This window comes from Siphateles boraxobius, unplaced genomic scaffold (genome assembly GCF_051911475.1).
Source record: "Siphateles boraxobius isolate OS27281-9 unplaced genomic scaffold, OSU_SipBor_1 106, whole genome shotgun sequence".
Lineage (NCBI taxonomy): Eukaryota > Metazoa > Chordata > Actinopteri > Cypriniformes > Leuciscidae > Siphateles > Siphateles boraxobius.
Window position 1 is genome coordinate 643334 of NW_027508707.1, and position 72089 is coordinate 715422.

General features: G+C 40.7%; 3 protein-coding genes across 5 annotated transcripts in view; 2 read left to right on the top strand and 1 right to left on the bottom strand.

The window, feature by feature from the left end:
- The window catches only part of LOC143755851 (serine/threonine-protein kinase pim-3-like), a 1911-nt gene extending 711 nt beyond the window's left edge, over positions 1-1200 (top strand). Inside the window, exons 3-6 of the mRNA XM_077247144.1 lie at positions 1-53; positions 243-419; positions 647-735; positions 863-1200. The exon at positions 1-53 is cut by the window's left edge and continues 326 nt beyond it. Coding sequence (XP_077103259.1) covers positions 1-53; positions 243-419; positions 647-735; positions 863-874 — 331 coding nt within the window. The 3' untranslated portion in view covers positions 875-1200. The remainder of the gene's footprint in view (positions 54-242; positions 420-646; positions 736-862) is intronic.
- A 10078-nt stretch (positions 1201-11278) lies between these two features.
- Positions 11279-14094, bottom strand: LOC143755899 (serine/threonine-protein kinase pim-3-like). 2 transcript variants are annotated; one of them, XM_077247148.1, is made up of 8 exons: positions 13949-14094; positions 13198-13332; positions 13028-13122; positions 12837-12887; positions 12371-12746; positions 12001-12177; positions 11685-11773; positions 11279-11557 (listed from the first exon to the last, which is right to left on the bottom strand). In XM_077247148.1, the coding sequence occupies exons 3-8, from the start codon at positions 13097-13099 to the stop codon at positions 11546-11548; spliced, it is 777 nt and encodes a 258-aa protein (XP_077103263.1). In that variant the 5' UTR covers positions 13100-13122; positions 13198-13332; positions 13949-14094; the 3' UTR covers positions 11279-11545. The 2 variants fall into 2 exon arrangements, with proteins under 2 accessions (XP_077103263.1, XP_077103262.1); XM_077247147.1 differs by having other exon boundaries at positions 12368-12746.
- Positions 14095-31687: 17593 nt separating this feature from the next.
- LOC143755745 (NACHT, LRR and PYD domains-containing protein 1 homolog) lies at positions 31688-47744 on the top strand. 2 transcript variants are annotated; one of them, XM_077247138.1, is made up of 11 exons: positions 31688-31829; positions 41308-41379; positions 41565-41675; positions 41776-41813; positions 42509-42553; positions 42642-44322; positions 44426-44509; positions 44632-44721; positions 45618-45878; positions 46424-46510; positions 46877-47744. In XM_077247138.1, exons 6-11 carry the CDS (start codon positions 42668-42670, stop codon positions 46905-46907), a joined length of 2208 nt encoding a protein of 735 aa, XP_077103253.1. In that variant the 5' UTR covers positions 31688-31829; positions 41308-41379; positions 41565-41675; positions 41776-41813; positions 42509-42553; positions 42642-42667; the 3' UTR covers positions 46908-47744. The 2 variants fall into 2 exon arrangements, with proteins under 2 accessions (XP_077103253.1, XP_077103252.1); XM_077247137.1 differs by having other exon boundaries at positions 31691-31829; positions 41565-41813.
- The last annotated feature ends 24345 nt before the right edge of the window (positions 47745-72089 follow it).

Consider the following 72089-nt stretch of genomic DNA (forward strand, 5'->3'; position numbering starts at 1 on the left):
TGACTTCGGGTGCGGGGATCTCCTGCAGGAATCTGGCTATGAACGATTCTGTGGTATGAATTATGAATCAAACCTGTAGTTTGGGACTTAAGTTCTAGTGACTAGTTCAATCGGTGTCATATAAACCATATCTCACATTTGAGGCCGCATTTTTTTAAATGAAAAACACCAGATGTTTTTACCACATGCTACGGTATTTCATGCTATGGTACTTACCCATCAGACAACTCTTTTTCCTGCAGGCACTCTAGACTACCGCCCGCCTGAGTCCTGCACAGAGGGCAAGTACCACGGGAAACCAGCGACTGTGTGGTCTCTGGGAGTGCTCTTATTCCTGCTGGTGTGTGGACGCTTTCCAGAAGCAAGAGACAGGCAAATGATGGATGAAGACATCTGGTCTGAGCCGGGCTTGTCCAACGGTAAGATGGCATTCATCACAACAAAGAAGACCAACTGTCATTTAAATCATACAAAACAAAGAAATTACGAAAAAGTAACAGCAAAAGATAGATATTGGACAATACAAGCATTTTTTCTGATTTTCTGACCGTACTTTATAGAATAGTCGAATCTTACAGCTTAACACAAAGACAGCAGGTGTAAAGTTGAAGGTAATAATCTGACTCACTTCTGTCGTTCTGCACAGAATGCTGCCTCCTGATCCGATCCCTCCTGAAGGAAAGCCCAAGACAACGCATTTATTTGAGGAAAATCCTTCGACATGAATGGTTTAAGGTAATGAGCCTAAGATCAGCTACAAATGATTTTGAAGATTATATTCACTTTTCATTTGAGAGATTTTAAAAATGTTTTCTTCTAATTGTAATCTATGACTGTAACCTTTTGTGTTTGCTTGTTTCAGGTCACAGAATAAGACATGAAGAGGAATGCCAGAAGTTCCTGTGAAAGCTGCTTCTGCCACGGCCTTCTCCAAAGATCCTGCACCGGATCCACAGAGTCTCCAGTCTTCGGCTGCTTCCTCCTCCTGCTGTGCATCTAACAGCTGATATGAGGCTCACACAATGCTTTAGATACTTTGTCCGGCTCCTTGTTTTGAGGAAGGAATATTTTAATCTAGAAGTATTTGGTGACCACACATGAAAACGCAATGTAGATAGTGTAAATGATATTACAAATCTGTTTGTTATTGAGGGCAAAGTTAACTTTATATTTTTATTAAACCTTTGTACTTTGACTGAATTGTTGGCTTGTCTGTTTGCTATTCTACAATCGTTGTAATCTTGTATAATGGCTGTTATTGTTCTTTAACTATTATTGTTCAATAAATAATATTTTATATAAACAATATTGGCGTACCTGATTTTGAGAAATAGTATGTGTGTTAGAGCGCTTAACACTGATTACTATCAGGATATTAGGAGACTTTCAACCAGCATAATAAAAACATTTTTTAGACAATCACCTATTGCACCTCAGCATTTTCCAAACACTTCTATCTTTATATGGAAAACATTCTGTATTCTTCAGGAGGGGCAGGTCCTCTATCCACCTTGTTTTTATTTAAAAAAGTGTTTTTTAATGCCAAGGTATCAAAAATACAAGTACATAGCAAAAATTTAAAAGTTACATACAATTAAATTATAATAAAATCTAGGGCTGCAACAACTAATCGATAAAATCGATTATAATCGATTATGAAAATCGTTGTCAACGAATGTCATTATCGATTAGTTGGTCTGCTTACGTCACGGGGAGCGTTTACTGGTACGCACACACACGCAAGGTCTCTCTCCCTCAGGCGCTCTGCCGAGCGCGCGCACTACACGGTTTGGAGCAGTCTCTTCTGTCTCGCATGCGCGCTCTTGCTTGCGCGCTCTAGATTTCGGGAGTTTGAACTAATTCGCGGGCATCAGGGAGCCGCAATCAATATGCGGGAGACTCCCGGGACTTCCGGGATGTCTGTATTTTGTCTCGAGCATCAGGTTGTGCAATCAGTTCGCTCGCAACGTAAGTGATGGATTAAAATAGCGCTACCGCAGAAATAGGTTAAATTAAAACGGTGTTTACAAAGCGAAGCACTAAATATAAAGGCAGTTAATAACAGCAGCAGTAAAATATTGTTTTTTAGTCACTGTACTCAGTGGTTTTCAGCGAATGCTTGTGCACTAATGCATAATTTCTCCTGTCCTTTACTCAAGCCTGTTAGCTTGCTGGGTAACGTTACCTCCATTCCGTTCTCTTTTTATAGCATTTGTCTACTAAGTTTTAATTGTTTTTCAAACGCGATCTACTGCGGCTCTACATTCACACAATTGTTTTCAGTCTTTCTATATTTATTTAATCAATTTATCCTTATATTATTCTTTTATATATTATATATAATATATATTATATTCTTTATCCTTATATTCCTTATATATAATTAATTTTAAATAAAAATTAAATGAATTATATATTTTAGATGTTTTTAGTTTGTTTTTAGTTCAGATATTCACATCTGAACAACATGTCTGTGTAAATTTGTTTTAACAAAAATTGTGTTAAAACATAATATGTTGGATATCATTTTTTTAACAATAATCATGTTTGTCAACTTGCCATCAGCAATTATCATTAAAAACAATGCAAATATTGATATTAATAAAACTCAATGTGTGGCTTTTGCACTTTTTAAAGTACACTTTTACACATAAATACCCTGATTTACGGTTTTATTTAGTTATAATAAAAAAAATCTAATTTAATTTCTATCCGATTAATCGAAAAAATAATCGTCCGATTAATCGATTATCAAAATAATCGTTAGTTGCAGCCCTAATAAAATCCATAATTGATACATATGGGCCTATACAGGTTTCTAGCCTATATATACATAGAAAAACAGAACAGAAAATGCTTCGTTTTAAAAAAAATTTCATTATTTTTCATATATTTTACCTTTATTCTACACTGCTCTGTCCCTCCTTGTAAAAACGGTCTGATGGTTTCCTGGTTTTATGAAGCCAGTCCCTCAAAAATACGCAATGGGCTCAGGGTGGTTAGCTAGCCCAGTGTGTTGTGATTCGCTAACCGTCTAGTGCACGTTTTTCGGAAACGTCACACCCCTTACCTTTACCGGTAGGTGCTTTGGTGTATTATAAACAATGGCGTCAATAAAACCAATCGGAATGTGAAGATGATCGAGCAGAACCTGCTCAAGAACGGCTGTTAAACGACGTTTCAGAAAGGTTTGTTTTTTGTTGTTGTTATCTCATTACTTTTTAGATACACTGTTATTTAATTGTACTAATTATTATAGTATTACAATAAATAAGCTTCATAAACAAGAATTTCATATAATCGTTCGAACAAATTATACTACAGTCCTCAAAGGGATTTAGTAAAGACTGCGGATCTATAGTGATCGTTACTGACTGTATGGCACCGTTACTTTTGTATTTTTAGAACGATTGTAGCCAAATATCTGTCGCCAGAACTATTAACCCAAAATGAACACTAAACGTTGGCTTTACTACAGTAACGTTAGCCAAATCAAACACAGAACCATGTTTAGCATGCCTGTAGATAAACAAGCATGTAGATCAACAATACATAAAAGCTCTAATCAAAGAATAATTTACACTAATTCCAAGTTCGCTGTTGAGATTAAAAAAAGTTTGTTACATTAGGTGTTTGTCGGATAACGTTAAGCATGAATGAGCATTTAACAAACTGGTTTGCAGAGCCAAACAGCGTTGTCATTTGTTTACCTCCTTGCTACAGCGTACAATTAACGATAGGAACTATTACAGGAAAACACATCGACGAAAAATAAATCATAGCCTATACTTACAGGTTGTGGCCCGTAAACAACAGCTTCCGTTCTTAAAGTCTTAAACTGCTCCGTCTTTCAGGACAAGCCGTTGTGCGAATCCTGCATTGAACTCGCGAAGATTGTGGAAGCTTTCCTCCGTTAAATGTGCAGCACAGAGAGCGAGATTTGGGTAATAATTATGAGGGACCGAGTTACAAATAGATTTTAACCATTGATTACCGTTTCGACGGCATTGCGGCAACAACACTCCCCTACTATACCACAACAACTCTTCTCCGAAGCAATATAAAATGGCCTCGCCCCCCTTACTTAGTATTCTCGGAGGAGGGGTTTATGTAAATATTTGGGGTTGGTGATGTCAGCAACCCTGGAGGAATGTCGTGTCGTCCCATATACGCTTATTTCACGCAGCCGTTATTTTGAAATCGAAAGCGAGGCTCCGGTGGGAAGAACCCCGGAAGTACAGATAAACAACAATGCATTGGACAAACAACCTGAAGCTGCTGCCACGATTTACACTATTGGATGTTAATATCCAATATAGGATATGTAGATATAGTTCGTTCCTGCTTCTTTTTTTAATTTATGACAAAAAAATTTTATAAATGATTTTCACTGTATATAGTCTAAAGTATGAAAGAAATGTATGTATATTTTTAGAATAACTAATTTCTACATTAAACACAACAATACGCCATCGCATTCGCAACTCTCCTATGATTAAAGGCGACACTTCCGGTTTTCTTCCCACCGGAGCCTCGCTTTCAATTTCAAAATAACGGCTGCGTGAAATAAGCGTTTACCGGCCGTTTGCTGTAGTCCTCAGAAATTGAGGCAAATATAAAAGCAAATATCTCCGCTGTAACTTTGAACTTTGAGCGCTGTAACTTTGCAGATGTTGTTTATGCTCAAACAGCAACATTACACACTAGCTAAAGTTAGAAAAGTGAAATCGTGTTTTACCACCCCTTTAACAGATAAAATTGAGCAGAAATAATTGGGGGAAAACATTTAAAAAACAATATTTATGAGTAATATTAACTGTTTTATAATAATTTAATAAATTAATTTAAACTTTTTTATTTCCTCTAAACATACCCGTCAAGTATCCCGTTTTGGCCGGGAAAGTCCCGTATTTAACCCTTCTTTAACCTATTTAACCCTTTAGCATCTTAAAACCTGTTTAAACCGTTGCCAGTGCGCCGACACACTGAAGCGTTTTTTGTTTGTTTAAATAGTTCAAAGTTACTATCAGATTTAATGTTATTACCTTGACAAACTATACATCATTAAAAAGATATAACACTCAAGTTTCAGTATTTGACCACTATTGTATTCTCAGCAACTTTGAAGATGTTTCATACAAAATAAATTTCTAATAACTTTACAAAACTTTGTAGCTATTAATAAGTATTTTTTCATTATGACAATAATTAATTCTACATTTAAAATAAACTGCCAGGTGTCAGCTTTCAAATGAGATCATACTTATTTTAGTGCAAAGTGTTTATGAACTGTAGGCTATCTGTTTCAGTTTGTGTACGCCATTTCTGAGGATTTTTCTAAAGTGGGGTTGCAGCCTAACAGGTTACAGAATGCAAAGTCTGCAACAAATTTGAAAAATAACTCACTAAAAGAGTAAAGAAAAGTTATGTGACATGTAAAGAAAAACTGTAAAAGAAAAGTTATGTTAAAGTTATGTTAAAGCAATGTTAAATGAACAGAAAATATGCAAATAAGCCTTTAAAATAAATGCTCTTCATATATACCCTTTTGTGTTTTCATTTAAGCTATAACACTTGTCTGAAAATGTAAGGGATAACGTTACTGGAGCTTGGTTGGGGTGGTGGGACTGCTCGCGGTGGGCGCCGGAAAATTTCCCTTATTTTCAAATCCAAAACTTGACAGGTATGTCTCTAAACCTTATGTAAAATATTCCATACAACCACCAGTATATATGACATTGGCCTTTATTGTCGGTGAGTACAGCAATACAGCATATTTTAAACTGTTTTAACGTCATGTATACAATATTGCCTGCATTTAAACTAATGTAACAAACATTTTAGAAGTAAAAAATTATACATTTAAACATTCAAGTGTAATCAACCGGTCTTTTATCCCATTTCCACGTATCAGTGCTGGTTCTCGTGCCGGAGATGCTCTGCGGGTGAAGGGTGTCTACAGATATGAAAAAGTTAAATTGTCTCATTGCTTTTTAATGTCACCTTATATGAAATTTAAGACCAAACCTGCAATGAAAATACACACGTAAATATACCCTCTTTCCTCTTTCCTTCTTATACCCTGAGCAAAACATTGTTAAACATGAGTGGAATACCAACACCGAAACTGACCTACAGGAAACCAAAAGATGAGGCAAATGGGTGATCAAGAGGGGGAGAAGAACATTAACATATTCTCCTCAATGCATGTTCAACCAATACCTAGATTGTACAGTACATTAGGATACTTAATATGTCATACTTTTTGAAGTACTAGTAAAGAGTTCTGCCCATATTTGCTCAGCCCTACAAGTGCTTAACGTTTTATTTTTATTTTATTTTGTTGTGTTTGGTGTGTTGGGCGCGGACTGGTTAGCAGTTGAGCTGCATGTGGGCGTACCGAAGACTAGGGTTGAGTATATAATGTTTATGTATTAGATACGGGGTGGCTTTTTTTTTCTTGCAGTTGAAGTGTGATCTGTTGGATCTGGTGTGTATTATCTATTTGTTTGTTCAAATGTTCTTTTAGTAACAACAAAATAAGGCAAAAATGGAATTGTTACAGGATTTTTTAATTGCTCCTACGATGGGAAAATTAAAGGATGTCTTTCCAAAGAGCAATTATTTAAAGTAGCTGAACATTTTGATTTTGAATTAGCTTTAACAAAAAGTACTAAGGTAAAACCTCTATGAGAGGCTATAGAGGAGAAATTGGAGAGATGTTAATTTTATCTTCAGAGACACATTCTGAAGAAGAGTTGACACCTGGAGAAATTGGAGAGATGTTAATTTTAACTTCAGAGACACATTCTGAAGAAGAGTTGACACCTGCAGGTATTTCGACACCTCATGCGTTGTTAGTGCCTATCGGGTTAACATTCGAGCAACAGTTGGAAATCCTAAGTATACAAAATTAAGAACGTGAATTGGATAGACAACTTGAACAACAGAAATTGAAAATCCAAGAGCGAGAACAAGAACGAAAATTTGAAACATTTAGAATGCAACAAAAAATGGAAGAAGTGAAATCAGCACAGGATGCAGAACGGTTAAGATTAATCGGACAAGGAAAGCTTTCTGGTGGTAATGTTGATTCCTTAAATGAGCAGGAAACTGTGGGGGCAAGTGGAAATTGAATGATGGGTTTAGTCAGAGACAATTTATGTAGAGACATGCCACTTCCTAAATCCTCAATACAACTATATAGGGAAAACCCGTAACGCCAAAGATGGCGGTTGTATGCACATGTCCCGCCCCTCCCGCTGGAGAGCCAATCGTCTGCTTTTAACAGTCAAGCCGGGAAACATTTAAGCCTATCGTCTGGTTCCACTGACGCATGCGCACAGTTGATGTTTGCGACAGCGGAGACGAGAACCCTTGCACATGCGTAGTAAATGTATAACCTGTGGGGGAAAAGGCGTATTAAACCTTATTTTGGGGCAAAGTCATCAAACTTTTTCAGCGATTTTTATCATATTTTTCTGCTGTTTCTATACATGCAGTTTTTATGTCCAGTGAAACTGCAGTTCTGACTCTCTGCCCATTCATTTAGATAGGAGCCTGGTCTTGTTAGTCCGAAATAACTGCCCGGAGGTGTTGCCAAGATGGCGGCCGAGTGGCAGGACTTGCCTAAAAGGACTTTGGTTTAGTACAGATGATTAAACTCTTACCTAAATTCAATGACCGAGATCCAGATGTGTTTTTTTCTCTGTTCGAAAGTGTTTTGGAAGGTAAAGCTCAGGAAGCTTTCATCTCACTTTCTTCTGAAAACCGAAAGAACTATAAGGTAGTAAAAGAGGCTGTGTTAAAGGCGTATGAACTTGTCCCTGAAGCATATCGGCGACGTTTTAGGGGATGGAAAAAGGACGAGCGTAAAACACACGTTGAAGTAGCAAGGGAATTGACAAGTCTTTTTAATCGTTGGTGTACATCATTGTGTGTTAGTACATTTGAAGAGCTTTCCAATCGGAGCAGTTTAAAAACCTTGTCCCAGAGCGTGTCGCGATGAATGTAGTAAATGAAGGTGACAACGGCTGCTGAGGCTGCCATTCTTGCGGACGAATATGTACTAATTCATAAAATATTTTTGTAAAAAGCCAAATATTAAAAAGCATTCAATTTAATTTGAAGATACCGGCAGAAACCCTGCAGTATCTGTGTTTTATTCACGATACAGCACAACCTCTCGTAGCCTACCTTAATGCTTATTTCTATTCATTTTCTCCTTCAAAAGAACTGTATTTCTCTAGCTCTTTGACGGATGTCAATTTTGATTTCTCGGATATTGTCTGCTGCTGATAAGAAAAGCTCACTGTACATTGTAATAATAAATAGCAGTTGTGACAGCAATGATATTTTGAGATATGATGATTTATAAATATGTAGACCTACGTGTGTATTTTCATTGCAGGTTTGGTCTTAAATTTCATATAAGGTGACATTAAAAAGATGGTATAAAAAGTGGTAATTCAATTTAACTTTTTCATATCTGTAGACACCCTTCACCCGCAGAGCATCTCCGGCACGAGAACCAGCACTGATACGTGGAAATGGGATAAAAGACCGGTTGATTACACTTGAATGTTTAAATGTATAATTTTTTACTTCTAAAATGTTCGTTACATTAGTTTAAATGCAGGCCATACTGTATACATGACGTTAAAACAGTTTAAAATATGCTGTATTGCTGTACTCACCGACAATAAAGGCCAATGTCATATATACTGGTGGTTATATGGAATATTTTACATAAGGTTTAGAGGAAATAAAAAAGTTTAAATTAATTTATTAAATTATTATAAAACAGTTAATATTACTCATAAATATTGGTTTTTAAATGTTTTCCCCCAATTATTTCTGCTCAATTTTATCTGTTAAAGGGGTGGTAAAACACGATTACACTTTTCTAACTTTAGCTAGTGTGTAATGTTGCTGTTTGAGCATAAACAACATCTGCAAAGTTACAGCGCTCAAAGTTCAAAGTTACAGCGGAGATATTTGCTTTTATATTTGCCTCAATTTCTGAGGACTACAGCAAACGGCCGGTAAACGCTTATTTCACGCAGCCGTTATTTTGAAATTGAAAGCGAGGCTCCGGTGGGAAGAAAACCGGAAGTGTCGCCTTTAATCATAGGAGAGTTGCGAATGCGATGGCGTATTGTTGTGTTTAATGTAGAAATTAGTTATTCTAAAAATATACATACATTTCTTTCATACTTTAGACTATATACTGTGAAAATCATTTATCAAATTTTTTTTGTCATAAATTAAAAAAAGAAGCAGGAACGAACTATATCTACATATCCTATATTGGATATTAACATCCAATAGTGTAAATCGTGGCAGCAGCTTCAGGTTGTTTGTCCAATGCATTGTTGTTTATCTGTACTTCCGGGGTTCTTCCCACCGGAGCCTCGCTTTCGATTTCAAAATAACGGCTGCGTGAAATAAGCGTATATGGGACGACACGACATTCCTCCAGGGTTGCTGACATCACCAACCCCAAATATTTACATAAACCCCTCCTCCGAGAATACTAAGTAAGGGGGGCGAGGCCATTTTATATTGCTTCGGAGAAGAGTTGTTGTGGTATAGTAGGGGAGTGTTGTTGCCGCAATGCCGTCGAAACGGTAATCAATGGTTAAAATCTTTTTTTAACTCGGTCCCTCATAATTATTACCCAAATCTCGCTCTCTGTGCTGCACATTTAACGGAGGAAAGCTTCCACAATCTTCGCGAGTTCAATGCAGGATTCGCACAACGGCTTGTCCTGAAAGACGGAGCAGTTTAAGACTTTAAGAACGGAAGCTGTTGTTTACGGGCCACAACCTGTAAGTATAGGCTATGATTTATTTTTCGTCGATGTGTTTTCCTGTAATAGTTCGTATTGTTAATTGTACGCTGTAGCAAGGAGGTAAACAAATGACAACGCTGTTTGGCTCTGCTGGTTTGTTAAATGCTCATTCATGCTTAACGTTATCCGACAAACACCTAATGTAACAAACTTTTTTTAATCTCAACAGCGAACTTGGAATTAGTGTAAATTATTCTTTGATTAGAGCTTTTATGTATTGTTGATCTACATGCTTGTTTATCTACAGGCATGCTAAACATGGTTCTGTGTTTGATTTGGCTAACGTTACTGTAGTAAAGCCAACGTTTAGTGTTCATTTTGGGTTAATAGTTCTGGCGACAGATATTTGGCTACAATCGTTCTAAAAATACAAAAGTAACGGTGCCATACAGTTAGTAACGATCACTATAGATCCGCAGTCTTTACTAAATCCCTTTGAGGACTGTAGTATAATTTGTTCGAACGATTCTATGAAATTCTTGTTTATGAAGCTTATTTATTGTAATACTATAATAATTAGTACAATTAAATAACAGTGTATCTAAAAAGTAATGAGACAACAACAACAAAAAACAAACCTTTCTGAAACGTCGTTTAACAAACGTTCTTGAGCAGGTTCTGCTCGATCATCTTCACATTCCGATTGGTTTTATTGACGCCATTGTTTATAATACACCAAAGCACCTACCGGTAAAGGTAAGGGGTGTGACGTTTCCGAAAAACGTGCACTAGACGGTTAGCGAATCACAACACACTGGGCTAGCTAACCACCCTGAGCCCATTGCGTATTTTTGAGGGACTGGCTTCATAAAACCAGGAAACCATCAGACCGTTTTTACAAGGAGGGACAGAGCAGTGTAGAATAAAGGAAAAACATATGAAAAATAATGAATTTTTTTAAAAAAAAGGCACATTTTCTGTTCTGTTTTTCTATGTATATATAGGCTAGAAACCTGTATAGGCCCATATGTATCAATTATGGATTTTATTATAATTAAATTGTATGTAACTTTTACATTTTTGCTATGTACATAAAAATAAGGTGGATAGAGGACCTGCCCCTCCTGAAGAATACAGAAGGTTTTCCATATAAAGATAAAAGTGTTTGGAAAATGCTGAGGTGCAATAGGTGATTGTCTACAACATTTGCTATACAATTTTATTATGCTGGTTGAAAGCTCGTCATATCCTGATAGTAATCACAGTGTTAAGTGGTCGAACACACACACCATTTCTCAAAATCAGGTACGCCAATATTGTTTATATAAAATATTATTTATTGAAATATAATGGTTAATGAACAATAACAGCCATTATACAAGAATACAAAGTTTGTATTCAGACAAGCCAACAATTCAGTCAAAGTACAAAGGTTTAATAAAAATATAAAGTTATAAAACTTAACTTTGCCCTCAATAACAAATAACAGATTTGTAATATCATTTACACTATCTACATTGCGTTTTCATGTGTGGTCACCAAATACTGCAAGATGAAAATATTCCTTCCTCAAAACAAGGAGCCGGACAAAGTATCTAAAGCATTGTGTGAGCCTCATATCAGCTGTTAGATGCACAGCAGAAGGAGGAAGCAGCCGAAGACTGGAGACTCTGTGGATCCGGTGCAGGATCTTTGGAGAAGGCCGTGGCAGAAGCAGCTTTCACAGGAACTTCTGGCATTCCTCTTCATGTCTTATTCTGTGACCTGAAACAAGCAAACACAAAAGGTTGCAGTCATAGATTACAATTAGAACAAAACATTTTTAAAATCTTTAAAATGAAAAGTGAATATAGTCTTCAAAATCATTTGTAGCTGATCTTAGGCTCATTACCTTAAACCATTCATGTCGAAGGATTTTCCTCAAATAAATGCGTTGTCTTGGGCTTTCCTTCAGGAGGGATCGGATCAGGAGGCAGCATTCTGTGCAGAACGACAGAAGTGAGTCAGATTATTACCTTCAACTTTACACCTGCTGTCTTTGTGTTAAGCTGTAAGATTCAACTATTCTATAAAGTACGGTCAGAAAATCAGAAAAAATTCTTGTATTATCAAATATCTATCTTTTGGTGTTACTTTTTCGTAATTTCTTTGTTTTGTATGATTTAAATGACAGTTGGTCTTCTTTGTTGTGATGAATGCCATCTTACCGTTGGACAAGCCCGGCTCAGACCAGATGTCTTCATCCATCATTCGCCTGTCTCTTGCTTCTGGAAAGCGTCCACACACCAGCAGGAATAAGAGCACTCCCAGAGACCACACAGTCGCTGGTTTCCCGTGGTACTTGCCCTCTGTGCAGGACTCAGGCGGGCGGTAGTCTAGAGTGCCTGCAGGAAAAAGCGTTGTCTGATGGGTAAGTACCATAGCATGAAATACCGTAGCATGTGGTAAAAACATCTGGTGTTTTTCATTTAAAAAAAATGCTGACTCAAATGTGAGATATGGTTTATATGACACCGATTGAACTAGTCACTAGAACTTAAGTCCATAACTACAAGTTTGATTCATAATTCATACCACAGAATCGTTCATAGCCAGATTCCTGCAGGAGATCCCCGCACCCGAAGTCAATCAGTTTGACCTCAAGAGTTTCTGTGTTGATCAGCAGGTTCTCCAGCTTAATATCCCGGTGAAACACTCCACGGCGACAGCACATCTGAGCCGCCATTGTTGCCTGCGCCATAATAAACCGTGCTGTGTCCTCATTTAGGACGCCTTCGTGACCGTTCCAGAAATCCCACAGATCTTCACAGGGTGAGGGACGCTCCAAGACCATGATATATCGGTCAGGCTGGTCCTGCCAGTCCAGCAGCTCAATGATCTCGGAGACTTTGGGGCCGCTATTAGCAAGGGTTAATAGGCCGACCTCTAATGGGAAGCGTGCGGGATGACCAGGCTGGAACAAAGATCATTGTTATATGAAGGTGTTGTCATTATGTTTACATATTTTAATTTGAAAACAACATAGTGAGTGTAGCCTACTTACAATGTAGATGTATTTCATGTTCTGCGGCTTTCTGGCAATTTTCACTGCCACCTGATCAACAAAAAAACAATGTTACATTTCTAACATGTCAAATGCAGTAAATAGGGGGAAAATATCCACAAAAAGACTTGAAATGGATATAGTGAGACAAAATAATTTGTTGGCTAAATATTATAAGAAAATGGCGATACCTCAAGGCCGTCCTCCAAGCGTTTCCCTTCATAAACAGAGCCGAATGATCCCTCACCAAGCATTCTGCCCATTTCATACCGGCTCAAAATGTCGTCTGCAAAAAGATGATTCATTTTAGTGTCATGGGCAGCAGTGAGTTTAATGTTTGAGGTCATGGCCGTAAACTCACCCTCAGTTGTCACGTCCACTCTGTTGTTGTGAGCTGGTGCTGGACGGACTGGACTGTGATGGACTGGAGCTGGATGGGTTTGAACCTGCTGATCTTCAACACCACTGGATACAGCTTCCTGAAGACCATGATCCTCTGATTTAAAAAATAAAAGTTCTGTTTAAATATTTAAGACAAGTCCTGGAAAAAATCATAACTTTGATCAAACTTTTGGATTTTGATATAGGTGTGAGTTTGTGACATGGTAATTAATGGCACTTCATCCAAGGAAACAGAACAATTCCCTTAATTAATTAAGTTCCCATGAATGACACTTTTCCATTAATGGATACTCATATCTAGCTGAAAATGATGTAGACTTTATGATGTAGAGCACTAATAAACAGAGCATTTCCACATTCTCAACTGGTCACTGGATTTACCCTCAGCGTGTCTCTCACTAAGGGTTGCAGTGGTCTGATCCTCCACTTTCTGAGCCTGACCTGAGCCACTGCTGTGAAGAGAGAGATGCTCTCCAGAACTCCAGTGAAGAGAGAGCAGATCTACACAACTACTCTTCTTCCTCTGTCTCTCCTGACTAGCACTTTCCTCACTAACAGGCTGATGATATACATAGAGCACATACAAGAGATTTCACCTTGATTTATTCCCATATCACAATAAACAAAGAACATTTAAAACAAATGCACAAAAAGGTGTCAAAATCTTCCAAATGTTAATATATTCATTAGTAGCTTGTTAGGGCCAATACCTTAAACCATTCCTGGAGAAGTGCTGGACTGTGATGGACTGGAGCTGGAGGGGTTTGAACCTGCTGATCTTCAACACCACTGGATACAGCTTCCTGAAGACCATGATCCTCTGCAGCACAGGCACTGGACTGGACACCATTCTGATCTAAAGCAGGGAATATCAAACAAAAGCATGTTTCAAACAAATAATTATAATTATTAAACTTTGGATACTCATATTATGGCTATTCTTCTGTTAAAATGTTTTATTTTTTAAACAATCCTTGTTTAAATATGTCATGAAACGTCTTGGAATAAAAAATAAATCTGATTATTGGCTTGATCAAACGTCAGTTGTATTTTGATATAATATGGCGTGGTCATATATGGTAATTAATTATATTCTCCAATGGTCATTTGATTTACCCTCAGCTCTTCTCTCAGTTATCGGTGCAGTTTTCTGGTCTGAGATGATGCCGCTCCAGTCACAGTAATGAAGCTTCACAAAACTCTCCATCCTCCTCCTCTTTCCCATTGGCATCTCATCTTCCTCAGCGCCAGCACTAACGGGTTGATGGTGTTCAGCCGCATGGGTGCTGGATATTGAGGATGCGCTCTGATGGGAGTCGGACACCTGAGCGCTAGAACGACGCTTTCTCTTCAGTGCCGGACCTCTGCGAGAGTGTTTAGAGGAAGTGGACGGACGTCCATCATCTGGGCTCTGCTGGCTGTCTCTCTGCCACTCTCTCTCCCTGTCAGCCGGACCTGTGGACACAGAAACAAACTCACAAGACAGAGGTGTTAAATATCCAGGAATAAGCTCCTGGCTCTGTGCCTGGGTCGGGCCTGGCATCCTCCTTCAAACTGCAATAAAACAATACAAATACAATACAAAATACAATACAATAAAATACAATGCTCCTCAGAAATACCCCTCCCAAAAAAACAAATAAATAAATAAAATAAAACTCCGAACTCCCTCTAAAATAAAATTAAAGAGTCCTCAGAAATAATATGAACTTTTTAAAAATAAAACGATGTAACGTTAGCTAGAATATATTATCCGATCTCCTTCTAGAATAAAAGTCTCCTCTCTGAAATCCTCCGAACAGCTTCAAAATATCAAGATCAACACAAGAAAATATTCAGCAAAAGTTTTTGAATTCGCCTCGTCTCTCAACCAACAGATAGCGATCAAAGTGTTGATATTTGCAGTCAGAATTCAAAACACGCGTCGCCATAGCAACTCAAATTCGAATCACCCGAAGTCGCGTGCGTGAGCTCACATCGAATCTGCAAACAAACCGAATCTGCAGGACTGACTGTAATTATTAAATAACCATTTAACAAGTGATATAATAATATATAATTACTGCTTAGCTACAAAATGGAAGTTCAATTGTTAAAGCATGAAATAAGGTACCACAAATCACCTTATCAGTGAGTTTGATGTGGCTATATTATCAGTAATAAAATAATCATTAAAAAATGTAATCGTTAAAAAAAGTATCAGACATTTCTGTCAATTCGATTCAGAGATGAATACTAATATTGTCACAGTTAATAATAATTAAGTTATAATGCTAACTTTGTTTTAAATGGTTGATACAAAAACTTTTAGATTGTTAGATTTATTCAGATATACAGAAAAATAAATGTACATACAATGAATATGTAATATAGTGCAAAAAGTTATTTTCTAGAGTTATTGTTTCTAATTGTCTGAGTTAATTGAATGACTTTTATGAGGTAAATGTAACATTGCTCTCATGATTTCTTAGTTTGAGTGATTACATGAGACAAGATTAGTTTATTCATGATAGTTTATTTAGAAATGAGTAAAAAGGAAGAAATGGTATTCAGTGAAGAACCGCTGGAACTGAGGAGCTACAACACGCGACATTAAAAATGTCAAAATGGTATTTATTGTTTAAATTTGATAATAATATTGACATAATTTGAAATCTGAAACTTTATAACAAAGCACAAAAGCAAATTGTGATTTATTGGATAGAAGATGCACTACAATGTTCTGTTCGTTCAACAACTAAAAATGACTGACTAAAAGATTGATTCTTCGAATTTAAGAATTGATGTTCCTTCATAAAAATAAGAAGCGGATAAAAATGAGAATTAGTTATTTTTACCCAGCCCTATTTTGAATCAGTATTCATATGGATCACGCAAAACAAAAACGCAGATCAATTATATTTGGTATAATCAGCAGAGATTTATTGTGACGCTTTATCTGAAGTAGAATGACTTATGTGTGGAGATCAGTGTTGCAGTTTTACCAAATAATACTGCGCAGGAAGAACATTTAGCGAATACCATTGAGTCAAAAAAGCTTACGAGCAGAAGTTAAGGAAACCTGATTTATAGTTTGGAGAATTATGAGCATGAGAAGGGAATTAATAAGCTAATGCTTCTTCCTACTCCTTTTCGGACATGTAGGCTATAAGTTAATATAGTTTTATTTTTTTAATATTGTTTTTTTTTCCTGTTTTTTTTTTTTTGCTTTCTGTTTTGAAGAGTACTTGTTTGTTTTTGTTATTTAGTTTTTATTGTTGTTTTACATGTCCGAAATAAATAAATGAATAAATTTAAGTCATATCATGGTTTGCTAAATTAGGAATGTTTTTTGGAGTTGCAATATTGAAAGGGGGTTATTATTCTGTTGTGTACTTCCCATATTAACATCACTAGTTGTCAAAACCACAGTTAAACAAATGGAAATGCTGAAATATCAAGATAAGGAAAACTAATTTTAGAAGGCAACCAAATCATATATTATTAAGATTGGGCTTATAAACTAAATTGATATTTACAAACATCGGATGTTGATTCCAGTACCTGTAATGAGGACGAAGAAGATGATTGATGAGCCAGACCCGGTGTGTGTGTGTGTGTGTGTGTGTGTGTGTGTGTGTGTGTGTGTGTGTGTGTGTGTGTGTGTGCCTAACCGCTCCCCAAGGGTGACGCTCAGTGTCTGGGTCGAAGAAGATCTCTACACCACAAGAACAACTTTTATTAGTATAATGGATTTGTATGTTTGACATACTCTACATAACTGTGATAATAACAGGCAATGCTGAACCAAGTGTATACACACACTTATAACAATGTTTAAGTTTTGATTAGGGAGTGAAGAATCTTTTACTCTGTCCATTGAAAGAAAAGGAAAAAACAACTAAAAGAAAGTCAGATGTATGGAGAGAGAGGTTGGGTTCTTGTGCTCCTCCGGAGTGTGTGGCATAATCTAGTCATTGAAGGAGAACGGGCGACTCAGTTTAGTCACTGGCAGCAGAACTGAGCAGCTGGATTTTGCTCTGGAAAAGGAAAGTGAAAGTGGGGCTTAAATGAGGAATGTAGAAGATTTCATTATTTAGAAAATAAGTAATTCAGCTATATATCTGTACACTATTATTTCCTCTGACTTTGGTTTGACTTTCTGAAGCCTGAAGAAAGGCCTGAAATGTTGCAGCAGAGAATTATATTCTAGTGTCACATGGTACAAAACCATAACCCGAAAATATCTATAGGGTGTGTTACCATCTTTGGGAAAGGATGTATGGTATATATGAGTGTGAGCTGCAGAAGGTGCTCGGCTTGGTTGTAAAATAAAGTCTAATATTTCTGGCATCAAAGATCTCAGAGAAGTGATTTCATAAAAGAGAGAAACCACACGAGGTGGAAGTCACAGATGTGGAAAGCATTGTTGCTCTGGGATTTGGTGCTGGAGGACATTAGCTGACCCTTGCAGTGTCCAGCCTAATCTGGTCCTGTTGGGCGAAGCACACTGCTCCGTGCGGATGATCGAGTGGAGATGATCAGAACTATAAGCAACAGCGGCTGAACCTGGGAAAGGCATGAAGACGCAGTGCTTTGAGATGCTGGTGTTTCCTTTGCAGAAGGGGAACTGGATGTGAATGTTTGGCCAAGCCCAGATTTTCAGCTTTAAACGAACACGTTATCTTGAACCTTTTGCTTGGCTGAAATGCTGGGGACAGAGTGAAAGATACTCTTGTTCAATGTTCAGTTTATTTATAAAGCACATATTAATACAACCACAGTTGACCACAGTGCTGTACGGGACAGAGCAAAATAATCATAGAATCACATTCAAATTCTATATCATTACAACACAGTCACAGATAAAAAACAGAAAATCAACGAGGATTAAATAAAAACCTGTACACCACTAACACAAGACTCATGTATGATGTAACGGTAGAATAAAAATAGGATTTTAAATGTGGTTTAAACTCTCTGAGAGGAACACTGGCGGATGCAATGAGGTAAAGCATCCCACAGCCGGAGCAGCACAGGAGCGTCTCCTCTAGTTCTCCAGTACGGCCGCTGCACAGGAGCGTCTCCTCTCGCTCTTCCGTATGGCCGCTGCACAGGAGTGTCTCCTCTCGCTCTCCCGTACGGCCGCTGCACAGGAGCCTCTCCTCTCGCTCTCCCATACGGCCGCTGCACAGGAGCGTCTCCTCTCGCTCTCCCGTACGGCCGCTGCACAGGAGCGTCTCCTCTCGGTCTCCCGTACGGCCGCTTCACAGGAGCGTCTCCTCTCGGCCTCCAGTACGGCCGCTGCACAGGAGCGTCTCCTCTCGGTCTCCCGTACGGCCGCTGCACAGGAGCGTCTCGTCTCACTCTCCCATACGGCCGCTGCACAGGAGCGTCTCCTCTCGCTCTCCCGTACGGCCGCTGTACAGGAGCGTCTCCTCTTGGTCTCCCGTACGGCCGCTGCACAGGAGCGTCTCCTCTCGCTCTCCCGTACGGCCGCTGCACAGGAGCGTCTCCTCTAGGTCTCCCGTACGGCCGCTGCACAGGAGTGTCTCCTCTCGCTCTCCCGTACGGCCGCTGCACAGGAGCCTCTCCTCTCGCTCTCCCATACGGCCGCTGCACAGGAGCGTCTCCTCTCGGTCTCCCGTACGGCCGCTGCACAGGATCGTCTCCTCTCAGTCTCCCGTACGGCCGCTGCACAGGAGCGTCTCCTCTTGGTCTCCCGTACGGCCGCTGCACAGGAGCGTCTCCTCTCGCTCTCCCGTACGGCCGCTGCACAGGAGCGTCTCCTCTCGCTCTCCCGTACGGCCACTGCACAGGAGCGTCTCCTCTCAGTCTCCTGTACGGCCGCTGCACAGGAGCGTCTCCTCTCAGTCTCCTGTACGGCCGCTTTACAGGAGCATCTCCTCTCGTTCTCCCGTACGGCCGCTGCACAGGAGCGTCTCCTCTCAGTCTCCTGTACGGCCGCTGCACAGGAGCGTCTCCTCTCAGTCTCCTGTACGGCCGCTGCACAGGAGCGTCTCCTCTCGCTCTTCCGTACGGCCGCTGCACAGGAGCGTCTCCTCTCGGTCTCCTGTACGGCCACTGTACAGGAGCGTCTCCTCTCGGTCTCCTGTACGGCCGTTGCACAGGAGCGTCTCCTCTCGCTCTCCCGTACGGCCGCTGCACAGGAGCGTCTCCTCTCGTTCTCCCGTACGGCCGCTGCACAGGAGCGTCTCCTCTCGCTCTCCCGTACGGCCGCTGCACAGGAGCGTCTCCTCTTGGTCTCCCGTACGGCCGCTGCACAGGAGTGTCTCCTCTCGCTCTCCCGTACGGCCGCTGCACAGGAGCCTCTCCTCTCGCTCTCCCATACGGCCGCTGCACAGGAGCGTCTCCTCTCGCTCTCCCGTACGGCCGCTGCACAGGAGCGTCTCCTCTCGGTCTCCCGTACGGCCGCTTCACAGGAGCGTCTCCTCTCGGCCTCCAGTACGGCCGCTGCACAGGAGCGTCTCCTCTCGGTCTCCCGTACGGCCGCTGCACAGGAGCGTCTCGTCTCACTCTCCCATACGGCCGCTGCACAGGAGCGTCTCCTCTCGCTCTCCCGTACGGCCGCTGTACAGGAGCGTCTCCTCTTGGTCTCCCGTACGGCCGCTGCACAGGAGCGTCTCCTCTCGCTCTCCCGTACGGCCGCTGCACAGGAGCGTCTCCTCTAGGTCTCCAGTACGGCCGCTGCACAGGAGTGTCTCCTCTCGCTCTCCCGTACGGCCGCTGTACAGGAGCCTCTCCTCTCGCTCTCCCATACGGCCGCTGCACAGGAGCGTCTCCTCTCGCTCTCCCGTACGGCCGCTGCACAGGAGCGTCTCCTCTCGGTCTCCCGTACGGCCGCTTCACAGGAGCGTCTCCTCTCGGCCTCCAGTACGGCCGCTGCACAGGAGCGTCTCCTCTCGGTCTCCCGTACGGCCGCTGCACAGGAGCGTCTCGTCTCACTCTCCCATACGGCCGCTGCACAGGAGCGTCTCCTCTCGCTCTCCCGTACGGCCGCTGTACAGGAGCGTCTCCTCTCGCTCTCCCGTACGGCCGCTGCACAGGAGCGTCTCCTCTCGCTCTCCCGTACGGCCGCTGCACAGGAGTGTCTCCTCTCCTTCTCCCGTACGGCCGCTGCACTAAGTGTCGAGTTATCTGGGGATTTTGTGCATCAGTTTCTGCTTCTAACTGGAAAAGAGCATCAGCCAACCACAGAGGACACGGGGAACGAGTTATGGCGGGAGGTTGGTCTGGTGCGGTAGTCGCTCTGTTACTTTACACACTACTTCTGAAGTTTATACCTACCGACAAATATCAATCCACCTAAACAATCTCTCAACAACAAATATGCGAATATTTTTCACATCAATGACGAATTAATTGCTCACAGGATTTATCGGGATAAACAAACAAACAAGATCCACGGCGCCTTCGGGTACGGGGAGTACACCTTGGCCATCCTTTTTATAACCCCAAATCGATACAACCGCAGGGTGAAAAGAATAAAAACAACATGTAAACGAAAAACCAGTCATGGTGTGATAATAGCCATATGTTTGCTTTTGTCGGGGGACATTCATCAGTGTCCTGGTCCAACCACAAATGGAGCAAGTATCTCTGACGTTTCTACACGCAACTCTACCTCAGCTCAGGTATGTAGTATTGTCAGAGACTACTCATGCCCCAAATTCACACAGCAAACTTACCTTTTCCGATGTGCACTCTCCCCGAGCTCCATGGAGGATCCTGAGGGTTTTCAGCGGCGTCCTATTAACAGCTTGACGCACCCTGGGGAGACCGGTCCTGGCGGGCGTCTGCAGTTGACCACGGGGAAAGCCCGGGGAAAGCCACCCACACCACAAGAGGCCTCTTCTGCTGTAGTCGACGGTGAACTCAGCGCTACCCTCTTCCAGTATTCCAATCCTGGCCCTCTGAACACACCGGAGGACATGACAGCCATCCGGTTCCTGATGGAGGATCGTGCACCATTTAACTCACCAGCGGTAAAGCCATCATCACCGGGGAGACTTGCTGTACTGAGTACATCTCCAGCTCTCCCCAGGAGCAACACCGGCGGTGACTATACGCTCGTGAGTACATTCAATGTCCAACCGAGTGACAAGCACCGCAGGAATTCATCAGACAAACATGTGTACAAGAAAAACAAGCGTGGGGAAGTAAACAGAGCCATCCGTAAGAACCGGAAGTGGAAAGTTTTTTCACCTGTAAACAACTCAAGGATTATCTGAGATCCGAAAGCTAAGCCAAAGGGCATATTAGGCGGCCACCAAAACATACGGAGCTTAAAATCCAAAAGTGATCAAATAAATCATATATTACTAGAGTCTAATTTAGACTTCCTCTGTTTAACGGAAACTTGGCTTCACGATAACTCTCCGTCCGCTGTTCTAATAGTTCCGGGTTATGATATTTACCGGAGGGACCGAACTGTTGCAAAAGGGGGTGGAGTTATGATATATGTAAGAAATACCATCCATTGCAATGAGATTCAATTGCAAAATCCAAGTGGTCTAGAATGTGTAGCCATGAATATGATTATCTCGCCTCAGATGTCCTACACCATTGTGGTAATTTATCGACCACCTTCCTCAAACATTAGCTTTTATAAAAACCTTAAGACTTTATTATGTCAATTTGATTTGAAGAAAGAAATAATCATAATGGGTGACTTCAACTTAAACTGGGAAGATAAGTCCTCAAGAATGAAGCTCAAGCAAATTTCTGATGGTTTTAATCTGGTTCAACTGGTTAAAGGTCCAACAAGAATAACAAACAGCACCAGTACTCAAATTGACCTTATATTCAGTAATAGACCGGAAAGGATCACAAAATTATTTAATATGATAACTGGGCTATCAGATCATAATATGGTGCTTATATCAAGAAAACTCACTTGCAGGCGGGTTACGGACGCTGGCAATAAGGAATTTTTTGGCATACCGAAAAACAAACAAGATGACTTCAAGGCAGCCATAAAAAATATAAAATGGGAGGAGTTACTTCCTGAAAATGATTTAGAAATGACCAGTCAAATCTTTACAGAAAAATTGCAATCTACAATCCACGAATTTTCAATTAGAATTAAATGTAAAAACAAGAAAAAGAGTCTTCCCTGGATGAATGAGAAAGTTTTAAAATTAATGAAGGAGCGGGACAATGCTTTAAAAATATCCATAAAATCAAAGATGTCCATTGATAGGTATAACTTCGTTAGCCTAAGAAACACAGTAACTAGAGAACTGAGAAAAGCAAAGGCGGACTTTTTCATTATAATTGCTGAAAATTCATATGGTAACTCAAAAGCCATATGGAGTCAGATTAAAATATTAACCGGTCAAAACATTAGTATAACTAAGCCACTTGTACTAAAAGAAAATGACACAATCTTGAAGAGTCCGACTGATGTGGCACAGGCCTTTAATCAATACTTTGTTGAGTCAGTAGATAGTATTGCCCAATGTTTTGCAGTACAACAAAATAATGCACTTCCAGCGAATATTAGGGAGCCAGCATTAACACTAAGACCAGAGGATGAGGTTGTAAAAGTAGTCACATCTCTCAAATCCTCAAGGGCTAAGGATGTCTATGGTATGGATACACTTATGCTGAAAGAGATTAATTCTTCAATAGTTACCCCACTAACACATATAATCAATATTTCACTGGCTCAAGGAAGGTTTCATGGAAGCCTGCTGTCTTGACCCCTATATTCAAAGGCGGTGACCCTCTACTGACTTCCAACTACAGGCCCATCAGTGTTGTACCTATAGTATTGAAAATATCTGAAAAACTGATTAACAAACAAATCATTGACTATCTCAACAATAGTTCCTTTCCACTGCATCCAATGCAATTTGGATTCAGGGCTAATTACTCGACAGAAACAGCTACACGTTACATCATAGAAAAAGTTAAGGCATCACTGGATAAAGGCGGGGTTGTAGGGGCAGTGTTCCTTGACTTAAAGAAAGCATTTGACACGGTTAATCATAGCATCCTATTGTATAAATTACTGAAATTAAATTTTCAATCTTATCAAATCCTATCTCTCACTCCGCTCTCAATATGTTAAAATTGGCAACTATAAATCGAACCCCCTATGTCTTTCAACCGGGGTCCCACAGGGCTCCATACTTGGTCCAACCCTCTTTAGCATATACATTAATGATCTACTCGTTGTATGTGAAAATTGTGATATTATAATGTATGCCGATGATACAGTTATTTTTACTCATGGTAAGACTGCTGCAGATGTTGCTATCAAACTAACAGAGGTTTTAGTGTCAGGTCACATCTTGGCTTAATCAATGTTGTTTGCAACTGAATGTTTCAAAAACAGTTTGTATGTTTCTTTCCAAAGGCTCCCACATAGACGCAGAACAAGACATTTCCATTTCAGGACACAGATTAAAAATTGTCTCAGAATACAAGTATTTAGGACTGCACTTAGACTCTAATCTGTGTCTAAAACCCTAAATAAAGAGGGTCTGTAATAAAGTAAAGTTTAGTTTGGCTAATTTCAGGTATATCAGAAACCTCCTATCAACTGAGGCAGCTAAGGTATATTTCCACTCATTGGTTCTTTCCCACATCACCTACTGTTTGATAAGTTGGTCCAACGCACACTCTACAGCCTTAACACCACTGAAATCCTTATACAAACAAGCACTTAAAATTCTAGATAAAATGCCATTTCGTTACCATCATTGCCATATCCTAAAAAAGTATAATCTGCTTAGTTGGGAAAACCTCATAAAATACAGAAATGTCTGCTTAGTTTATAAGATCATGCACAGTTTAGCTCCTCCTCCTTTGTTTGGCCTTATTAATTTTAAATCGAATGCAAACAGAGTTACAAGAGGAGCAACTAGGAGGGACTGCACAATTCCGCTCAAAAAAACCCACATACAGTCAGGCCGTCTTTTCATTTACAGCATCACATCAATGGAACTCAGTACCACCATTAATTAGAGAGTCCCCATCTTATTACTCTTTTAAGATTAATGTTAAGAAATGGCTTATTGAAAATCAACACTGTTATCACTGACGCTGGTCCCATCTATCAACAATAACTGTATCATCTATTATCAAATGATTTTTTCTATTTATTTATTTATTTTATCTTTTATCTGCTCATCTTGTTTACTCGATTATTTGTGATTTTAACACAGTCTAAATTTTTACTTTGTATTTATTGTATAAATAATTGTATTGTACTATAACAGTTTTAGGATGCCGAATAACATCTGGCAAGGGGACTGCCGATGAAAACTAGCCTGTGGCTAACTCGGGTACGCTTACATTTGTTCTGAATGTTGATCACTGTACATTGTACCTTTTCAAATAAACAAATAAATAAACAACTCAAATCTCTTCCAGCTCTTGCATTTGTAAATTCTGGCAGGTTAGACAGTAATCGCACAGTTTGCCTCAAATGGATTCATTACCCAGATAGCAAGCACAGTTGGGCCGATTCCGGCTGAAATGCATCAGTGTTGGCTCACTGTCGGCATCGGTGAACAGTTAATGGGCCAGATCCTTGCCGACTGTGCATAACACATCTGGCTGACTGACGGCTTTTTCTGTATGGGCCAGTATCGGCTGAAAGCAGTTGTACTGGTGTCAGGTCCATCGGTGTAGCTGTGTGTATATTTACCATCCACATCTGGGCCAGAGGAAGTTGTTTGAGTCCGTTGTCAGTGTGTTGGAACAGTTTTGGGCCGGGGACCCAGCCAGAACTGGGCCAAAATTGAAGCAAGGATGAGACCCAGAGGTGGGCCAGACAAATTTTACTATCTGGGTAAGGTTGATAACCTTAAAGAGAAAAAGAAAAAGAAAGAAAAGAAAAGGATACATCATTACTTCTGATTATACTTTCAAATGTGAACAGATACAATGTTAGAAAAAGTAAGTAGAAAAAACTAATGGTCAGTTTTTATAGGGGATGTCCCATAAAATGGTTTGATATGAGTTTTGCTACTGTATGGGACGTCCCGTATTGAAACTGACTTAGTTTTTTCTACTTATTAGAAATGAGGTCTTTATGGGTGTACAAATCGGAATAATGTGACATATCTCCAAAAAGCTGCAGTAAAATGGTTTGATATGAGCTGATTATACTGTGGGACGTCCCCTATAAGAAATGGCCATTAGTTTTTTCTACTTATAAGAAATGTGGTCTTTATAGGCCTCTGAAGTCGACTAAAGTGATGTATCTCCAAAAAGCTGCAGTAAAATGGTTTCAAATGAGGTGTGCTTACTGTTTGGGACATTGAATTCTAGAAACTTTTAATATTGTAAAAAAAATATATGAAAAAAACAAAAGAGGTATTTAGAAAGAGTGTATACTTTATTTTACTGCTTTTTGCAAATAATTATGCTGTAAACCTCTACATAAAAATGATTGAGATGTGACCTATAAAGAGAAAAAAAAACATTAGTCAAAGAAATACACAACTTGCAAAGACAACGAGTAAATTAAAAGGATAACAGAGTAAAGTAGGGGAGAACCGGGGCGAAAGTAACACGGGACGAAAGTAACAAAGCGATTTTCTCTGAGCCCTGACTACATTTGCGTTTCAAGCTATGACAGCAGATTCAGCACGCAGCCAGTGACGAAGCCGCCAAATATCACGTGATTTCATTTCATCATTGTTTCCCACCGATAGGTCCGGAAAGCTGTTTTCGAGTACGGTAAGTACTGAAGCGGTCCTTCTTTTCTATTTACAAGTTGTTTTTCTCTTTTCATGTGTCGCATTAATGATCAATCCACGGGTTATTTAGTGCTGCAACACACACAGACAAGTTTGCCTTGTCAGAGTTTTTCAGTATACAAGTAATTCGGGTTTAAATGTCAGGAGTTCCAGTCGGGACGAAAGTATGCTAATGAGGTGATTTTCTCTGTGTTGCAGAGTGTATTAAAAAATGTTTATGTCATATTATACCAACAGAATATGCCATGAGTGAGGGTCAGAAAGACAGACAGAGGTCTAATTCAGCTCTGGTCACATGAAGCATGCACTGAGGGTGCAGAACATTATATCTGTCACAACTAAGGCTAATGCCTTTTTTATGTTCTTTTTTGCTTGGTTAGTTATGGTGTTATTTCTTTGCTGGTTTTGTTTCTAGGTTTCACTAGAGGAACGTTGAGGAACAGCTGATTTCGGTATGTCACCCTCACATTTTATCTCTCACATTTAGGTTAGCCATACATACCTTACATACAGACCAAATCTTTTCCACCTCCACCAATGAAATGCAGTGTTTCCATCCATATGTTTTTATGCACAGTTTGAATTTTGATTATTTTATGCTAATTTCGTTAAATTTTCATATTGTTCATACGGTTGAATGTTTTATAAAATGGTTTGAAATTGCCAATAAAAAGATATTCTAATCAAATCAAGTGTGTACTGTCTTATTTTTTAAACATTTGATGAAACTGAAATTTAAAATGAAAATGTAATTTAATTATTTTTTTTTTGCAAAGCTAAAGGACAAAATATGTTTGCAGTTACATATTAACAAAGTCAGGTATATTTGATGAAAACAAGAGTAACACAAAAAAATCTAGCTTGTATTGTTCTGTTACTTTTGACCCACCTGTGTGTTACTTTCGTCCCTACTTACGGGGTCGAAAGTAACAATATGCAACTTATGTTCTAAGTGAAATTATACTTAAGTCAGTCGACATTTGTACAAAATACCACCTGGTATCGATAGACCATACTTGTGAGTTATTGACCACAGCAAAAATATAGCTCTGTCTAAAACAATATATTTTAAAAAGATGTTTTTCTGAAAAATGGTACTTTCGCCCCCGCTCTCCCCTACAAAAACTCTCGAAGTATGGCATCTTATATCGTCTCTCGCAGAGATATAGATAGATTGATAGATAGAAAGATAGAAAGAAATATTAGATAGAAAGAAAGAAATATTAGATAGAAAGAAAGAAATAAAGATTAGATAAAAAGAAACAGAGATAGATAGATAGATAGATAGATAGATAGATAGATAGATATGTTAGAAAGAATGAATGAAAGAAAGACATATTACATAAAAAGAAAGAAAAAAAGAAAGAAATATTACATAAAAAGAAAGAAAAAAAGAAAGAAATATTACATAAAAAGAAAGAAAAAAGAAAGAAAGATAGGCCTATATATAGATAGATAGATAGATAGACAGATAGATACTGATAGTTTAGGAATAAAGAGTCTATCATCTGGCGCGTCTTTTAACTCTCATTGCAACGGCTTTTGAATAGGCCCTATCTATAAATGTATGAAGGTAGTTTTGTTTCTTTATTATTCAATCAAAAAATATATTTTCAATTAAAAAAACCTTCACTTCAATAAAAGAAAAACTTTTCAATCAAAGAAAAAAAATATTTGAATCCAAAAATATATTTGAGACTCAAAAAAATGAATTTGAACACTGCTTTTCTTTGATTGAAAATGTTTTCTTTGATAGAAGTCAGTTTTGTTTTGTTTAAAGCAACCTTTTTAATTGAAGTAACATTGTTTTTTGATTGGACCATATAATAGGTAGGACATTTGTGTCTTTATCATTCAATCAAAAAAGAAGTTGCTTCAAACAAACAAACAACAGAATCAATAAAAAAGTCACTTCAATGAAAAGATAAACATTTTCAAATATAGAAAATCGTTTTTGAATGCAAATAAAATATTTGAGACTCCAAAAATTGCATTTGAACACTTTTTTTTTATTGAAAATGTTCTCTTTGATTGAAGTAATCTTTTTTGTGTTTGGGCCATACATGGGTAGGACATTTGTGTCTTAATCATTCAATTCCAAAGAAGTTGTTTCAATCAAAAAAAATATTTTCAATCAAAGAAAAAACTATTCAAATGCAAAAAAAATTACCCCGTGAATAAAAAAAGTATTGAAGAGAATGTATTTTTTCGTTGTTTTTTTTTATTTTATTTGAAGTGAAAAAAATTTAGAAGTTCAAATTGTTTTGATTGAATCATTTTTTTTTAAGTGAAAAAAGTTTTGAAGTTCAGATTTTTTCGTTTGAATCACTTTTTTTTGAAGTGCAAAAAGTTTTGAAGTTCAAATTTTTTAAATTGAATCATTTTGACACAAACGTTCCGCAGTGGGCGGGTGCTTCTCTATTGGTCAGACATGTTTGATTGACAAGTGTCTACACCAACGACATCTTTCTGACAAAGAAGTCATGTTCGCCACTCGCCAGCAAGCTTTTTGCCAGCAAGTGGAGGGAGCAGCCGTGAAGTTCATTTTCCTGAAGCTACAGATCTATCTCTGTGAGCCTTGCAGCGGCCAAGTACAGGGGGTAGTGAACTGATGATCAAATGAGTTTTCCAATTATTTATAATTTTGGTTTATAGTCAATCTTGCACCTAGCACCCTAAAACCAAGTGATGTACGCAGTTGTGGTCATGATTATGAATTGAATAATCTGTTCCATATTTTGTATTTAGCTGTCTATTGCTGAAAATGACAATAAATACACAATCATACATCAAGTTAAACAATCTGTTATTTATTTCTTTATCTATATGTGTGCATTAATTCTATCTATCAATCTATCTATCCATCCATAAATACGTATCCATAAACTGATATCAGTTAGTCTAATGAGTGCACACTGCACACACTAGCTCAAAAAGAGTAGATCGACTTGTTTGAGCTTCCACGGTTGCCGTAGTTCCCCTGTAGTGAGAGCGCAGCTGTTGCGAGTTAGCAACATGCACGCGCAATATTTGCTAGTGATGGGCAGATCGAGGCTTCGTGAAGCAATGAAACAGTTGAACCAAATGGTCCATATTGTTTCGAGGCTTCGAATCAATCCGACACCCGTCTCAACGGTGACTCCTCACTTGCAGGTGTTGATCTGAAAACACCTTGACGAGCCATGCAAATTTGTTGTTTTTTTATTATTGTACTTTTCTATTATGTGTATCTTGTAACCTATAGGCTCCTCCCTGTGCATAATGTTATTTTGGTCCTGCAAAATGAATATTAATAAAATAAATCAAGCCACAATGTCTCACTTTTTTACATATTGTTATTCAAAAATATTAATTTTTCTGCTGTGGAAGGACTTCGCCTACTTCTTTTTTTTTACAGATAATTTCTCCAGCCTTTAAAAAAATCCTCTCACAAGGGACACTTGTTGTTGGCATGCAAAGATATTTTTAGCTAGGACATACAAATGAGGAAAGATTACTGCTCTCTCTTTCCAGTAAGTTAGTGGATCATGAGTTCTGGGCAAATACGTTGATGTATTTTTTCACTTCCACTGTGGCATCAGCTGTAGGATTGTGTATCATCTGGGTTTGATGGATACGAGTATCAAAAAGTTCCCATAAAATTCCCTGTGTTTATACTGGTGTTGATGGTGATGGTGATGATGGTGATGGATACATCTATGCATACCTTGTTTAGATGGCCCAGCACTGTCAGTAGCAGGCCTAGGTACAGGGGGAATGCCATCCTCTGCACCCTGCAAAATGGCAGGATGAGTGCTCCTCAAATGGCGCATCATGGATGATGTATTGTTGCAGTAGGCGAGCTGCCGATCACAATACACACATCTCACTTTATTTGGGGTTTCTAAATGGAAATGCTCCCACACCACAGATGTACGGCCTCTCTTCTGGGGAGCCTCCATTTTATCTATCTATCCAAATCTATCTAGACATGTATCTCTAATCTGTCTATGTAATTAGATATATGTATCTACAATCTATCATTTAGATATAATATGTATCTATAATATATGTATTTAGACATGTATCTATAAATGTATCTATAATCTATGTATTTATATTTGTAGGCTATCTTTAATCTATCTATCTATCTATCTATCTATCTATCTATCTATCTATCTATCTATCTATTAATCTAGCTGTCTATATATATTTATATGTATCTATTAATGTGTCACTATATGTATACTCTGTGTCTCTAGCCTATCAGTCAATGTGTTGTGTAAATTTAAATGTAAGCCTAAATATAACTAAACAAATCGAACTATAAATGTCACTATATCACCAAAAATCCGCTATCTCAAAATCAAACTCCTCTCACAAAAACCCACGAGGTCAATATACGTTGATTTCACTTTTATACAGATGTGCGATTATGTGGTCTGTTTCCGACCGTGTCAATCAAACGCTGATTCGGCGGATCACACCTGATGAAACATTTAGTGAACAACTAGCCGTTATCAACTAGCCGTTCGCGCACTGCTATCCTGTCTGAATATATTTAGATATCTAACCTAACACCATCACAAAAATTCCTCAACGTGAAGTTCCACTCCCTCCACTTGCTGGCAAAAAGCTTGCTGGCGAGTGGCGAACATGACTTCTTTGTCAGAAAGATGTCGTTGGTGTAGACACTTGTCAATCAAACATGTCTGACCAATAGAGAAGCACCCGCCCACTGCGGAACGTTTGTGTCAAAATGATTCAATCAAAAAAATCTGAACTTCAAAACTTTTTGCACTTAAAAAAAAAGTGATTCAAACGAAAAAATCTGAACTTCAAAACTTTTTTCACTTAAAAAAAAATGATTCAATCAAAACAATTTGAACTTCTAAATTTTTTTCACTTCAAATAAAATAAAAAACAACAACGAAAAAACACATTCTCTTCAATACTTTTTTTATTCACGGGGTAATTTTTTTTTGCATTTGAACAGTTTTTTCTTTGATTGAAAATATTTTTTTTGATTGAAACAACTTCTTTGGAATTGAATGATTAAGACACAAATGTCCTACCCATGTATGGCCCAAACACAAAAAAGATTACTTCAATCAAAGAGAACATTTTCAATAAAAAAAAAGTGTTCAAATGTAATTTTTGGAGTCTCAAATATTTTATTTGCATTCAAAAACGATTTTCTATATTTGAAAATGTTTATCTTTTCATTGAAGTGACTTTTTTATTGATTCTGTTGTTTGTTTGTTTGAAGCAACTTCTTTTTTGATTGAATGATAAAGACACAAATGTCCTACCTATTATATGGTCCAATCAAAAAACAATGTTACTTCAATTAAAAAGGTTGCTTTAAACAAAACAAAACTGACTTCTATCAAAGAAAACATTTTCAATCAAAGAAAAGCAGTGTTCAAATTCATTTTTTTGAGTCTCAAATATACTTTTGGATTCAAATACTTTTTTTCTTTGATTGAAAAGTTTTTCTTTTATTGAAGTGAAGGTTTTTTTAATTGAAAATATTTTTTTTGATTGAATAATAAAGAAACAAAACTACCTCCATATAAATGCGGTAGAAAAAACTTGTTGAATATTATCAGCCTTTCACGTTTTACAGCGATACTATTTTGGAGAGATGATCCTTCGCCGTTTGTCTCTACATGTGTGAGGAGGAATATCGAAAACAAAACTAACGAAATTACATAACGAAACTAGCATTCTGGGCTGTCTTATAAAAAGGACGGAAGTTCAGAAGAGTTCAGGAAAGGCGTGTCCACAAACTAGGCTACTTTCGATCTCTAGTGTATAAATGAATGTTACAAATAAATATTCGTGACAAAGCCTTGATATCTTCACCGTGAATACTATGCCGACTTCACTGAAGGTAAGAACAAGACTGGACCGTAACTTATTGATCACTTTTCTGAAATGAAGCCTCGCAGTCACGAGATGAGTTTCTCACTTACACGATCGATATTGTTATTGTTTTTCAAAACCGCGATTAGACGCGCCGCATAATGTGTTTTATTATTGTTACTATTTTTTGCTACTGAGTATTGGATATAGATTCTGTTTAATCTATTCATCAAAAAGATTGATTCATGAGAAGAAACGATATGTGCCAGTAAGCGGCAATTTTTTGTGTGTGTTATGAGTGATTGATTTATTTACTGAAAGTCACCATGAAATCTCAATTCTTGTTTCTTGATGTGAGAGCAACCTGTCACTCACGTGACGTCACGTGAGATCAGCAACAAATAGGACAATAGGCATGTTCGACTTAAAGGGATTCTATGCAGTTTTTTTAGCTTAACTGAACAGCTTCAGAGTTATTGAAATGGTTATATGACTTCTTTCGGGTTGAATGGTGGCCGTCTCGCCCCCCCCTGGTGCCTGTGAGCGGAAAAATCTCACTTGCAACTTTGGTGCGGCGGGCCGCCGGCTTCAGCGTCAGGAAGTATCGCATGATATCAGCTCTCGCGATGTAACATATTCCTTTACGGCACTGCACACATACACGCCCCCATCCAGGAAGGTAGAGAGGGATGGAGTTTGTCACACTATCGTCATGGCTGAGCCGGCATATAAGATGCAGAAAGCATTGTCGGAGGAACAGAGAAAGAGGAAACGGCAGACTGACCGAGCGAGGAGTCAGACACGAGCATAGGCGTAATTTGCGGGTGTTATATGTCCCCATTGAAACATCTCGTGGCACGGATGTACCAATACAAACAAATAAAACATCTCCAGGTAACTCTAGTAGAGCATTCATTTCGTTCGTTTGTTAAATAAGAGGCGATCTGAAATGTGTTGTTTTTGAAATCAAGTGACCAAAGACAAAGTGCTTGTTGCCGCTGCGATCAGTGGCGCGGATACAGTGTTCTGTTGTGACGTGCACAGTCTTCACACAAACGCGCGCCTCAATCCGTTGCGGAGAGACTCTATATTTGTTACGGTGAAATCACAAAACCTAATGCACAAAAAACGTGTCCCTGCTTGAAATACAACCACTAATAAACAATCGGTTTTGATGAGGAAAATAAACTATACTACTAGTACGGATTAGAACCCAGAACCTCTGACACACTTGGCAAAAGTTCTGCCTCTGGACCATTAAAGTACATTGTCAGATCTATGTATTTAATCACGTCAAAATTCTCACCACTAACAACATATATTAGATCCCATTAAACGACAAATTAAACACAATGTACTATTGTATACTATGTAACACGCCATGTCAGTGGTAGCCTATTTACGACAGTAACGTTAAATACAAGTACTCCACAGCGACTCTAGGGGTCGCTGTTTGACAAAAATGGGATTCCTGCCTGGTGTCCCTTTAATTCAGCGCTGCGAATCTAACAAATCTGTATTTTTATAACAGTAAAAACTAATTTCAGGCATGTAGTCACGAATCGCAATGTTATATTGTGTCATCTTTAGCAAAATAAAACTGGTTAAAAACATAGACCCATACATTGGTATTCAAATACTATAGGCTTATGTTGTGTTTATCACTTTATTCTTGTACAAACAGACGCTGTATTAAGTAGTAGCTACATAAAGTATTGAATGAAAATGTCATGATAACGTTACGACCACACCTAAAATCAACAAAATCAAGTCCCGCACCACAATTTTTTCTCATCTGAGAAGCCGTTTCACTTCCACAAACATCACAATAACAACTTCCGTTTCATGCCATAACTTTAATAATTTCTTGTTAACGAACAACATCCGCTCTCATTTCCCATCCTGAGTTACGAGTGATTCTAAACTGACTGGTTCAGTAAAGGCATATTACTTTGAACTATTATTTATATTTATTTTATCCCCACCTTTATCCGGAATGCAGAATCCCTGACAACATTCAAAAGACAGCTGAAAACTCATCTCTTCTGTGAGCACTTAACCTCATAAAAAAATAAAAAACAAATTGTTTCCTTTTAATCCTCCCTTGTCTGGCTTCTGCTACTCTGAGCAATGCCTGAACTTTGTATTTTGAGTACTTGTGTTGTTTTTGCCTCTCCACGATGACTCGCTTGCTTGGACAAAGGCGTCTGCTAAGTGACTAAATGTAAATGTAATGTAAATGTTATAGGGTAAGTCGTGGGAAGTTGACACTATAGTTGATAGTTGATACTAAAATTATTATTTTGTTGAAACTAAAATCATATTTGATTTTAGTTGATACTAATATCATAATAAAGGCTATACTACAAAAAATCAGATGGGCCCAGAATATGAACGCAACGCATTTGATTGAACGTTTAGCATTTTCCTCCCATAGAAAACCATTATAAATAGCAAGTTATTATGTCGAAATAACGAGATATTATATCGAAATAACAGATATTATGTCGAAAAATAACGACGTGACGTCACATGGGGCGGGGCAATGCGAACCTCTAAACTCCACCTGAGTCCGTTTCGCCCGATGCCTTTTAGTCTGATGCCGTTTAGTCTGAGGCTGTTTTGTCTGATGCCTTTTAGTCTGATGTCTTTTTGTCTGAGGCTGTTTTGTCTGATGCCTTTTTGTCTGAGGCTGTTTTGTCTGATGCCTTTTAGTCTGAGGCTGTTTTGTCTGATGCCTTTTAGTCTGAGGCCGTTTTGTCTGATGCCGTTTCGTCCGATGCCTTTTAGTCTGATGCTTTTTTGTCTTAGGCTGTTTCTTCTGATGCCTAATTGTATGAGACCTGACACCTGACATTGTTTTTCCTGAGACCTGAAGCTTTTCAGTCTGAGGCGCGATGCCGTTTTGTCAATGACTGAAGCCTTTTAGTCTGAGGCATGATGCCTTGTTTTCATATGTCTGAGGATGTCCTAAAATGTACACCGTACATCAGGAAGAGCTGAGGGAATAATCAAACTCTCACCTCGATTGTTTAAGATTTGTGTTTTATTAGCATGACAAATTCTCACACTATAGATTTATATTTCCTCACAGCATTTACAGCTGATTTACATACAGATAGAATAGACAGAATACAGTGTAAAAAAGGAAGTTTCACCTAAAGAAAAATGGAAATACTACAAATTTAAAAAAAGAGTAATCCATATTCTTGCATTCTCCTAATAAGAAGAGCAGTTATTGTATGTGTGTTTTCTTGTATTTGTGTGTATTTGTGCAGCTACAACACATGTTTGTTGTGTCACAGTGTAGATCTTTCTTCCTGTGACGGCCACATTTTCCTGTGTGAGTTTCTATGGCATGGTTGTGTGTGTGAGCTGAGTTTGTATCTTGTTTTCAGGTTTATTTTTTATCTGTCACAGTGTAGTCTGCAATGGTGAACTGTATAGTCTTATTAGTGGTCAGAAAATGCTGTATTTGATTATTACAAGTATTACAGTCCCGTCAAATTTGTTTTTAATAGATCACAACCTTTGTGGCCAGGTTTATAAAGGAGACCCCAGCTCATCATTAGAGCCGGCGTTAGATGTGTGTGTCGTGAAGAATGAGACCAGCGGCTTCAGATCCAGCCAGACTGCTTGCCAGTTCATATGAAGATATTGAATGTTGTTGGGTTTTTTCAAGCCACATTTACTTTCAGTTCACACATCAGGGTCGGAAAGGACACATTTTCCATCATTTACTCGCCCTCATGCCGTCCCCTTGACTTACTTTCTTCAGATAAACACAAGATTTTTTATTCGGTTGACACAAAATTGAGAACACGGTCACGATCACTGTGTGGTTTTCTAGCGTCATCTGAGCGCCACATCAGAACAGACACACTGGGGATAATGCATCTTGCTGAAGACTCAGAGTTGCTCATCTCCATTGTGACTTCTTCTATGGGAACCAGTGTGTCAATAAGGTTACTGACAATGTCCCACTGTGTGGCAGATAAGCCACTGATATGCCCATGTTCACTAGCGTACACATTCAGTGCCCGTCTCTGTTCATACATTCTTTTTGGAGCATATGAAGTGTTGAGTTACATCGAGTCTGGACGGCCTGGATGATGTTGTGCTTTGGGACACCCAGCTCCTCCTGAATGGTTCTTAGCCTCTGTTTGGCCAATACTGTAGAGTGGCTGAAGTGAGTTGCACAGCTTTTTAATATGGCAATAATGTCGAGGACAGCTCTCTGACAAGATAGTCCATCATTGATAATGAGCTGAAGGGTGTGAGCAGTGCAGCTTAAATCAGGAAGTTCAGCCAGGTTCATTCATTTTACCATGTTTGCTCCCGCATCTCCTAGGACAAGAACAACACGGTGTGTTACAATATCCAAATATTCTAACATGTTCAGGAAGGTTTCTTGAATATAACTGGCTGTGTGTGATCCAGTCATGGGCTTGACATTTATCACCACTTGCTTTCTAGACCAGTCCTCAGAAATTAAATGCCTGTTCGGCTCATCAGGGACCCTGTAGTTCCAGACCAACAATCAGTTGTGAAGGCCATGAATGGGGCCTTGTCCTTCGTCTGTTACGTCCGACTGGGAATCTAACCCGGGTCTCCTGTGTACCAGGGCAAAGCACTACCTTGGTGCCACAATGTGGTGTATTTGACTCAAAATGCAGAGGCAGAGACAATAACTCAGTTCAAGGGCTTTACTTGAAAAGCAGGGCAAAAGTATCCAACAAGGAATGGCAAACACAAAAAGTAATAATCCAGGCAAAGGTCAGAGCCCACTATCTCAGTCAGAAACTCAAAACTCATAATCCAAAAAACAGGCATGTACAGGTCGGTAACAAACAAAAATACTCTGAATAATAACTCACAGACAGGTATAGTCAAACAAGACTGCACCAGTGTCAACTCAAGACTGAGCAAAGAACTCTTCTTCTTCTTCTTTTATTGGCGGTTGGCATACCAATTTAGTGCATTACCGCCACCAACTGTTTGGGGTGTGGAGCTTCAATGCGGATTTCTACTAAAAAAAAACTAAAAAAAACCTATACATATATTCTTAGTTATTCTTAAATTCGATCAAATAAGTCTGTTTCTTTAAGGTATCTCATGATAGCTGGCCATGCTGATGGTTTTGAGCAAAGAACTCAAGAAAAAAGGGGGTTTAAATAGGCAGCTTAACAAGGTTCAGGTGAAACTAATAAATCAATAATGAGAACATGTGGCAGGCATAAAACAACAACAACAAAAAAAGAACACTGAGGACCACACATGGCCAAAAAAAGGAACAACAGCCACATAATTCATGACATCGTCACTACACTTTTCACTTTTGTCAAAACTCTGGAATATGTTTCTTCAAGCATCTTTGTTCTGTAGAACTTCTCATTTTTAATCCGGTTCCATAAAGGACATGAACCTCTTCAAGGTCCCCTGACATGGGGTTATTTTATTATTTTATAATGTTTCCTGGGTTGCCCTTATAATGTTAGTATGTTTTTTAGATCAAAAATAGTCATAATTTAGAAATAAAAGGCAATTTTCCTAGCCTGATTTTAGCCTCTGATTTGAACACTCTGTTTGAAGGGGCGTCTGCTGTGGGATTCAGTGTAGCCAGCCACTGCTGTTATTGGCTGACATGCTTGCATATGAAATAGCTATTACATGCGAAACTTTCTCGAATACTTTTACTACAGCTATTATACGTTTTTACTATTACAGCTATCGAGATTAACGAATCGTGAGAAGTTTTTAAAGTATTTAGATCTATTCCCATCACATAAAATGTTGCCGTGATGAGCATTGAGCAAGCAGATGACAGTCTATTGATCGCTAGAATGAAGATCTTATCTTTGCAACGCAGTTTCTGCACTCTCTGTAATGCTTTCACCAATGCAAACACGATGATGTACAAACAGTAAGAGCTTCGTTGTGCAGTGTAACGTTCGTCATTGAGTTCATAACGAGTTGTCCAGATAAACTCGCGCTGTGTGGAAAGATTGTTCTTTGATCGCTTTCTGTATAATTTGTTCAGAATTTAAATAAGATTATTTTCATCCTACTAAAAGAAACGATGTGAAGTTGATATTTTAGTCACTGGCTTGACTTACTGATGCATAAACAGTATTGAACGATTTTGAGAGAAAGATTAACTTACCTGTCTGAGACTTGAACAATTAGGCTACACATCAGAAATTTTGCTTGGTAGCTCGATCGATTTATTTTCAGACGTTCATCGAGTTGAGGAAACAGCCGTCTGTGAAATGTTTGGACCATACAAAACTTTGGGAAGTTGTGTCGGCGCATTTCCAGAGAAAATAAAATTAACCCATTGTTTCTTCAGAGGCTCGGATGAAGGAACTAAAAAATACTTTTGTGGTCATTTGTACATCCGAACACTGATCAACTGCCATGCTTTGCTCGTTTGCAAGCCATGATATCTCTCGAGGAAAAACTCAAATCTCAAAGCTATTTCTCTAGGAAAAACTAAAATCGCGCCGGCGCGTTCGTACTTCCTGTTCCTAGCTCGTTTTCTCATGGGCGAGCCAAATTCTCCGGGCGGGCAAAGCAGAGAAAGGGGAGGTAACCTTTCCTCGTTATGACGTCATAATGGGGAGATTCAAGATCAGCGCGTCTGAGCTGCAGAGAAGAGAAAAATAGCCAAAGCTCGGTTTACACCGATTGTAAATTCTAGACACGAGGGGACCAAATACAGGCTAGGGGAACTAATATTAATGTTAAAAAACCTCAGAAAGTGAAAATTTCATGTCAGGGGACCTTTAAATCCAAGGTCTGTAACCACTGAAAATGGTTGGTTGTCAGCGGCAATCATTTCAGTGATGGCGACATCAATTTTGATAGACCTTGGATCTGTATCCTTCCACCCTGTCTTGCTTTCAAACAGTTGAGACACTGATGGCTGAGAAGGATCTTTCTCCCCTTTTTCCTCGAGCCTCTTCACGGACTTCTGGATGTATGTGCTTCACATGACTCCACATGTTCGTAGTATTTTTACCTGTAGATGTTGATTCTCACATGCTGATTATTTTGTCACAGATATTACACTGTGCTTTCCCTGGCAATACTTCAGTAAAATACTCCCACACTGGTACTTTTCTTCAAAGCATTTGCCATCTAATGGCAAAATAATCGAAACATTAAAATATTATGTCAAATGTGTGTTTATTTAGCTATAACACTTTGCAAGTCCAATTTGTTAACAAGGATTTATTAGCTAGCTTACATGAACTATGTGCATTATGCAATATACATTTTTACAGCATGTATTAATATTTGAGCAATACAATTGTACCATGATCGTTCATGTTAGTTCATAGTGTATTAACTATGGTTAATTATTGTAATATGGGATTTTATTGTAAGTGTTATCATTTCATATAAATCTAAACAGTTAAGCTTAAAGATGGCCAACTTTAAATATCTACAATGCCAGAGCATTGAAATGACATAAATGTCAAAAAGTATGTTACTATTTTATAACACTTGATGATTATCTAATCAAAATAACAAAATGTATTAAAGTGATGATGGAAAAAGAACTGAAATCGAATGCTTTTCTGATTTGTTTGTATGTTTCTGTCGGCTGTATAAACATATCAGTTTGCTATCTTGCGTCTCTAGCTTTAAATATGCAACTTCACTGCATAATGAATGCATAAAAGTGACCAGCTGGATATAAACTTATGCAAATAGATGGTAACAACACTCTAAAAAGTTTAACCATGGTTTACTAAATTTTTTTGGTGAAACATTTTTACACTTAAAAATATTGATTTAATTTGAAAGCAGTGAAATAAATTGCATACACTGTATGAACTGAGTAAATGTAAGTAAAAAAAATAAGTAGATCTGAGTAACTGCATTTGGTACATTAACAAATAAAATTAAGTAGAATTACGGTAATTGGGGAACAACATTTAAAAAAACAATATATGAGTAGGCTAATATCAACTGTTTTTATTTATGGGTAATATTAACTTTTTCATTTCCTTTAAACCTTTGTAAAAAATATTCCATATAACCACCGGTACATGACATTGGCCTTTATTGTCGATGATGAGTACAGCAATACAGCGAATTTTATACGGTTTTAGCATAAACAATATTGCCTACATATAAACTCATGTAACAAACATTTTAGAAGTAACGTAAAAATTAAACATTTAAACATTCAAGTAATTCAAGTTTAATCAACCGGTCTGTTATCCAATATCCAGTGATCAGCGCTGGTTCTCATGCCGGAGATGGACTCTGCTGGGAAACTTCTAACTTTAGACCGCCGTCCTGCATTTCACTCAGAGCCGAAAGATGCTGCGATGCGACTCCAAAACCTGCTAATAAACAAACATTGTACAGTTCTGAGAACATTTTATCATCCAAATTAGTTATATTCATTATCTTTAGGAATATAGTCTTGTTATAGGCGTTACAATAATGTGAAAAGACAGTCGCGACACTCGTTTAACTTAGGTGAGTCACATATGTATGTTCTTTTGGTTTAAATAAAATGATTTAAAGCACAGTAGTGATTTTAGAGATAAAATAAAACATTCACAAACCTGAATTTCACAGAGGAAATACACCAATTTTGCGACTCCGAGAAGAGAAAACTGTTCTGGAGACCGGAGGAGAGAATTCAAACAGCGCGCGCTCACTCAACCGTTGAGTCGTCGTCACATCAGGGGGTGGGGGAGGGGCGCATTGTTTTAATTGAGTAAACTTACTCAATTTCTTATGTATGTGTTAAATATGAATAATATTGATTTGAATAAAGTAATATTTGTGGTTTTTGAAACAGATCAGTTTAATTATCCATTCTCAAAATATTTTGATGGAAATTTCACAAATAGATTAAGTATATTTTAAATAAATAATTGGTCAAATATTAAATTCTTTTAGTGGAAAAAACTTAAATATAACTGAAAATTTTAGACAAAATTAACTGTTGGATTTAGTTAATTATTTTTGTATGTTCAACTCAAACTATCAAGTAAATGATGTTCAGAGATTTTATTAAGTTAACTATTACTGTGATATTTACTAAGCTACTGAATTATTTTTTAGAGTGAATTGTGATATTCAATATTTGGGTCAGACTTAGGTTTATTTTTGTCAGTGTTTTAACCGCTGGGTTCTGGTCAGGGACTGGAGCCTGCACTATATCTCTACATATATCCATTATCATGCCATGTCATGACAGAACTATACAATATGAAATTTGACAATACTGAGTCAAAAGCAGAAGTTGACTGATACATTTATTTATCAGAGAAAATTAATCAACCTCCTATGTCTCTACCATTTTGTTTTGTGACTGTATATTCAGTAATGGCCAAATTTGGGTTGTGCATGTTAGATTAATGTTTGTACATGCCACTTAATTTACTGCATACCAATAGTGTAATCTTTAACCATGAGACACAAAAGCTCTCTTCAACCATCTCACACTATGTGCATTATGTTTCTTTATTATCTCCTAGAGGACAACTTAAGACAGCTCTCTACAACACGTCATAGACACTTATGAGACACCATGGACCAAGACTCAGAGCGTAAGTAGTTACCACAGTAAAAGCAGAGATAGTCATATGAAAAAAAAATCTGCGTTACACTGATTATGAAATTATTGAAGTGGCCCAAATAAGTACTTGCTACACTATAGAATATGCCGTTCTTCAATCTTTTGAAATCACGTTCTTCCTTGTGAGCAGTTATCATGTTATTATCTCTCTACCAGGTGCTCGGTTTGTGGACGCACACTGGCCGAAACTTGTCCAGAGAGTAAATACGGTGATGCCGATAGCGGATGAGTTGCAGTCCCGTGGCATGCTGGAATATGAGGCGTACTGTAAGATTGAAGCAGCAGTTACTAACCAGGAGAAAATGAGAGAGTTTTATAAAGTGTTGCACTCTGGAGGAGACAAGGTTAAGTCTGCCTTTTATTCTAGACTGGAAATCCACGAGCCACCTCTGTTTAGAGACTTAAGTAAGTAATTCTGGCTATTATACCACATGTGTCTAGACCTACAGTAGGTACTGAGATATGTACTATTAAAATATGTACTTTAACAGGCATTGCACAAATTGCAGAAGCTCTTGTAGAAACCTTAAATATTTTGTCTTAACTTTCCATCTTGTTAACTTATTTCTGTCAGGACCACTATCGTCAAAAACGATTGACAATTAGCATGTATTTGGGATTGGTGGTCTGGTTCTGTTCTGGGCAGCCTAGCATGGATAAGAGCAGGAGAGCAGCAATAACACCCTTTAGGGTAAACAGAACAGAACCAATATGAATGTATTGCAGATATCATTAATGTCAATATTTTAATGTACAACATAATTTGAGAACTTAGTCTGACTCAAAGGGGAATCAGAATGCCAAATCCTGAGAGGTGGAGCTGGGGAGGGAGGAGGGTAACTCGCTCCTGAGAAACGCGACAGCTGCTGATAATACTGGAGCTTATATATGAAAACAGTGATGCGCATCATATTCCTATAGGTAGATGTGGATCAGCTGGGAGTCTGAGAGTCTTTGCTTTTCAAACTGGAAGTAGAAAATTGCTTCTTTTTTTGATAGATTGATGTAAAATGTTTGAAAATATATGTGAAATGCCTTAATCAATATATAAATTAATAAATCAATTAATGTGTTAATCAAGTGTGTCTAATGTTCTACAGGCTCCACAGGACACCACAAACGCTTTAAAAAAACACATTTCTCAGGTGACTGATGAATTTTATAATAATATGTTTTAAATATTGCACTCCATCCATCTCAATGTAACTCTTTGAACATTGACCGTTTCTACAGAAATCAGCCCAGTGATTGACAAATATATGAAGCGGATCTGCAGCGAGTATCAGTATGTGACTGAGTATAACTCACTGCCTGGTGAACATATGCTGCTGTCTGAGCGCTTCACACAACCTCTGATCCTTCAGAAACATAGAGATCGAATAGAGCGAGAAGAAGAGATCCGCTCCAGTGGAGAGAGCTTCCAGCAGGTCCTCAGCTCCAGGAGCAGTGGAGACTCTGTCCAGCTCAGCTCTCTGTTCGACCCAGATGACAGCGGGATCAGTCCCAGTTCTGTGATACTGCAGGGAAATTCTGGAAACGGGAAATCTTTCACTGTGCAGAAGATCATGATGGACTGGGCATCTGGTGACCTCTACAAAGGGCGGTTTGATATTGTGTTCCACTTAAAGTGTAAAGAAATAAATCGCATTCCAGGCGAGAAGAGTTTGGTGGAGATCTTGAGCTGCAGTTGTAGTTTAACATCAGATGAGATCTCACAGATTTTACAGCAGTCGCCAGAGAAGGTGCTTGTGGTCATTGATGGATTTGATGAGCTGAAACTCCCACAGGACATTAATGACACGTCAGCACACACTGATCTGCTTCAGAAAGCCCGACCTGTGGACACTCTTTGTGCCCTGCTGAGGGGTCGAATCCTGCCAGAGTCTTTCCTGCTGGTCTCCTCCAGATCTACAGCTACGGACACACTCAGTAATCTGCTCAAAGGACCTCAGCGTTTCTCTGAGATTGTGGGATTTTCAGAAAAGGGGGTGGAGGAGTACTTCCGGAAGTATTATTTTCAAAATGAGGAACTTCACAAGAAGGCTTATACATATGTGAAGGCAAATGAATCCCTCATCACTGCCTGCTCAATCCCTGTCGTCTGCTGGATCATTTGCACAACTATCCAGGAGCGATTCAAATATGGTGCACATAAGACCAGCGGACTGGAAACCACCACCTCCATCTACGTGGACTTTGTGTGCACTCTTCTGAAGCATCACTGCCAGGATTTGAGTCAGTCCGTCCCGACCCTGCTGAGGAGTCTGGGTCAGCTGGCAGAGAGAGGGATGCAGGAACAGCAAGTCCTGCTGGATGAGAAAAGTGTGAATGAAACCATTTCAGACCCTGCTGGAAATCCATTCTTGTGCAAGTTCCTGTTTAAGAGACGAATCCACCAGGAGACGATGTTCAGTTTCATGCATCTCAGCTTTCAGGAGTTCTTCACTGCTCTGTACTATGTCCTTCTGGATGAAGAAGAGTCCCTGAGGAAACTTATAATGGATAGTTCCTCAAAACCACGTTTTGCAGCTGTGGTGCAATTTGCATTTGGCTTGTTGAATGAGAAAGTGAGATCCACACTTATAGAACATGGTCTGTTAATTCGTCCAAAAACACAGGATCATCTGAAAGAATGGATTTTGGAAAAGATTAAAGGCTGTTCCTTGTCTTCGACAGCAGTATTTTTTGTTCTTCACTGTCTCTATGAACTTCATGAAGGAGACTTTGTGAAAGAAGCAATGGGATCCTGGAAAAAGATTAAACTAGATGGGCAATCCCTCAGAAGAACCGACGTCTGTGCCCTGCTGTACTGCTCTCAGTGCTGTCAGAGCATTGAAGAAATTTCTCATTTGTATTTAACATCGGAAGATTTGTCTATGATTTTGCCTGTACTTCACAAGTTTAAAGAAGCAAGGTAAATGCATTTGGTGGATGTAATTCATATCTAATCTCTTATTAGCTATTGCAAGTTAAACTTAATTAGTCTGTACAGTGATGTTCTGGATTTGATTTTAAAGATTGATTATAGAAGATCCATCAGACTCTGATTTCGTTGAACTGATCAACACTCTCACGAGAGGACACACCCTGAGCTCACAGCGGTAATGTTTTAAAATATATTTTATACATTTGACGTGTTTTATGCACACATGCTATCATCCTTTAATGTGCTTTTGTTTAACTTTAAGGTTCATGTATATTTTTTCTGTGCTTTGTTTTGCAGTGTTAGTGTTGTTAGTGTAAGCACCTGCCAAATAAAGTATATCCATAATCCTCACTTCCTTGATCTGTCAATCATCAAAGAGCCGTTCAGGTGAAGGACAAGTGACTTTTTTCTTTTCATCAAATAGTTTTTCTCTCATGATAACCAGAAATAATTGTATGATTAATAGAATTTGGATAACCAATTATATCATCATCTTGTTCTCCCGTTTATCTGGCATACTTGGTCACCGCAATCTAATAGATTGTAATTGTAATAGATTATAATTCTAATAGTAATAATGCAACTAAATTGGTCACCCAAAACAGTTAAAAAAATAAGGTACACACATTTTTATCTTTTTTGACTATTGCTAATGATGCAAATTGTCAGGATTCCACCAGCTTCACTCACTCCTCCCTCTCGTTCACTCACTCCTCCCTCTCGTTCACTCACTCCTCCCACTCGTTCATTGTCTCCCGAATTCTAATCATCATCACCTGCACCTCATCATTCCACCTCCCTTTATATTCGACTTCACACACTCATTGTCTGGTCTCGTCTCTGACACACAGACTCACTCATGCTACTTACCTGCTACTTACCTGCTACTTACCTGCTACTTACCTGAGATCCATTCGACGACCCCCATCACCCCTTACTTCGTGTACCCTCTTCAGTCTTCAGTCCATTCCAAGTGATTCTCCATCAGCATCTGTAACAGACTCTGATTATCCTTCCGCTAAGTTCCCATCTGATTATCAACTGTTTGAATACTCACCATATCTTTGTCTGGATCCGCAACCCTGTAAATAAACACTATTTCACTTACCACATGTCTGACTCCTGTTCCATTCTTGACACAAATATTGGCTGGTGCCCAACAAAACACCAATTAATCATAATTTTAAAAAATTTATAAATTTCACAAAAAGATATTGAAAGAAATGATTGACTTTTAGACACAACGACAACTTAACTATTATTCATTTTATTTGTTTTAATAGTATCTGCATAGAGATTCTCCTGCTTCACCATCCGGATTTGCGATCATTCAGTCTCACCTTTCAACACTCAGTGATAATCAACATCGACTGGACCAGACTTTTTCAGATAATTCACCAAAGGGATTCAGATGCATTACTGTCATTTCTCTCTTCCTTCTCTAACCTGAAAAAGATGGAAATTAAAGTGAAGTGTCTAACTGAGATGTGGTCAGTTTGGATCCTCCAGATGAGCCAGATCTGCCCCAGTCTAACCGAACTCACGTGAGAAACATCTGAAATCACCTCTGTCCTGTTTCTATGTGAATTTGTCTGTTCATAAGAACTGAGTATATAATATTCTAAGGGATAGTTCATCCAAAGTGGGAAATGCTGTCATCATTTACTCACATTCATGTTATTCCAAAACTGTTTTCCTCTGAGAAACACAAAATAAGTTATTTTAAAGAATGCTTGTTTAACACACAGTTTCAGATCCCATTGACTCCCATTGTTTGGACAAGAAATAAAATGAACCAAAACTGTTTTATTACCAGCAACCAGCATAAAATTTGATTGATTGATATTAATGTATTATTATTTTATTAATATTTTATTTCTATTTGTTTATGTTGGCAGTTTAGCAATTTTGCAATGCTCTTGCTATCAGATAACCTTACAAAGCAAATGAATCCGCCCATCTGTAGTTCATGGCCTTCATCCATTTAAACTGTTATGGAATTGTTTAAATTAATGTGCAATAAGCAAATGTGAAGAATGCCATTATCAATCTTAATCATTTTATCTGTATAATGTGTTTCCACATCTAGGGTAGAAGCTGGTTTATTACAGGAGGATGGAATCAAGATCTTGCAGAGGACAAACACAAGACCAAGTTGTGTGATGACAATTAACGGGTTTGTATTGGTTTATCATTATATAGATTTTGCATGCAATTTCTGATCTGTAAATTCAACTTACAAGCTTTAAAAAGGAGACAAAAACACCATAAAAGAACAACATATTCCATGTTTTCTGAAGTCACATAATACCTTTTTGTAAGGAGCAAATCAAAAGTTTCAGATTTGTTATACATAAATTAAGTTTTCTTTACATCCACCCTAGATCTTCTAGTTCATTAACAATTCAGTAATTTAAATGTTGGTCTGTTTCTCACACAAATTATTGTTAAAACAATGATTACATTCAATTAAAAGCAAATATCAGGTTTGGAAATATCAGGAAATATTTCATGATTTATCTCTTGTCTCTCCATTTCTAAGGCCCTCGATTTATGAACGAATGAGGAGATAACTGCAAAAGCAGCATCTTTACCTGGAGCTGTGGATGGAAATAAAGACACCAAACAACTCTCAACTCATTTACATGCATTGTAATAATAATATTTGTGTGTCAATTTGTTTGTATAGTGTTTTTCTAAGGAGCTTTACAGAGTTTTACGATGTTGATGCTTTGTCTAATACTTTAGTGGAGAATGTTTTTTTTTAGAGCGTATGATTTATGGGTGAAGAAGATATAAAATATTAAGCATTTGAGATTTGCTTCATATAGATCATGTGACTGTAATTGTATTAAATTAAATTGTATATAGTTGTTGGGGTTGTTCATTTATGCTGTGATTATAAATCTGTAAGGTTTTGTACAATGTATAACATTTTGGTGTACTAACAAGCCTATTTACTAATTGATGATTTTTATTACTGCTATTTTGGTCATATTACCCTTAAGCAGTTTAAGAAAAGCCATAATACAAAGTACGTAATCCTAAAAATCTTCAGTCCCCGAGTGTGCCAGCCAAAGGCGACTGAGTGTGCCAGACAAAGATGACTGTGGCAAGTAATGAAAAACTTAATCCTTTAATTTTTTGATTGCTGGAATGTTAAACTTTGCATTGATGTGTTTGGTGTAAACTTATGTCTTGTATAAATGTAATGGTTTTATATAGTTTGTCGGCGGATGTTATTAACATGTTTGAAAAGATCACGTGTATTCACACACTGAAGACGCCTGAGAGCTGAAAATGTCTGTATTCCTCCATGTGTAAAATAAAATATGATTTTTTTTATTTATTTATTCTAAATGTTAATCACAGTTGAATTTCGGAAATAATTAAAAACTCATTTACTTACAGATGTGAGCAGTGGTTACATTTTGTGTAGGAGCAACAGGGAAAAATCACTCAGCGTTGGACATATTGAGTATCTGGTAAAGCAATACTATTTGGGACAAGAGTGTCACCATGGTGTAGCCTATTAAATGAGACAATATATACCTACAAATGTGTTAAATTATATTTAATATGAAATGTTTGTTAACGTTTATATATATATATATATATATATATAAAATAAGGTACATTATATAATTTTATTTTCATAAAGAGTTGTTATTATACAATATAATTTAACACGTTTGTAGGTCTTGTACATGTATCATTGTTTTGTGCCACATATTTAATTAGATAGTTTTAAAGATTTATTAATACATTTTTCTCTGGTTTTATTTGGCAGCTGTAGTACACTTTTATGGTTATTAGAAGAACATTACAATCTAAAAATAAAAAAGCTTTTTAAAGCAGAAGTTAAAATAAAATGTAAAATAAATAATTACAAAAGCACAAACTACATTATAACTGGTAAGATGAATCTGAGCTTAGTAATTGGCTATATTAGACTACATTTGATTTACTCCATTACAATAGTCCCTGTACGGTTATTGCTATCATAAAAATGCACTTAATTGTAGTAGGTTTAAAATTCTAAATAAGGCAAATATAACAAATATTTTAGCATATAGGCTATATACTGTTTGTACTTTATTTAGTTTATTATGTCTTTCAATTCAAATATTGAACACAATTAAAACAGATATAATACATGGGTTGCTGAATATTCGATCCCTTACTTCAAAATCGCTCATAGTTTATGATATGATTTCAGTATTGTTGCGGAAATTTATAGTAATATTTTCAAAACCACTAAGAAATCTAGTTTTAAATATACTTCTTTTGAAGTGTTGGTGCTTAATGTAAAAATATATAGTGTAAACAATAAATCACATTTGAGAATTCTGCTGGCTACTGTATACAGGCCACCAGGGCATCATTAAGATTTTATCAAAGAATTTGCGGACTTTCTATCAGAATTAGTACTGGCTGCAGATAAAGAACTAATTGTTGGTGATTTTAATATACACATAGATAATGATAAAGATGCATTGGGATTGGCTTTTAAAGACATTGTAAACTCAATTGGAGTTAGACAACACGTGTCAGGACCTACTCATTGTTGACTCATTTAAAGTAATGTAATTGTTTGGTTTTAGCCAGGTTTCTGTCAAACATAGCACATCTAGGTTATAATCTGAAATCATATCATTAACTATGAGCGCTTTTGAATTAAGGGATCGAATATTCAACAATCCAAGCTTTATCGTTTGCTCAGCTGTATTATATCTGTTTTTTATTTGTTGAACATCAATTAAATTTTTAACCTTAGAAAGGTTTGGCAGTTTTTTGGATTTCCAAATTCGGGGAACAGACACAGTCTCTATATGATGATATCTAGGTGAAAGAGTCTCTATGTGATGGGATTTATCTGACCTTGGTGATGTGAGGCCGCTAGCAGACGGTTGGTTTAGCCAGTCTGTATGCTTCCTGACCTGAGCCCCAGATTGTCATGTTTTATCTCTAAGACTATGAGCCAAATTACTAGAGAGAAGAGCAGCACCATCCCAGGAGGGATGAATACCATCTCTTTTCAACAGGTCAGGTCTGCCCCAAAAACGTTTCCAATTGTCTATGAATTCTATATTATTTTGCGGACACAACTTAGACAACCAGCCATTGAGTGAACACAATCTGCTAACTATCTCATCACTCCTGCGAACAGGAAGAGGGCCAGAGCAAATTACAGTGCCTGACATCGTACTTGCGAGTTCAAACACCTCTTTAATATTAATTTTGGTGATCTCCGACTGGTGAAGTCGAACATCATTAGTGCCGACGTGAATAACAATCTTTGAGAATTTACGATTAGCATTAGCCAGCGCTTTTAAATTTGCTTTGATGTCAGGCACTCTGGCTCCCGGCAAACATGTGACTATGGTGGCTGGTGTCTCTATTTTCACGTTCTGTGTGATCGAATCACCAATTACCAGGGCACAATCAACAGAATTCTCAGTGGATGTTTCACTGAGTGGGGCAAATCGATTTGTTATGGTAATCGGAACGGAAGAGTGGTTTTTTGATCAGCGACTAGAGCGATCTCTGACAGTCACCCATCTGCCTTGGTGCACAGGCAATAATTCAGCTGGAACCGAATCATGTAAAGAGTTCACTATGCTAGGCGCATCCAAAGTAGTATCTAAAGCTCGAGCACACTTACTATCCTTAATTAAAGTTTGGATGCGTGTCTCTAATTCAGGAGACCGTGGCTGTAGATTCTCCCGAGCCCCCTTCCATCGGAGACGGTCCATCTTGGGAGGGAACCCGGTCGGCCAGGTTTTCTGGGGCCCGTGGAGGTCGTAGGAGAGGAGGTACTAGAGGTGAGTCCCGGCATCACTCTCCACTTCGGTCCCTCCTCGACCCTGGGCTGGTGATGTCCAGCCCAGAGCTCCATCCACTGCTGATTCCGCCCAGCTCAGAGTCTGCACATCGCCATCAGAAACGGCGGAGGAGGGGGAAGACCTCCAGCCACCTCAAGAACCCAGAGGCCCTGCCCGAGCAGCCCGCTGTCTTCCCGGAGGCCGTGCCCGAGCAGCCCATTGCCATCCTGGAGGCCGTGCCCGAGCAGCCCATCATCAGTCCTGTCACGGCCAAGAGAGCGATCTTCCTTTTTTATGTATTGGCGGTTCTGCATGCAAGGAGGAAGCACACATCTGCCGATCCAGACTGTTCACGTCACGTCTGCCGATCCAGAGACTGTTCACGTCACGTCTGCCGATCCAGAGACTGTTCACGTCACGTCTGCCGAGCCAGTGTCTCCGGACAAGATGTCCGCCGCCGACCTAAGGTGTGTGTTTTTTTCTGACCCGGTGTCTGTTGCTGTTCCTGAGCCGGTGTCTGTTGCTGTTCCTGAGCCGGTGTCTGTTGCTGTACCTGGGCCGGTGTCTGTTGCTGTCCCTGGGCCGGTGTCTGTTGCTGTCCCTGGGCCGGTGTCTGTTGCTGTCCCTGGGCCGGTGTCTGTTGCTGTTCCTGGACCGGTGTCTGTTGCTGTTCCTGGGCCGGTGTCTGTTGCTGTTCCTGGGCCAGTGTCTGTTGCTGTTCCTGGGCCGGTGTCTGATTGCTGTTCCTGTTTGTTATTGTTCCTGGGCCCTGTTTCTGTTCCCCTTCATGGACCTGGCCCCCCATTCCGCCCCCTGATCCTCCACCATTCCACCTCCCGCCTGGACTCTTGTTTTTTGTTTGTTTCTACGTCTTGGAGCGTCTGGTAGCTGCTTATGTTCCCTGGTGTCCACTAGAGGTCCTCTTCCCCCATGGTGTCATTCACATTAGGAACTGCATTCCTCACAATCCTTGTCTGCGCTCATCCCTGTTCATTGCACTCAGCTGTTCCCCATCATGATTGTTAGTTTCTGTGTGTATAAATACCCTGCCTGTTTAGTGTTTGCTACGGAGTCCGTGTTATTCGTCACACCACTTCGGAGTTCTGTGTTCTTGCCTGTTCTTGTTTTGTTTCTCATGTATTTTTTGTTTTGGATTGCCTTATGGATTTTGACCCTTGCCTGGACTGGTTTTTGTGAATACGGATTACCCTAAATAAATACTGCTATTGGATCCCTGTTTCCTGTGTGTGGTATCGTGACACTATCACATGGAATAGATGTTGATGCCATCGAAATTCTGCAGCAGAGCGATGACATCTCAGATCTAGTCTCGTGTAAATTACATTTAGCCAAAGGCTGCAAAGCCGACTCCATGTTTTAAATGTGTTAGACCTATAAATTCTGCCACTAAAGATTGCTTTATAAATAATCTTCCTAATCAGTTTCATCATCTCAGCCTCCCGGATAGCTTAGAAGAACTTGATATTGCAACAGAAACTTTTAACTCTCTCTTTTCCAGCACTTTAGACACAGTTGCTCCGTTGCGCTTAAAGAAGATTAAAGAAAATAGTCCAACGCCGTGGTACAACGAGCACACAGTTAGGCCCTTAAGAGAGCAGCCAGAAAAATGGAGCGAACCTGGAAGAAACAAAACTAGAGGTATTTCGGATTTCATGGAAAGAGAGCTCGATTGCTTACAGAGAGGCCTTAAAAGCTGCTAGATCTGCTTATTTTTCAACTCTATTAGAAGAAAATAAACATAATCCTAGGTATTTATTTGAAACAGTGGCTAAACTAACGAAAAAGAAAGCTTCAAGCCCAGAAGTTTCCAAGAAACACAGCAGTAATGACTTTATGAACTTCTTCACTTATAAAGTTGATAATATCAGTTCTACCAGAAAGACTCGGGAGAATAAATACTGTAACAATAAATACATTTATTGATAGGCCAGCAAGCAATAAAGTTCTTTGGCGTAGGCCCCGTCCATAGCTCGCAATCCGAGGGTCCGGACTCTGCATTTCCTGCCTGAAGACGAAGGCAGGGGCACAGCCGACCCCCAAAAATAGGTGGAAGATAATTCCACCAGGACGGAGCCTACCCCCAAAGAACGGTAAAGAAAAGTATAACCACCAGTCGTGAATCCTGTAGATCCTAAAATAGAAAGAGAAGAGAGTTAATAAAGAGCATGAACATGGAATGTGAAGAGCCTCATAGCCAATAACTAACAGGCGACTTCGTCATAGTGAGCCTGAAAGGTACTATGAGAAGACGTGAATAATGCACTTATGCATTTATGTTCTGCTGCTGTATGTATATGAGCATTTATCCATGCTGACGTTTCCATTCAAAGCGACTTGTTACGTTTCGAGATACTTATGTCTGATCGAAGCCAGTTTCCCTGTGAATGAGGCTAACTTAGTACATAGGGACAGGTCATTGGAACACAAGCTGTTATAGGACCACAGAGACAGGGCCACCTTGGCCACAAAGAGACAAGGACGCGATGGACCATACGGAACAGAGCCACATTGGGCCTGGCCTCATTGGACCACACAGAGACAAGTCCGCGATGGCCCACACAGAACAGAGCCACGTAGGGCCAGGCCACCTTGGGCCACATAGAGACAAGGCTGCGATGGACCTTACAGAGCAGAGCCACGTTGGGCCAGGCCTCATTGGACCACACAGAGACAAGGCCGCGATGGACCACACAGAACAGAGCCACGTAGGGCCAGGCCTCATTGGACCACACAGACAATGCCACATTGGGCTGGGCCTCACTGGACCACACAGAGCAGGCCACCTAGGGCCGAACACAAAGCAGGCCTTCTTAGACCGCAAACTGGCCACATTGGACCACACGGCCATGATAGACCACAGAGACAAGGCCGCCCGGCCACACGGCCTTGCTAGACCACAGAAACAAGGCCGCAATCAGCCACAACGGACTCTAGTGCCTCACATAGAACGAAGTAGACAGGACAAAGCCGCAAGGCCACACAAAACCAGGCCACAAGGACCACAAGACCACATGGCCATTTTTTAGCGAGGCAACGATGCCTCGAGGCCGCTTGGCCACAAAGACAACGGCCACTTGGCCACATTGAACCGCGCCACTAAGGGCCACAGACCACTGGCCATTTTTTACATACTGGACAAGGCAACTTGTGCCACAAGGCCACTATAGACCACACGGAACAAGCCACACAGACGACGGCCACTAGGCCACATTGAACCGCGCCACTTAGGGCCACAGACCACTGGCCATTTTTTACATACAGGACAAGGCAACTTGTGCCACAAGGCCTTTAGACCCACACAGAGACAAGGCCCGCTGGGCCACAAGGCTGCTAAAGCCACACAGAGACAAAACCCCTCATAGACAAGGCCTTAGGCCACATGGAACCAATGCCATAACTGGCCACAAGACCACGGGACAAGGCCACATTAGGCTACACGGTCACAGTAGACCACACTGAACATAGAATGAGGCCGCGAGGGCCGCAAAATCGTAAGCCCACACAGAGATGAGGTCACAGGGACATTGGCCACTAGGCCACACAGAACCGAGGCCATAAGGGCCACAGACCATGTAGGCCACACATAGGACAAGGCAACATAATGCCACAAGGCCTTGAGACCCACACAGAGACAAGGCCACCAACGAGACACAGCCACTAGGCCACACAGAACCATACCATAACAGGCCAAGAGACCACGGGAAAAGGCCACATTAGGCTACACGGTTACAGTAGACCACACTGAACATATATATATATCATGCTCTTGCATGATCAGAATTTTTTTTTCTCTCTCTAGGCCATAGAGGCCACATGGGACAAGACTACAACGCCTACTAATGCCACATAGAGACAAGGCCACACTGAGACAAGGCCCCTAGGCCACACATAGACAATGACTCCTTGGCCATTTGTAAAATGCAAGCTAGACCTATAGCAGAATATGAGAAAAGGGAGAGCATAACACCAACACCAGTAGTTGCATAGGTATTTACCTGAACTGTTACTGGAGAGCTTGCTGAGCTTCGAGAATGATTTTTGAACCGGGTCTTATATGACTCAAATGCAGAAGACCATCTGCCCAGGATCTTGACGGCTGAAGTAGAAGTGACACGTTCAGCTGCTGTTGTGGCTGCCCCGATCCTGAAGGAATGACCAGTATACTGGGAGGGAGATAGCTGCAGCTTTTGAGGACAGACACTAGATGAGTCCTGGACCAGGCTTTAGAGAGAGGTGCTCCAGTAGTTAGGATAAATAGAATAGAATTTTTTCATAGATGATTTTTTCATAGAAGGGACAGATTTTATCACCATTTTAGAAAATGTTAATGTGATACCTGAGCCTTGAGAGTCATTCTTAGAGTTCTTAAGAAGAGTAAAGAAATTAGGCGAGAAACCAAATCAGAATAGGCCATGGGTAAGGTTGGAGTGAATCCCCTGGATGCATGAGTCATGAACGCTGTAACAAACACGGTTACAATCTGAATATAACAATAGGAAAAGAGACTGTTGCGGACGGGATGTAATAAAAGGTTGGTTGGATGGATTTGCTTTCCTAACTTTATTAGTGTGTAATGTTGCCATTTAAGCATAACCAACATATGCAAAGTTACAACACTCAAAGTTCGAGCAATGGGAGGATTTCATTTAGAAATACCTTTTAAGGGTTACAACAGCGCTGAGAGGAACTACACAACATTCCTCCTGGGTAAGTGCATCACAAACCCTAAAAGTCTTTTTGAAAAGGTATGGGTATTGCAAATTTGTTACAGGGAGCAGATTGGCGCCGCGGAAGTGCGATGGGCCCATAACCCAGAGGTTGATGGATTGAAACCATCCTCTGCTAAGACCACTTTCACTATATACATGCTGTGTTCCTACTTGAAGAAAAGTTGCATCAGCTGTGTGCTAAAACACTCTGCATTTTTCACCTGTTCTAATTGATGACATAAAAGCTCTTCAAATGTGCCAAAACGCAATTCTTCTCGAAAAGGTATGGGTATTGCAGACTTGTTACAGGCAGCAGAGTGGCGCAGCGGAAGCGTGCTGGGCCCATAACCCAGAGGTCGATGGATCGAAACCATCCTCTGCTAAGAACACTTTCATTATTTTAATGCTCTGTTCTTTCCTCAAGAAAAGTTGCCTCAGCTGTGTACGAAAAACCAGCTGCCTTTTTCACCTGTTCTAAATGATGACAGAAGAGCTCTTCAAATGAGCCGAAAATTTAAGGCCTTTTGAAAAGGTATGGGTATTGCACTCTTGTTACATGGAGCAGAGTGGTGCAGCGGAAGCGTGCTGGGCCCATAACCCAGAGGTCGATGGATCGAAACCATCCTCTGTTAACACTAATTTCGTTATATACATCCTGTGTTCCTACTTGAAGAAAAGTTGCCTCAGCTTTGTACGAAAAGCCAGCTGCCTTTTTCACCTGTTCTAATTGATGACAGAAGAGCTCTTCAAATGTGCCTAAACCCAAGTCATTTTGAAAACAGTAGGGTATGTCTAGCCTGTTGTCAAAAGCAGAGTGGCTTAGCGGAAGCGTGCTGGGCCCATAACCCAGAGGTCGATGGATCGAAACCATCCTCTGCTAAGAACACTTTCACTACATACATACTGTATTCCTACTTGAAGAAAAGTTGCCTCAGCTGTGTGCTAAAACCCTCTGATTTTTTCACCTGTTCTAATTGTTGAGAGAAAAGCTCTTCAAGTGTGCCGAAACACAAGTCCTTTCGAAAAGGTATGGGTATTGCAAACTTATTATAGGAGCAGAGTGGCGCAGCGGAAGCGTGCTGGGCCCATAACCCAGAGGTCGATGGATCGAAACCATCCTCTGCTAAGAACACTTTCCCTATATAAATGCTCTGTTCTTACTTGAAGAAAAGTTGCCTCAGCTGAGTGCTAAAACACTCTGCATTTTTCACCTGTTCTAATTGATGAGAGAAGAGCTCTTCAAGTGTGCCTAAACCCAAGTCAATTTGAAAACAGTAGGGTATGTCGAGCCTGTTTTCATAAGCAGAGTGGCGCAGCGGAAGCGTGCTGGCCCCACAACCCAGGGCTAGATGGATCGAAACCTTTCTCTGCTAAAGCTCCTTTACTTATGTACATGTTTTATTCCAAATAAAGAGCAACTTCCACATCCCTCGCGTTTACTCAGAAAATCTCTGTGTTTGTGTGTATGCCCTGTTCAAACCCCTCATTGACTAAGCCACTTGAATAAGATGAACAATTAGCAGGGCAAGCGAGTCATGCCCCACTAGCCTGTCGAAGTATTCGTTCACCCGGATTACTTTGTCTGCTGGCCTTGTTTATATGCCAATGCTGTTGTTGTCACTGAAGACAAAACAATTGGGGCACATGAGCAGAGATATTAGACAGTACCAGTGGCCTGATGGATAAGGCACTGGCCTCCTAAGCCAGGGATTGTGGGCGTGAGTTCCATCTGGGGTGATTTACAGCAGAGTGGCGCAGCAGAAGCGTGCTGGGCCAGTAACCCAGAGATCGATGAATCGAAACCATCCTCTGCTAAGAACACTTTCCTTATATAAATGCTCTGTTCTTACTTGAAGAAAAGTTGCCTCAGCTGTGTACGAAAAACCTTCTGCCTTTTTCTCCTGTTCTAATTGATGCCAGAAGAGCTCTTCAAATGTGCCGAAACGCAAGTCCTTTTGAAAAGGTATGGGTATTGCAAACTTGTTACAGGGAGCAGAGTGGCGCAGCGGAAGCGTGCTGGGCCCATAACCCAGAGGTCGATGGATCAAAACCATCCTCTGCTAAGAACACTTTCCTTATATATATGCTCTGTTCTTACTTGAAGAAAAGTTGCCTCAGCTATGTGCTAAAACTCTCTGAATTTTTAACCTGTTCTAAATGTTGACAGAAGAGCTCTTCAAGTGTGCCGAAACACAAGTGCTTTCGAAAAGGTATGGGTATTGCAAGCTTATTGTAGGAGCAGAGTGCCACAGCGGAAGTGTGATGGGCCCATAATCCAGAGGTTGTTGGATCGAAACCATCCTCTGCATCACTTTCACTATATACATGCTGTGTTCCTACTTGAAGAAAAGTTGCATCAGCTGTGTGCTAAAACACTCTGCATTTTTCACCTGTTCTAATTGATGACATAAATGCTCTTCAAATGTGCCGAAACGCAAGTCCTTTCGAAAAGTTATGGGTATTGCAAGCTTATTATTGGAGCATAGTGGCGCAGCGGAAGCGTGCTGGGCCCATAACCCAGAGGTCGATGGATCGAAACCATTCTCTGCTAACACCACTCTCACTATACACATCCTGTGTTCCTACTTGAAGAGAAGTTGCCTCAGCTGTGTGCTAAAAACACTCTGCAATTTTCAGCTGTTCTAATTGATGACAGAAGAGCTCTTCAAATGTGCCGAAACGCAAGTCCTTTCGAAAAGGTATGGGTATTGCCAACTTGTTTCAGGGAGCAGAGTGGCGCAGCGGAAGCGTGCTGGGCCCATAACCCAGAGGTCGATGGATTGAAACCATCCTCTGCTAAGAACACTTTCCTTATATAAATGCTCTGTTCTTACTTGACGAAAAGTTGCCTCAGCTATGTGCTAAAAACCTCTGAATTTTTCACCTGTTCTAATTGTTGACAGAAGAGCTCTTCAAGTGTGCCGAAACACAAGTCCTTTCAAAAAGGTATGGGTATTGCAAGCTTATTATAGGATCAGAGTGGCGAAGCGGAAATGTGATGGGCCCATAACATTTACATTTACATTTACATTTAGTCATTTAGCAGACGCTTTTATCCAAAGCGACTTACAACTGAGGACTAAAGTAAGCGAGTCATCGTGAAGAGGGAAGAACAACGCAAGAAGTGCTCAAAATACAAAGTTCAGGCATTGGTCAGAGTAGCAAAAGCCAGACAAGGGAAGATTTAAAAGGGAAGGAAAGGAATTTTTATTTATATATTTTTTTATATTAAGTACTCACGGAAGAGATGAGTTTTCAGTTGTCTTGTGAATACTGTCAGGGATTCTGCATTGCGGATGAGAGTGGGGAGATCATTCCACCAGCATGGAACCGTGAATGAGAATGTTCTGGAGAGTGATTTAGTGCCTCGCTGTGATGGCACCACGAGCCGTCGCTCCTTGGCCGATCGTAGGCTTCTGGAAGGGATGTAGACTTGTAGTAGGGAGTGAAGGTAGGAAGGAGCTGAGTCTGTGGTAGATCTGTAAGCAAGCGTCAAAGCTTTGAATTTGATGCGAGCAGCGAAGTGGTAGCCAATGCAGTGAGATGAACAGAGGAGTGACGTGAGCCCTTTTGGGCTCATTGAAGACAAGGCGGGCTGCAGCATTCTGGATCATTTGTAGAAGTTTAGTAACACATGATGGAAGTCCAGCCAGAAGAGCATTGCAGTAATCAAGCCTAGAAATAACCAGGGCCTGGACGAGAAGTTGTGTTGCATGCTCAGTTAGGAAAGGCCTGATCTTCCTGATGTTATACATTGCAAACCTGCATGATCGAGCTGTCTTTGTAATGTGGTTAGTGAAGGTCAGCTGGTCATCAAATATTACTCCAAGATTTCTGACCGACCTTGATGAAGTGATTGAGGATGACTCTAGCTGGATAGTGAAGTTGTGCTGTAGAGACGGATTGGCAGGGAGAACAAGAAGCTCAGTCTTTGCCAGGTTGAGCTGCAGGTGATGTTCCTTCATCCACCCCGAGATGTCCGCCAGACAGCTTGAGATACGTGCAGCTACTGTGGGATCATCTGGTTGAAATGAGAGGTGGAGCTGTGTGTCATCAGCATAGCAATGGTAAGAGAAACCATGTGCCTGTATGATGGGTCCCAATGATGTGGTGTAGATGGAGAAGAGGAGCGGTCCAAGAACTGAACCCTGAGGAACCCCTGTGTTCAGTTGATGTGCTTTGGATACCTCGCCTCTCCATGTAACCCTGAAGGACCTACCTGTGAGATAGGACTCAAACCAGTGGAGGGAAGTTCCAGTGATGCCCAGTGATGAGAGGGTGGACAGAAGGATCTGATGATTCACAGTGTCGAAGGCAGCAGAAAGATCCAGCAGAATGAGAACTGAAGATTTGGAAGCAGCTTTTCCGATCCACAGGGCCTCTGTGACCGACAGTAGTGCAGTCTCTGTTGAATGGCCTTTCTTGAAGCCAGATTGGTTGACATCTAACTGGTTGTTCAGAGACAGGAAAGATGACACTTGGTTGAGGGGATGGGGTCTAGAGGGCAGGTGGTAGGATGACTGGAGAGGAGAAGTTTAGATACTTCTTCCTCGGTTAGCGGAGAGAAGGTAAAGAGAAGGTTTCTGGTAGTGGGAGAGGATGGTTTGGGTTTCCTGTGTGTGTGTAGATGAAAACTGACTGCTGATAGAAGTTGTTTTGTTGGTGAAGAAGTTAGCAAAGTCATCAGCATTTAAAGAGGAGGTGGGTGATGGTGGAGGTGGACAGAGGAGAGAGTTGAATGTCTTGAAAAGTGTTTGTGTTTTAGAGGCGCTGTTGATCTTGTTGTGGAAATATGAAGATTTTGCAGCGTGAACATCAGGAGAAAAGGAAGAGAGCAGAGATTGATACAGACGTGTCTTTTGATTTGCGCCATTTCCTCTCCATTGCCCTGAGTTTGGTCCGGTGTTCACGAAGAACCTCAGATAACCAGGGGTTAGAGGGAGTAGCGCGTGCTGGCCAGGAGGAGAGAGGGCATATAGTGTCTAAAGAAGAAGTTAAAGTGTAGCATAAAGTATCTGTTGCGGTATTCACCTCTAGAGATGAGAATTGTGAGGGTGAGGGAAATGAAGATGACACAGCAGAGGAAAGATGGGAAGGAGAAAGTGAGCGCAGGTTTCGTCTGAAAGTAACTGGTAGGGGAGTTGGTGGAGTGTGGATAATGAGTTGTAGATTGAAAGTAATGAGGAAATGATCTGAAACATGGAGATGTTTCACCAAAATGTTGTCTGTGATGCAGTTGCTTGTGTAAACCAGGTGCAGTTGGTTGCCTGATTTGTGAGTACCTGTGGTGATGAGCCGTTTGAGATCGAATGAAGCTAGAGGAGAGATGAAATCTGTTGCATACGCCTTTTATAGATGAATGTTGAAATCACCAAAGACTACGAGTGGGGTGCCATCCTAGGGGAAAGAGGACAGCAGCACATCCAGTTCCTCAACAAAGCTTCCCAGTTGACCTGGGGGGCCATAACCCAGAGGTTGATGGATCGAAACCATCCTTTGCTAAGACCACTTTCACTATATATATGATGTGTTCCTACTTGAAGAAAAGTTGCCTCAGCTGTGTGCTGATTTCCATTACACGAGAGTAGATGTTAAAACTTCATGCTGATCTGTACTCGGCTTTCGCCAAGATAAGCACCAACTAAGACGTAGCTTTACAGTAACCTATGCTTCTCCATCCATTTACGCTTCTTTCCATCTGGTGACGTGAATCTCCTTCTGTCTGGTGTTAATAGTGTATTTGCGCGTCAGCACACACAACGGCTGCAACCACAGTGCGGTCCCCCCATAACAACCCTCTGGATTGAGCGGAGTAGGGAACATCTCTAGGGTCTTCAAGTGGGCACCTTCCGTCCTCAGTGCTTCATCGACTAGCCCACGACACCTCAAGAGGGCTCGACAGTGGCTCTGGCGTCCCAGAGTCACCCCCCTCCGTCCCCCACTCAACTCAGCCCAGCTTACTGACCTCTACTTCCCTCTTGCTGCTGAGACCTAACCACAATCTCACAATCTCTCCGCAACCCAACCATACGCGCCAACCCGTTTGACTAAGGCTGTCGAGCCCCACTGGTGCGTTAATATGCAGTTTCAGTGGCAACGTTTCCGTATGGCATACCACCTACCGCAAAACACAATATCTGCCCAACCACCCGTCATTCACGCAATATACACAGGAACGTAATGACTGTAAATACTATACAACCTCTACAAATAAACCAACAGTGCTGCTGAGACCTAACCACAATCTCACAATCTCTCCGCAACCCAACCATACGCGCCAACCCGTTTGACTAAGGCTGTCGAGCCCCACTGGTGCGTTAATATGCAGTTTCAGTGGCAACGGTTCCATATGGCATACCACCTACCGCAAATCACAATATCTGCCCAACCACCCGTCATTCACGCAATATACAGAGGAACGTAATGACTGTAAATACTATACAACCTCTACAAATAAACCAACAGTGCTGCTGAGACCTAACCACAATCTCACAATCTCTCCGCAACCCAACCATACGCGCCAACCCGTTTGACTAAGGCTGTCGAGCCCCACTGGTGCGTTAATATGCAGTTTCAGTGGCAACGGTTCCGTATGGCATACCACCTACCGCAAAACACAATATCTGCGCAACATCCCGTCATTCACGCAATATACACAGGAACGTAATGACTGTAAATACTATACAACCTATACAAATAAACCAACACCCTTCAAGTTTTCAAGAATTCTACGAAACCGTAGCATGGCGGCCTGTACTCAGCCAGCTAGAATCTTTCCGTCTCAACCACAGCCAGTTGCTGCTCCTTCCTGCAGCTTCAGATAAGTTCTTTACTGTGCGACGCAACTCTTGACCACTGAATCCGACGTCTCTGAGGAACCGGGTTGTAGAGTGTGCCACAAAACCTCGACAACCCACTTCCACTGGATAAACCTGGACTCTCCATCCTCGCTGTTCTGCTTCAGTGGCCAGATGAGCATACCGCAATTTCTTCCTCTCATATGCCTCATCTACCGCATCTTCCCATGGCACTGTTAACTCTATCAGTTGAACAATGCGTGCTGATCCAGACCACAAAACAATATCTGGTCGTAGGTTAGTGGTGGCAATCTCAGGTGGAAAAATAAGCCGTTGATCAAGATCAGCCAGCATCTTCCAGTCCCTAGCAGCTTCCAGTTGTCCTGGGCGAGAATTGGTGTTAGCACCTTTTCTTGGTGATTGCCCGCCTGGGCGGAGGAATATTGTCTTCTGCGTGTAATGTTTTGCTAGAACAGGCGGCAACTTATTGGTCATACTACGCTTGCCTTCCAATGCTAAAGCCAAACATCGCAATACTTGGTCATTGCGCCAAGTAAACCGACCTTGGCTAAGAGCCACCTTACATCCTGTCAAAATGTGCCTTAATGTGGCAGGTGATGAACACAAAGGACAAGAGGGATCCTCTCCTACCCAGAGATTTAGGTTCTGCGGTGATGGGAGAACATCTTATGTTGACCTAATAAGGAAAACTGATCCTACTCTCTTCCATTGACCAAAGGTCTTGCCAGCCCATTTTTCGTTGTTCCACACTCTCCCATCTCATCCACTCTCCCTGCTTGGCCTGGGAAATGGCCTTTATACATCTCATCCTCTCCTCCTGCTTTCGCACCTCGTTGACTACCAGCTTCCTCCTTTGAGCTGGGCCTGCCTTGTGCCATTTAGGAGGAGCTAAACTGAGCCCAAAACCCCCTCTTCCATGCTGTACCTGTCCCACGATATCCCCAATTTGAAGGTCAGCCTTTGCCACTACTACAGATTTCTTTGCTGACCACTTTCTATCAGTTTTTACCACAGGGGCTGCCTCCCTTACACATTTGTCGCGTGACTCTGCTAAAGTCATTTCCAGTCTGACCTTGGCACACTTAAACTCCTCGGTTAAAGCAGAGACTGGCAGCTGCAATACTCCTTTACTATAAAGTCCCACTCTGCTGAGGCAGCGTGGAACTCCCAACCATTTCCTGATGTATGAACTCATTAACGCTTCCAGCTTATCCACTGTTGTCAAAGAAACCTCGTACACAGTCAGTGGCCACAGCAACCTTGGCAGTAGACCAAACTGAAAGCACCAGAGTTTTAGTTTGCCTGGTAGAGCACAGCTGTTTATGCTCTTCAACCCTTCCACTGCTTGTCGTCTAACTTCTCCCACTCGAACTGTGTCCTTTAGATCCCCATCGTACCATCTCCCTAGACTCTTCACTGGCTTCTGAGAAACTGTTGGTATTGCCTCACCATTAATGAAGAATATTTTATCTACTACCTTGCCTTTAACTATTGAGATGCTCCTTGATTTAGAGGGCTTAAATTGCATTCGTGCCCATTCAATATTATCTGTTAACTTCCCCAATAACCGATTAGTGCAGGCTACCGTTGTAGTCATGGGTGTCATGTCATCCATGTATGCTCTGATTGGTGGTAGTCGCATCCCAGAAGCCCAGCACTCTCCTCCTACTACCCATTTTGATGCCCTAATGATTACTTCCATTGCCATGGTAAAAGCCAGTGGAGAAATGGTGCATCCTGCCATTATTCCAACCTCTAAGCATTGCCATGTAGTGATGAATTCTGGAGTTGAGAAACTAAATTGCAAATCTCCAAAATAGGCTTTCACTAAATTTTTTTATCGACATCAGTACCCTGAAAAAACCCAAAGAAGCTCATGTGGCACTGAACCATATGCATTAGCCAAATCCAGGAATGTCACGTGAAGCTCCTTCCTCTCCTTTTTAGCTGATTGTATTCGTTGCCAGATAACACTGATATGTTCTAAGCATCCTGAGAATCCTGGAATGCCCGCTTTTTGAACTGAAGTGTCAATGAAGCCATTCTTTAATAGGTAGGTTGACAATCTCTGAGCAATAATGCTGAAGAAAATTTTGCCTTCGACGTTTAATAGTGAAATAGGGCGAAACTGACTGATGCTTGTAGCATCTTTTTCTTTGGGTATAAAGACTCCCCCTGCTCGGCGCCATGATCTAGGTACAACCTGCTTTTCCCAAGCCACTTTTATCAATTTCCACAGAATCCTTAGAAGTCCTGAAGCACTCTTGTACACTCTGTACGGAACTCCATTAGGCCCTGGAGATGATGAAGCCCTTGCCTTTCTCACAAGCTGCTCCATCTCTTTCCACTTAGGTACACAGACCTCCTTTTGGTATTCTGGTGGATTGACAGGTGGGATGTCTGACGGAATTGACATAGGCTCATGCCTTTTTGCATCTGTATGCGTTTCCTCCAAATATCTCTCTAGCTAAACCCTAGATGCTTTTAAAGTGCCATTCTTCTCAGTGGTGAATAACTTCTTTATGAATTTGAATGGATCTTTATAGAAATTAGCCCTCGCACGTTCCTTCTTTTTGTAGCGTTTCCGTAGGCGCTCAGCTCTGCGTAATGTTGCAAGCTTATCTTTTATAAAAACACTAAAACACTCTGCAATTTTCACCTGTTCTAAACCCAAGTCATTTTGAAAACAGTAGGGTATGTCAAGCCTGTTGTCGTAAGCATTGTGGCGCAGTGGAAGCGTGCTGGCCCCACAACCCAGGGCTATTTGTATCGAAACCTTTCACTGCTAAGGCTCCTTTACTTATGTACATGTTTTATTCCAAAAAAAGAGCAACTTCCACATCCCTCGTGTTTGTTCAGAAAATCTTTGTCTTTGTGTGTCCTCCTAAGCTAGGGATTGTGGGTTCGAGTCCCATCTGGGGTGGTTTACAGCAGAATGGCGCAGCGGAAGCGTGCTGGGCCCATAACCCGGAGGACAGTGGATCGAAACCGTCCTCTGCTAAGAACACCTTCCTTACATAAATGCTGTGTTCTTACTTGAAGAAAAGTTGCCTCAGCTGTGAACGAAAAACCCTCTGCATTTTTCACCTGTTCTAATTGATGACAGAGGAGCTCTTCAAGTGTGCCGAAACACAAGTCCTTTCGAAAAGGTATGGATACTGCAAACTTGTTACAGGGAGCAGAGTGGTGCAGGGGGAGCGTGCTGGGCCCATAACCCTGAGATCGGTGGATCGAAACCGTCGTTTGCTAAGACCACTTTCACTATATACATGCTGTGTTCCTACTTAAAGAAAAGTTGCTTCAGCTGTGTGCTAAAACACTCTGCATTTTTCACCTGTTCTAATTGATGACAGAAGAGCTCTTAATCTGTGCCTAAACCCAAGTCTTTTTGAAAACAGTAGGGTATGTCGAGCCAGTTTTCATAATAAGTGGCTTCGACTAGTCTGTCGAAGTATTTGTTCATCCGGATTCCTTTGGCTGCTGGCCTTGTTTAAATGCCAATGCTGTTGTTGTCACTGAAGCCAAAGCAATCGGGGCACATGAAGACAGATGTTTGACAGCCCTGGTGGCCTAATGGATAAGCCACTGGCCTCCTACGCCAGGTATTGTGGATTCGAGTCCCATCTGGGGTAGTTTACAACAGAGTGGCGTGGTGGAAGCGTGCTAGGCCCAAAAGCCAGAGGTGAATGGATCGAAACACTCCTCTGCTAATAACACTTTCCTTATATAAATGCTCTGTTCTTACTTGAAGAAAAGTTGCCTCAGCTGTGTCCGAAAAACATTCTGCCTTTTTTACCTGTTCTAATTGTTGACAAAAGAGCTCTTCAGATCTGCCGAAACGCAAGTCCTTTTGAAAAGCTATGGGTATTGCAAACTTGTTAAATGGAGCAGAGTGGCTCAGCGGAAGCTTGCTGGGCCCATAACCCAGAGGTTGATGAATCGAAACCATCCTCTACTAAGAACACTTTCTTTTTTTAAATGCTCTGTTCTTACTTGTAGAAAAGTTGCCTCAGCTATGTGCTAAAACCCTCTGAAATTTACACCTGTTCTAATTGTTGACAGATGAGCTCTTCAAGTGTGCCGAAACACAAGTCCTTTCGAAAAGGTATGGGTATTGCAAGGTTATTATAGGAGCAGAGTGGCGCAGCGAAAGCGTGCTGGGCCCATTACCCAGAGATTGATGGATCGAAACCATCCTCTGGTAAGACCACTTTCACTATATACATGCTGTGTTCCTACTTGAAGAAAAGTTGCATCAGCTGTGTGCTAAAACACTCTGCATTTTTCACCTGTTCTAATTGATGACAGAAAAGCTCTTCAATTGTGCCAAAACGCAAGTCTTTTAGAATAGGTATGGGTGTTGCAAACTTGTTACAGGGAGCAGAGTGGCGCAGCGGAAGTATGCTGGGGCCATAACCCAGAGGTCGATGGATAAAAACCGTCCTCTACTAAGAACACTTTCCTTATTTAAATTCTCTGTTCTTACTTGAAGAAAAGTTGCCTCAGCTGTGAACGAAAAACCCTCTGCATTTTTCACCTGTTCTAATTGATGACAGAAGAGCTCTTCAAATGTGCCGAAACGCAATGTCCTTTCGAAATGGTATGGGTATTGCAAACTTGTTACAAGGAGCAGAGTGGCGCAGCAGAAGTGTGCTGGGCCAATAACCCAGAGGTCGATGGAACGAAACCATTCTCTGCTAAGAACACTCTCCTTATATAAATGCTCTGTTCTTACTTGAAGAAAAGTTGCCTCAGCTATGTGCTAAAACCCTCTGAATTTTTCACCTGTTCTAATTGATGACAGAAGAGCTCTTCAAATCTGCCGAAACGCAAGTCCTGTTGAAAAGGTATGGGTATTGCAAACTAGTTACATGGAGCAGATTGGCGCAGCAGAAGCGTGCTGGGTCCATAACCCAGAGATCGATGGATCGAAACCATCCTCTGCTAACACCAATATCACTATATACATCCTGTGTTCTGACTTGAAGAAAAGTTGCCTCAGCTGTGTCCTAAAACACTATGCATTTTTCACCTTTTCTAATTGATGACAGAAGAGCTTTTCAAATCTGCCGAAACGCAAGTCCTTTTGAAAAGGTATGGGTATTGCAAACTTGTTACAGGGAGCAGAGTGGCGCAGCGGAAGCGTGCTGGCCCCAGAGGTTGATGGATCGAAACCATTCTCTGCTAAGAACACTTTCCTTATATAAATGCTCTGTTCTGACTTGAAGAAAAGTTGCCTCAGCTGTGTACGAAAAACCCTCTGCCTTTTTCACCTGTTCTAATTGATGACAGAAGAGTTCTTCAAATCTGCCGAAACACAAGTCCTTTTGCAAAGGTATGGGTATTGCAAGTTTATTATAGGAGCAGAGTGGCGCAGCGGGAGCGTGCTAGGCCCAGAGGTCGATGGATCGAAACCATCCTCTGCTAAAAACACTTTCATTATATACATGCTGTGTTCCCAATTGAAGAAAAGAAGACTCAGCTGTGTGCTAAAACACTCTGCATTTTTCACCTGTTTCACCTAATTGATGACAGAAGTGCTCTTCAAGTGTGCCTAAACCCAAGTCATTTCGAAAACAGTAGGGTATGTCAAGCCAGTTGTTGTAAGCAGAGTGGCGTAGCGGAAGCGTGCTGGCCCCACAACCCAGGGCTAGATGGATCGAAACCTTTCTCTACTAATGCTCCTTTACTTATGTACAAGTTTTATTCCAAATAAAGAGCAACTTCCACAATCTGTGTGTTTGTGTGTATGCCCTGTTCAAACCCTTCATTGACTAAGCCACCTGAATAAGATGAACAATTAGCAGGGCAAGCGAGTCATGGCCCACTAGCCTGTCGAAGTATTCGTTCACCTGGATTACTTTGTCTGCTGGCCTTGTTTATATGCCAATGCTGTTGTTGTCACTGAAGCTAAAACAATTGGGGCACATGAGCAGAGATATTTGACAGCCGCAGTGGCCTGATGGATAAGGCACTGGCCTCCCTGGTTTACAGCAGAGTTGCGCAACGGGAGTGTGCTAAAACACTAATAATACATTTTAATTGTAAGAGCACTTTATATTTTAAGTAAAAAACCTCAAAGTGCTACAGGTCTGATCCTAAGAACAATATCTAGACATTTTTAAAATTCATAAGATCTGCTAAAAGGTAATGTCTTTAGTTCATTTTTAAAAGTCTCGATGGTCAGTGGTGACCTCAGATGGTCCGGGAGGGCATTCCAAATCCGGTGAGCGGCAGAGCAAAAAGCACGATCGCCCATTGTGCAGAGTTTAGTTTTCTGTATTAAGAGGCGGTTTGAGTTTTGTGATCGGAGGTATCATGCTGTAGAAACAGGGGTAAGTAGTTATTTTAGGTAGGGGGGTGCGTTTCCATAGATGCATTGGTGAGTGAGAAGTGAAACCTTATATTCGATCCTAGCAGACACGGGAAGCCAGTGAAGTTTGTGGAGGATGGGAGTGATGTGTTCATACTTTCGCACTCTCATCAGGATCCTAGCAGCGCTGTTCTGGACGTACTGCACCTTTTGCAGACTCTTGTTGGGGATCCCGATGAGAAGAGCGTTACAGTAATCCAGTCTAGAGGAAACGAAGGCGTGGACCAGTTTCTCAGCATCAGCTAAGGTAAGTGTAGAACGGAGTTTTGTGATGTTTATGAGATGATGAAAGGAGATCTTACAGAGATTCTTGATGTGGACTTCAAAGGTGAGTTGTGGATCAAATCTCACACCGAGATTGGTAACTGTTGTGGAAAGGGGGATATCTTGGCCAGAGATAGTTATACCGGAAAGTGAGGATGACTGAATTTAGTGCGTGGTGCCAATGAGAATTGCTTCAGTTTTGGAACTGTTTAGTTGGTGAAAATTCTGTTTCATCCACACCTTTATCTCCTCGAGACAGGCAGTGAGTGTTGGAGACGGAGATGATGTTGGCAGTGCTGCAGTTAGTTGTGGGTCAGATTTCATGTACAGTTGTGTGTCGTCGGCGTAGCAGTGAAAAGACACTCCATGGCGGCTGATGACATGTCCGAGTGGCAGGATATAAGTGATAAAGAGAATAGGGCCAAGAACCGACCCCTGAGGTACTCCGCAGGTAACTGTTACCCCTTTTCCACCAAAGCATTTTGAGAGCCGCTTCGGAGCCGGTGCCTACTCGCGAACCAGTTCTTTGTGTTTCGACAGCCAAAGAACCGGTTCCCGGCCAGGAAAACTGGTTCCAAAGCGGCACCAACTCTTTGCTGGACTAGAACCGTTCTTTTACCACGTCATGCTTATGTCGGGGGCTTGGGGCGGGTTTAGATGTGTTCTAAATATCTTTTCTGACCGCAAAGCCAGGAGAAACAGTTGCAGAAACACGATGTAGTCCGCCAATGTAATTGTTATGCTTAAAGTTTGCGCAAGCGTTTCTAGCTTTTTTTAATTTTATTTTTTTATTGAAAACATTATGTAAGCAAAGAAGAAAACAGTCACAATATAGAACAAATAAACGGAAAGAAAAAAAAGACACAAGCCCCTGTCTTGTGTCTTTTTTTCAAAATCAAGAACATCTAGACGTCAAAAGAGACGAGCAAAGCTTGAGTATAATGCCTCCCAATTGCCCGTAGAGAGCACATGCAATCTAACCACACATGTCCAGCTGCCTACTAACATAATTGCATTACAGCAAAAAGATGGTAGTCTTGCTGTTTGCCTACAGAAAGCAAACCAGGAGATCACAGGGGAGGGACCCACTAATGACAAGGGTGAGCATTTTGTATTTGAACAGGGCATACTTTACCGCCAGATCGGACTGGTAAAACAGCTGGTGGTTCCGTAGGATATTCGAGAGGTTGTCCTTCACCTGAGTCATTCCATTCCCTGGGCTGGCCACCTAGGGAAAAAGAAAACCTCTGCACGTATCAAAAGACACTTTTATTGGCCCGGCTTGGAAGTGGATGTTGCCCAGTACTGTAAAAGTTGCCCTGATTGTCAAAAAGTATCCATCAAACGTCCATCAAGAGTGCCCCTTCAGCCCCTTCCCGTAATCAGTACACCATTCGAACGGCTGGGCATGGATGTCTTGGGCCCGGTGGAAAAGAGCGGTGCGGGGAACCGGTTTCTACTGGTGATCACCGATTATGCTACGAGGTACCCGGAGGTATTTCCTTTAAAGTCTGTCAAAGCCAAATATGTTGCAACTTGTCTAGTCCAGTTCTTTTTCAGAGTCGGGCTGCCAGCGGAAATTCTCACTGACAAAGGGACCAGTTTCATGTCCAATCTCTAGAAACAGGTCTACCAGTTGCTGGGTATTAAGAGTTTGCGTACAACACCTTACCATCCTCAAACTGATGGGCTCACAGAACGACTTAATCAGACATTGAAACAAATGCTGCGGAAATTTGTTGGTGATACTGGCCGGGACTGGGACCAATGGCTCCCTTATCTTCTTTTTGCTTATAGAGAAGTACCCCAGGCTTCTACCGGGTTTTCTCCGTTTGAGCTCTTATACGGTCATGAAGTTCGGGGACCTCTGACACTACTTAAAGAAGTCTGGGAAGGAGACCAGGGAAAGAGTGAGCCTATTAACATTGTGTCTTATGTCGTGCAAATGAGGGAACGTCTGGAGAAAATGAGGACTTTGGCTCAAACCCACCTGATAGAGGGTGCCCAGACGATCCACCAAAAAACATGGTACGACCAATCGGCACGGGAAAGAGGCTTTGTGGTTGGAGAAAAGGGTACTTGTGATGCTGCCAAGTCAGGAGAGTAAACTGTTGGCAAAGTGGCAGGGCCCCTTCGAGATCAAGAACCAGCTAGGTCCCACCACGTATGAAGTGGTTATTCCAGGGCAAGATCGTGCTAGCTGAGTACTTCATGTAAACCTTTTGAAGAAGTGGGTATCCCGACCTGAGCAGAGAGCGCAAGTGATGATGATTCGGCATGTGAAGGAGGAGGAGGAATGGGAAGACCAGTACTTGCCTCGAACAGTAGCGGGAAATATTTATCTGGAGCATCTGCCTGAAGATCAGCAATCCCAAGTGAGAACTCTATGTACCCCGGAAACCTTCTCAGAATATCCTGGTTTGACATCTTTAATACAACATGATGTGATATTAAAACCTGATCAAGCTGTTAGACGTATGAGTTACAGAATACCTGAGAGACTCCAAGAGGACTTGAAGGAGGAAGTGAACTTGATGCTGAGGCTGGGAATTATTGAACCCTCTAAAAGCGAGTGGTGTCATCCGGTGGTTCTAGTACCGAAAAAGGATGGGAGTATCCTATTTTGTATTGACTTCCGGTACTTGAATTCTGTATCACAGTTAGACTCATGCCCTACTCCTCCTATAGACGCCTTAATTGATCGTCTGGGCAAAGCCAAATACCTGACGACTATCGATTTGTCCAAAGGGTATTGGCAGATACCATTGACACAACAGGCCCGTCCTTTAACAGCATTTAGGACACCATGGGGGCTATTCCATTTCCTGGTTTTACCCTTTGGCCTGCATGGGGCACCGGCTACCTTTCAGAGACTTATTGATCAGGTGTTACATGGACTAACTTTTGCTGCAGCTTATTTGGATGACATAGTCATCTACAGGACTACCTGGGAGGAGCATGTTCAACACCTTCAAGAGGTTCTACAGCGTCTTCAAGAAGCAGGCCTCACAGTGAACCCGGCCAAGTGTGCTGTAGCCAGGATGGAAATCGAATATCTGGGCTTTGTCATTGGCAACGGGGTAGTGCGACCACAAGTCAAAAAGCTCAAGGCGTTAGAGGAATCTCCCATTCCACAGACACATAAGGAACTCAGGTCCTTTTTGGGTATGGCAGGACTTTATAATCGTTTTATCCCTCACTTCTCTAGCAGGGCTGCCCTGTTGACAGATATGGTGGGGGTCCGATGTCCAAATCAATGCAAGTGGTCAGAAGAAAGGATGACGGCCTTTCGAGATATTCAATCGGCGTTAAGAGATAATGCTGTGCTGCACAGTCTAGACTTTGATCAAGAATTTATTGTGCAGACGGATGCCTCTGAGAGGGGCATAGGGGCTGTGCTGTTACAGGGACCACCTGCTGAGCGACGGCCTGTGGCTTTTATAAGCCGCAAACTCTTTCCAAGGGAAGTCCGCTATTCGACAATAGAGAAGGAATGTTTGACAGTTAAGTGGGCTCTAGACTCCTTGAGATATTACTTACTGGGAATGGAGTTCAAGTTGGAAACAGACCATAAAGCCTTCCAGTGGTTGGGAAGGATGAAAGATACAAATGGGAGGATCACACAGTGGTATCTGGCTATGCAGCCTTTCCGGTTCACTGTCCAGCATGTTCCTGGCAAGTGTAATGTGACCGCTGACTACTTCTCTCGTTGTATCCACGAGATGCCTGAAGGGAGGGGGTGTGT

Bases quoted from the DNA above. Each gene is read 5' to 3' on its own strand.
- LOC143755899 (XM_077247147.1), bottom strand. From the start codon at position 13,099: ATGGGCAGAATGCTTGGTGAGGGATCATTCGGCTCTGTTTATGAAGGG. The intron at 12,747-12,836 runs GTAAGTAGGCTA...TCTTTGTTCCAG, and splicing joins ACATGAAATACATCTACATT to CCTGGTCATCCCGCACGCTT. The intron at 11,774-12,000 runs GTAAGATGGCAT...CGTTCTGCACAG, and splicing joins TGAGCCGGGCTTGTCCAACG to AATGCTGCCTCCTGATCCGA.
- LOC143755745 (XM_077247137.1), top strand. The intron at 44,323-44,425 runs GTAAATGCATTT...TTGATTTTAAAG, and splicing joins CACAAGTTTAAAGAAGCAAG to ATTGATTATAGAAGATCCAT. The intron at 46,511-46,876 runs GTTTGTATTGGT...TCCATTTCTAAG, and splicing joins TGTGTGATGACAATTAACGG to GCCCTCGATTTATGAACGAA.